The sequence below is a fragment of the Bubalus kerabau genome, chromosome X, assembly GCF_029407905.1.
Source record: "Bubalus kerabau isolate K-KA32 ecotype Philippines breed swamp buffalo chromosome X, PCC_UOA_SB_1v2, whole genome shotgun sequence".
Lineage (NCBI taxonomy): Eukaryota > Metazoa > Chordata > Mammalia > Artiodactyla > Bovidae > Bubalus > Bubalus kerabau.
This window is the reverse complement of record NC_073647.1, coordinates 144,247,608-144,310,174: the sequence shown is the minus strand read 5'-3', so window position 1 is coordinate 144,310,174 and position 62,567 is coordinate 144,247,608. Positions and strand designations below refer to the sequence as shown.

At 41.4% G+C, this 62,567-nt stretch overlaps 1 protein-coding gene and 1 long non-coding RNA gene across 4 annotated transcripts; one reads left to right on the top strand and one right to left on the bottom strand.

Annotated features, from left to right (window-relative positions):
• Window positions 1–1,858: 1,858 nt before the first annotated feature.
• Window positions 1,859–16,038, bottom strand: LOC129639038 (ARL14 effector protein-like). 3 transcript variants are annotated; one of them, XM_055563893.1, is made up of 3 exons: window positions 15,918–16,038; window positions 7,451–7,519; window positions 1,859–2,504 (listed from the first exon to the last, which is right to left on the bottom strand). In XM_055563893.1, exon 3 carries the CDS (start codon window positions 2,492–2,494, stop codon window positions 2,003–2,005), a length of 492 nt encoding a protein of 163 aa, XP_055419868.1. In that variant the 5' UTR covers window positions 2,495–2,504; window positions 7,451–7,519; window positions 15,918–16,038; the 3' UTR covers window positions 1,859–2,002. The 3 variants fall into 3 exon arrangements, with proteins under 3 accessions (XP_055419868.1, XP_055419869.1, XP_055419870.1); XM_055563894.1 differs by lacking the exon at window positions 15,918–16,038 and adding an exon at window positions 15,643–15,909; XM_055563895.1 differs by lacking the exon at window positions 7,451–7,519 and having other exon boundaries at window positions 15,918–16,017.
• Window positions 16,039–16,275: 237 nt separating this feature from the next.
• On the top strand, window positions 16,276–39,277 carry LOC129639040 (uncharacterized). The gene is made up of 3 exons (XR_008708136.1): window positions 16,276–16,836; window positions 32,267–32,404; window positions 38,832–39,277. It is a non-coding gene; the product is annotated as an uncharacterized LOC129639040 (long non-coding RNA).
• The last annotated feature ends 23,290 nt before the right edge of the window (window positions 39,278–62,567 follow it).

The following is a 62,567-nucleotide window of genomic DNA, read 5'->3' as shown; positions in this document are numbered from 1 at the left end:
ACTCTACCATATGTGAAATAGATAGCCAAAGGGAATTTGCTGTATATCTCCAGGATCTCAAACAGGGTCTCTGTACCAACCTAGAGGGGTGGGATGGGGAGGGAGATGAGAGGGAGGTTCAAGAGGGAGGGGACATACGTATACTTATGGCCGATTCATGTTGAGGTTTGACAGAAAACAACAAATTATGTAAAACAATTATCCTTCAATTAAAAAAAAATTTTAAAAATCAATGAATAATTAAAAAAAAAACTGTGCTTCAGGATTTGATTAAATTCTTGGAAAGCATTTTCTGCCTCCTGCTGGTTGTGGAAGCCTTTCCCCCACAAAAAGTTGTCAAGATGTTTGAAGAAGTGGTGGGCAGTTGCCAAGAGGTCAGGTGAATATGGCGGATGAGGCAAAACTTTTGCACCAACCTAATATCACTATCAGGAATTTCTGATGGAAAGTGATTGGTATTTGCCAAAGAACAAAATATGGATTTGCTTTAGGGAAGGGGGAAAAAAGTTGTATTTTTTTCTCTTGGGTCTAAAACATACACACTTTCTCACACACAAAAAAATCAAAGTAAGGAAAATTAATTTTTATTAATTAATTAATATTAATTATTAATGAATAGTTAATAATTTTTATTAATGAATTTGCCACACAGATTTCGGGGGAGTTAGTCAGAGGCAAAAGTGGTCTCAGGTGAATATTTTCTAGTGGGTAAACATACATAGCCATTTGGTGGGATGGAGATAGGGGCCTCTGGTCTATTTTTAGCCCATTACGTCTACAGCCTCAGCCAGCGCCTGCACAACTGTGTTCAGTGGAAAGTCTCTTTGTGCCGAATCCAAAGCTTCAGAAGAAGCAATTAAATGTTCATGAGAAGTAAACATGGAAAAGTGGAAAAAGCAATTTTCTCCTTACAGATCATTTGAATAAAACTTGATATCAAAGATGACTGAAGAGAAACTTTCCCGATGACGCTGTGGGTGTGAACATTTTCATAGCGATTTTTCCCTAAAAACAGTTTTGCACAATAGCTGCCAAACCCGGCCCAGATGTTTCACAACAGTCTTCTGAGATGGTATCTTCACTGAGGTCAGCAGAAACTCTAGCTGAATTTCCTTAAATCCTGTACCTCCAAGACCAAATGCAACTTAGGCCTTAGGAATTTTGGTCAGTTCTGTGTGGCTGGTAACCTTAGCCACCAAAAAAATGCTTTAAAATCATTTCTATGTAGCATTTAGATTAAAATTTGTCCTTTGAAGTCTGCTTCCAGTTGGCATTTTGGATATCAATTAAATTGAATCTCTGCTTTTGTGCTCATATGTTGGGCCACATGGCCATAGGGCCTATTAAAGGTTTTTTTTTTTTAAAAAGAAACAAATTTCATTTTAATATTGTTAAAACAGTAACACTAAAAAATGAGACTATGAGTATGCAGTGCCAAGTCAATCCAAATAGCAGTTCTGATTTAGAATTGATAAAGTGTAAGATCCTAATGGTAACTAGCTATTATAAACATATGTTCTATGTCAAGACAAGCTCTCAGCTACAGAATTCTAAAAATCCTAAAACTCCATCTCCTAAGGTACCAGCAAAGAGGAAAGGGATTTTTAATCTGAGAGCAGAGTAGCAATGGAGTTGCTGGTTACCAGAGGAGGAATCTGAGTCATCACAGCAGGAAGGTTAGAGAAAGTGAAAGTGAAGTGGCTCAGTTGTGTCTGACTCTTTGCAACCCCATGGACTGTAGCCTATCATGCTCCTCCGTCCATGGGACTTTCCAGGCAAGAGTGCTGGAGTGGATTGCCATTTCCTTCTCCAGCGGATCTTCCCAACACAGGAATCGAACCCAGGTCTCCTGCATTGCAGGCAGACGCTTTACCGGCTTCAGAGAACACTAGTCTAAACTATATTTTTAAAACTTTTTTCCCCCAGTCCTAAAATTCACCCAGGAGAAAGAGGCTGGTTTAACTGCCAAGCAGAGAAAATTGATCAGCCCGGAGGGCTGCACCTAGTCGGAGAGGTCGAATGGCATCTTGCTGATGACCTCCCCATTCTCATCGACTATGGTGTCATAGGCCCAGCGGCGGTTGCAGCGGCAAGTGGGCCCACACTTGGTGGAGTTACACTTGGGGCACGGGTAGAAGCAACCCATGCAGTCTTTATCAAGGCAGTCACACAGGTCAGCCTCATTGAAGGTGAGCCTGCCCTTTTCGTCATACTTGTTGACTTCACGTTTTTCAGGAACAGACTCATTTTTCTTTGCCATTTGCCCTTTCTTGATCTGCTGCCTTACTTTAGGATTAAAGTTGGCTACCTGAGGCCTGGGATTTTGAAGTGACAACCGTTTTAACTGCCGATCCAACCGTTTCATTTGCTTCAGTTCCTTCTCACTTGGTTTCTCAGGAGAACTTTGACGTGCAGGTCTCTCTCGCACGGAACTGCTCTTTTCTGCTTGTTCACTCTTTTCTGCTTGTTCACTCTTTTCTGCTTGTTCACTCATTTCTGCTCACCTGGGGACACAAACAAAGTCAGCAACCATTTGTGGGAGCTCAGGCAACCATGAGGACACTGGAGCTGGTAAAAGTCATTTCAGAATGGGCCTATTAAGTTTTTAACTCAAACCTGGCTTAAGTGGATAGGAGCAAGTTTATCAACACCAACAAATCTTTGGACAAAAGTGCTTTTATCAGATAGTATTTCCTCCTTTATTTAACCATCTCTTTTGTCTATCAAATGTTTAAATAACCATTCATGTTTGTCTAGACTAGTACTTCTCAAACAATGTGCATATGAATCGTTTCATGATTATGATTATGATTAACTAGATTATGATTCAGTTAGGACTGGGGTAGGGCCAGAGAGTCTACCTTTCTAATGTATGCCCAGATTGTACTGATATTGCTAATTCCAAACCTACTTTGAGTCTCGAGGGCCTAGAGTTAAACCAATAGTGATCAGGGGCAAAAATTGCTTGATCAGGGGCAAAAATTGCTTTGCTTTAATAGAAACCCAGTTATTTTTCTTAGGTCAGTGGCCCTAGGATAGAAAAACAACAGTTCTTTATTTAAATAATCTCTTTCTGTCCACAATGCCCCCCCACCGCCCCCACACAAGGCAAACTCTTGACTTTTCCTCCAGCTAAATTGGTTTGAACAAAGAAAATACTGTTTGAACCACTTCAGATCAATATACATATTCCTTGTTTCTAATGACTGTAGTAAGTAATGGAAATTGGACGGTCATTTTTAGCAATTGCCTTTTCTCTTTAAAACATCAGCACATTAGCTGTGGTTTATTTATTTCCTTTGAAGTGACCTCCAGTTCCCAGGAAACACTCTACAAACTACTTTAAGGTAATTCACCATATTGAATTAGTGATTGGTTTTTAAAAAGGCTTTCTAAAGTCAGTACATTCTCAAGGACTTTCAGTGTCATTTCGCGTCTCTCCATGTCTCACTGTCTCCCTGTGTATGTCTCTTCCCTCACCACTGCCCCCATCCCTCTGATTCTCTCCTAACTGGCCCATGTCCTACAGACTCCACAAAGCTTCCCAAACTACTGATAATTGAAAGTAGAGAGGCAGAGGATGCCCATTTCTTTAAGGATGTTTTGCCTAGCTTCAAGAAGCAAACTGGCCAAAAGGAAGAGAGACAGAGGATGGGGCATCAGCTGTGAGAGGATCACCATACTAGAGAAAAGTTCCCTTTGCTTCTCACTGGAGAGTTTCAGACAATTCCAGAGGACTGGCCACACTCTGTTTGATCCATACTACTAATTTCACACAACAGGTTCCCTTTTAGGTCTTCCTCGTCACTTGAACGATGTAGTGTCTACAGAGAGGGAAAAGCAAATGATTCCCCTGAATGTCTCTCCTGAATTGGATTTATTTGCCAGGATCTTGTTGAGTAAATACCCAGGACAGAAATAATACGGTTTCATAATTTCTATCTAAGTTACTCCAATGTCTTGGCAGGTCTAGAACACTTAGTTGTTTCGTTACTCTTATTCTTTGAGTTGTAATTTCATAGTTGACTACTTACCTTACTTTTTTTGGGGGGAAAGGGTAGCAGCTACCTTTCTGATGCATTACCCTAGGCAGAGGAGCCTCAGGCATCACACTGCCAGGGGTCAGACACTAGCACTGTCTTCACCACTAACTATCTGACTTTAACTTCAGATGACTTCAGTTGCTTAACCTCAGTTTCCTCATCTGAAAATGGGGGTACTGATAGTACCTTCTCTTTGGGTATGCCCTAGATTAGGTGCAGTGAGAACTTCAAAGATGATATAAGACCAGGTTTCTGCCCGCAAAGTTTGGCAGTCTCCACTGGAGAGATCAAGTATCTGCAGCTCACTGCAAGGACAGGGAAAGGTACTCCAGTTCAGATTCAGAGAACCCTATGGGGGGTGGGGTTCGTAATAGTCAAATATCAATAGAGGCATCCCTATTTAGAACTAAGCTTTAAATCTTTTTTCTGCACCCCCCCCCAGTTTAGTGAGGTGCTCAGTCACTCAGTTGTGTCCAGCTCTTTGCAACTCCATGGACTATACCCTCCAGGCAAGAATATTGGAGTGGGTTGACATTCCCTTTTCCAGAACTAAGCTTTACATCTTAAATAATTCCGGTTCATCCCCATAATGGTAAAAAAAAAAAAAAAAAAAAGTGTGTGTGTGTGCATGTGCAAATCTGCCACTATAATTCCGTCTAAAGCCACTATTTTTTTTTTCATTCATTCAGCAAATATTGATCTGGAGTCTATCATATATGCTAGGAATTGTGCCCTATTTATTGCAGTCACAACTGCACACACAAGTCCAGAGTACTTCAAGCAGTGGCCTTTACAAAAATGAATGCTACTGCTGCTAAGTCGCTTCAGTCGTGTCTGACTCTGTGCCACCCTATAGAGGCAGCCCGCCAGGCCTCGCCATCCCTGGGATTCTCCAGGATAAAACACTGGAGTGGGTTGCCATTTCCTTCTCTAATGCATGAAAGTGAAAAGTGAAAGTGAAGTCGCTCATTCGTGTCCGACCCTTCGCGACCCCATGGACTGCAGCCTACCAGGCTCCTCTGTCCATGGGATTCTCCAGGCAAGAGTACTGGACTGGGGTGCCATTGCCTTCTGTGTACATGATACTAACAGGATATAAATCAAGTACAGTCCAAAACCAAGTTACTAAAGGACACAAAAGAAAATGTGAAAAAACAAGGGAAGGCCTGGTGAAAAGAACATTTTGTGATCATTTTAAGCACTTATCCATATCACATGACAAATTCCATCTTTATGTGTGTAATGATTTTTATTAATTTACCAAACGAAAGGATGATGTGAGACATTTTCTACCAAGATACTTGTATGATTCACCATCTATCCTGCTTTTTCATTCCTGTGCCCCCAAATTATCCTCAGTATGAATACGTTGAAACCACTTATGCCTTTGGGCATACATACCTGGTCTTCTTACATGGAATGGTAGCCCTGATTTCAATACGACTCTCTCTCATACTTCAATAAACCCTTTCCCTACATATTCTCTCGTAACCAAGACCTGTTCTAAGTTGTTTACAATGTAACCATTGCCATCATTTACTTTACCTTTGCAATTATTTCTATCATCATGATATAATATGTGACAACGTGTTTGTGTATATGGAGGAAGCAAAGCTTCTATCACATGTGCAACTAGAAATAAGTGATTTACAAATATCATGCATCTGAAATACAAAGAATAGAGATGAACTTCATGTATTTGAGATCCTCCTTCAGAGGCCTATCTCCTCTTCCACTCAGTTAATCAAATGCAGATAACTTCATGGACCCAATGATACCCAGAGCAATACAGAGGTGAGGGTAAAGAAGTGAGGACATCAGAGCAGCTGAGAGTTTCTGGGAAGTCTTGAGTATGCAAATTCAGATTTCACCTTGGCCTGAAAATATGCCAAGCACATTAGTAGAAGTCTGAAGATGTGACATGCCTGAGGATTGTGGGGAGAGATATGGTGTATATATGCATAAGATCACACATGTCAGATACATTAAAACAATACAGAAACAAAAATGAATAAATTGGGGTAAAAATCTTTCACTCTTCAATTAAGGAAAATATCTGTGTAGGCCAATTTTAAGGCACAGTATTTGTTTTGGAAACAGGCATCAAGACTCTGGTGGAGAAACTCAAAGTTTAGTTATGAATAGCTGTGAACCAAACACAAAACTGATTCTCAATAAAAGAAAATAGAATCAGGTTACAATGAGACCTTTTACTGAAGGAGCACTGTAATAGCCCAATGTGCTGGATACTGCAAGTAAAATCACCAGGCAGCTGAACCGATGTGGCCATTTTATGTTCAGCTATGGCACACTCAAGACTTCCCTGGTGGCTCAGACGGTAAAGCGTCTGCCTACAATGCAGGAGACCCGGGTTCAATCCCTGGGTCGGGAAGATCTCCTGGAGAAGGGAATGGCAACCCACTCCAGTATTCTTGCCTGGAGAATCCCATGGACGGAGGAGCCTGGTGGGCTTCAGTCCACGGGGTCGCAAAGAGTCAGATATGACTGAGCAACTTCACTTTCTATAGCACACTCAACCATTGACATGAGATATGTTTGTGAACCAGAATTGTTAGCTTAAAGCCCAGGGCCTCTTAAACCCTTGACCTCTCTCAAAAATGTTGGGAGGATATGTTGAGGCAAACAGTTTAGGGAAATTCAAAATAGAAATAAATGCTCAGTGAATGCATTTGAACCCTTGACATTCCAATCCTGTTGGTCAGGAAAGAGCTTGGTATTTTCACAGGGAAATATTTTTTCTGTTGAAAATCTTTGAAGGTAATATTGTTTTCTTCTTGTTACTGAACTATTTACTTGTCATAAAATAAAAAAACTCTGAGCCCAACCACATAAAAGTCTTAAATGCATGAGCTTTATCCTTATCTTTCTTACCATAGTTCTGTTAGTCCTTAAATTTCATGGTGCTGAAAATATCCTTTTTGTGTTTCTTTTCTGGATTGTTCTCCCTCTGAGCAATGGTTACCAGAATCTTTTAGAATGACATGTATTTGCTAATTGGATTAAAGGCGAGATAATGGAAGACTTTTTTCCCCCAACTATCTGGGTGATACTCTTGATCTGGAAAACAGATGTTTCAACATCTTTTTACATCTCTGTGTTCATGATTACAGTAAGCTTTCAGAATATTCCAAATGATTCCAATTCACTTTCCACATAGTTGGAAGCAGGAATCTGTTAAGATGAACCCCTTTACACTTACATGTAATAATAGGAGGTGAAAGAAGGTAGAAAAGGGAGGGAGGAGTCCATTAGACTTGTTCTTGGTTGATGTTTTTTATGCTTCTCTCAGCTCTCAAAACTGTCTTTTTGTTTAATTCACTTATTGAAGCAGTTGATGCTTTTTATTATCCCACACACACAGATTAAATATATTAAAATATACTTACTAAGTGGAAGATGAAAGATAATCCTTATTTAGGTGGTTACACCACTTTCACCGAAGACAGTCCTTTTACCTAAAACACCATCAAAAGGCAGTTTATCATCTATTCATTAGGGGGAAAATGTGTTAAATGTAACACACGAATAAAATCTCCTGTCCTTCCCAATAATTGTGTCTCTTAACTTGCATCTTTCATCTAAAAATGTTTATACAAGTTTTGTAGGCCATTGGTATTTGAGAAAATGATAGGAAAATGGTTATTACTGAAATAGTTTTAATGAAAAATAGTTTCAAATGTTCAAATTATGTTAAAAAAAAAAAAAAGCGAAGGGGGCAAAAGAAATCTTATTACAGTAGTACCCTGGCTGAAAGTTTCAACAAATTTAGTCTTTTAAAAAAACCTTCAGTAATAGTAATAATGAAAGAGATCCTTTTCGTTTAACAGCGAGAATGACTAACTTGGCATTAGAAAAATTTTACATTTTCCATAACTGATACTTGGAATCAAAGATGTATGAGAACTTTGTCTATATTTGAGGTTATACAAAAGCCTTGATGTATACAGAAGTGGAAATTCTTAGGTCCTGCACCCAGAAATTCCAATTCATTAAGTCTGGGGGTTGCCTGTGACTCTGCATTTTTAACAAACAGTCATGATGATTCTGATGTTGGAGGTCCAGGGACCACACCCAGAGAAGGGTGGTTGTGTAACCCTTCTGAGATTGTAACAGAGCCCAGCTCTGCCTGCCATCCTCTGATCGCACAGCTGTTGCTAAATATCCTTCAACAAAGATCTTTAGGGAGATGACTTTCATACAGTTTGATATCTTGAGATACTTTATGAGTGATCCTCAGTTATGACAGTTAAGCACCTTTGATTAATTCACTATACTCCTCCTGAAATTAGTGAATTATGAGGGTGTATCTGGTAACTGTCTACAACCACACTACATACTTGGCCAGAACCCTCTGGTTAAATAGAGGTGGGGCTGCCTATTCACCTAGATTTGAAATACAAATGAAATATTAGAATTCAAATGAAGGACTCTTAGTCTACCGCCATTATATACTGGGGTCTTCCCTGGTGGCTCAGAGGTTAAAGCGTCTGCCTGCAATGTGGGAGACCCGGGTTCAATCCCTGGTCTGGGAAGATCCCCTGGAGAAGGAAATCGAAACCCACTCCAGTACTCTTGCCTGGAGAATCCCATGGACGGAGGAGCCTGGTAGGCTCCCTGGAGTCGCAAAGAGTCGGACGCGACTGACCAATTCACTTTATTATATACTGGAGAAGAGATGATGTCATTTGGAGCAAATCATAAGAGACAGTGCCCATACATTAAAAAGTTGTTGAAAGGGTAAAGAAAAGGGGTTGAATTTAGACAAAGATCTGGTTATTTTGACACCTGGTATATACTATAGTCTGTTTTGCTGAATTTCACCAGCTCTTGCTTCTGTTTGTCTTCCTAAATAAAATTAGACGTGTTCCTGCAAGCAGAATGTAAGAAGGCTTCTGGTGAATTCTAGACTGTCTCTGAGTAGTGTGTCCCTCATCACAAATACCTGGAGTGGGGGAGGATCCAGAAAGCTGCCATGCCCACAGAACTGCTTTTCTGTGCCTGCAACGAGTGCTGGACCAGTTCTACAAAGGAGGCCAGACAAGTGCTTACAAATGAGGCACAAGGTAGAGTTCCTAAGGGATCCAACTCTTTCTTTCTTCCCTCCTTACCCACCCTTCGTTTCTCCTCTGTTGACACCATGCAGAAGGGAAGTGTGGAAGAATGTATTATTTGTTCGAAATTTCTCCTTCTATTCTCTGTATTGTGCCATAGTTTCACTAGGTAGATTATACTTCTCCATCCCATTGACCTTGAAATTCGCCATATGACTTGCTCGGGCTAAGGGAAAATGGGCACAAGTGATCATTAATGAGTTCTGCGCTGAGATATTAAAGGGCATTGCAAATTTCTGCCAAGTTCTTCTTGTATTTCTGTCATCTGCCATGAGAAGTGCATACCCCAGGAAGCTGCTGACTGCAAAATGAGACACATATGAACAGACCTCAGTCTGATTCACAGCCTTAAGCAGAGCTGCCATAAGTGATCCACAGACACACGAGTAAGAACGTCAATGGTATCTTAGTCAACCACTAAGATTTAGGGGTGGGGTTTTTGCTATGGAGCAGCATTATAGCATTAGCTGAATAACACACTAGGGTAACTGCCATTTACTTGGGACTCACTCCTTGCCAAGCACCACTAAGATTAGCTCCTTTAATCTATAAAATTTCCTTCTGAGATCTGCTAATGCTTCCATCTTTCATGAAACATCTGCTCAGAGAAGGCAAGGACTCATAGCTAACAAGTGGCTGAGCCAGAAACTCAAATTCACATTCAAATATTGCATTGGCCAAAAAGTTCGTTTGGGTTCTTGTGACATTTCATGGAAAAACCAGAATGAACATTTTGGCCAACCCAATACAATGATTATTCCATGGCTTTTTCCTATTTTTCCTGCAGTTGAAACCACAGGTGATAGCAACAACCATCACATAAAGCACAAGTTCACTCTTTTATGAAGGGCACTTTCCCGAGTCTTTTCAATCCAATTACCAATTGGGATACTTAAGTTCTGTTTAGTTCTGCTCTAGATTGAATCATAGCCCATGAGATTGGAAATGGTAAGTCTTCAGTTCAGAAAGTATTGTGCTTTAGAAACCACAGGAAGGCTTAACATAGATTGGAATATTCTGAGGTGATAGGTAGGAGAGAAAATGTACCAGATAAAAACCCGTTGAGCCAGTGTTTTGAGCTTTTCTTGACTAAACCAGACAGGCTCCACAGAAACTACTCAGGATCCTCGCTGTGACCCCACTGCAAGAGACAACCATTCAGACAGCAGCGCCAGGATTGTTGCAGTGACACTCAGAAGGAAATATTTCCCGTCTCTGGCTGCCCATTGGAATCACTTGGAGACCTTGAGAAAAAAAAAATTCTGGGCCCTGCTGACAAACAAATGTCATTGACATTTCTAGGTGAAGAGCTGAGCATTTTTTGTTGTTGTTGTTGGGGGGAATGTGAATTTTTTAAAGTTCCCCAGGTAATTCTATTTTCTTTGACCACACTGAGTAGTGTGTGGGAAACTAGTTCTCAGATCAGGGAACAAACCCTAGTCACTCCCCCACCCCCGTCTACAGTGGAAGCATAGAGTCCCAACCAATGGACCACTAGGGAAGTCCCCCCAGGTGAGTCTAATAGGCAGCCAGAGTTGCGACCCACTAAGCTACACTGGTGGAGAAGGCAATGGCAACCCAGTCCAGTACTCTTGCCTGGAAAATCCCATGGACAGAGGAGCCTGGTAGGCTGCAGTCCATGGGGTTGCGAAGAGTCGCACATGATTGAGCGACTTCCCTTTCACTTTTCACTTGCATGCATTGGAGAAGGAAATGGCAACCCACTCCGGTGTTCCTGCCTGGGGAATCCCACGGATGGCTGAGCCTGGTGGGCTGCCGTCTATGGGGTCTCACAGAGTTGGACACGACTGAAGTGACTTCGCAGCAGCAGCAGCAAGCTACACTGGTGGCTCAGATGCTAAAGAATCTGCCTGTGATGCCAGAGAGACCTGGGTTCAATCCCTGGGCTGAGAAGATCCCCTGGAGGAGAGTGTGGTAACCCACTCCAGTATTCTTGCCTGGAGAATTCCATGGACAGAGGAGCCTGGAGGGCTACAGTCCACGGAGTCGCAAAGAGCTGGACACAACTGAGCGGCTAAACACAGTGCAAGCTGTAATAGAAGATGGGCTTCCCTGGTGGCTCAGTGGTAAAGATTCCACCTGCTAATGCAGGAGATGTGGGTTCCATCCCTGGGTGGGGAAGATCCCCTGGAGGAGGGCATGGCAACCCACTCCAGTATTCTTGCCTGGAGAATCCCATGGACAGAGGAGCCTGGTGGGCTACAGTCCACAGGGTTGCAAAGAGACATGATGGAGTGACTGAACAACAACAAGAAAAGCTAGAAGATGGACACAGAAAATGTATTTGCTGATTTGCTGATATTTAAGATTAAAAGCCAATTCTAGCCAATGACTCACTCATGGAGACTGGAGTGTCAGCTTTGCGTGTCTTTAAACTTCCTACCTACTCTCCTATCATAATTCTGTACTATTTCTCTTTCCTCTGTGGAATATTTACTGAATCCATAGTTATTTACTGAAATCCACATTTATGTTAATTCCTAAAGTGGAGTTTGCCAAGGGCTAGACTGTAAAAGTTTATAGAGTTTGTAAAGAATTCACGAAAACTGTTATGTGCTAACTTAAAGAGGAGAGATGTCCGTGGCTTCATTGGCCAAATAAATAAAGCCCAGACTGTCGTTTATACTGATTGTATACATGGTTCATGCTGCTGCTGCTGCTAAGTCGCTTCAGTTGTGTCCGACTCTGTGCGACCCCATAGACGGCAGCCCACCAGGCTCCCCCGTCCCTGGGATTCTCCAGGCAAGAACACTGGAGTGGGTTGCCATTTCCTTCTCCAATGCATGAAAGTGAAAAGTGAAAGGGAAGTCACTCAGTTGTGTCTGACCCTCAGCGACCCCATGGACGCCAGCCTTCCCGGCTCCTCCATCCATGGGATTCTCCAGGCAAGAGTACTGGAGTGGGGTGCCATTGCCTTCTCCGTACATGGTTCATACTCTCCTATGAATATTTTGCAGCACTGACATTCTAGTTGAATTTGCACATACAAGTTCCCAAGGATTAGCTGTGACTGGCATAGCCCGAGATTCAGACATGCATGCTATCTTGCTCCTGCATACAGAGACCCCTTGTGGCACTTATCTGACTGCCTCCCAGGATATGTGGGAAACGTTCTATTTCTTTTACAGTAAGATACACGACTCTCTTACTGCACTGGTGGCAACTGATTTTTTTCGATGCATTTGAATGAAAATAATATCTAAGTTTTATGGAGTATTGTCTATGTGCCAGGCACTATCCTTAGCATTCTACATGCATTAACTCATTTAATCCTTAACTCTATGAGGTAGATGATCTAGTTATTGTCCTCATTTTACAAAAGAAAAAAACTGAGGCACAGAAAAATTAAGTACGGTGTCTAAGGTCACACACCTATTAAAGGATGAAGCAGGAATTTGAACCCAGAAAGTCTATTTCCAGAATCTGGATTTTGAGCCACTAGAAATACCACATCCCTTAGTAGGCAGTAGGTAACTTTCTTTCAACTTTAGTAGGTAGGAGACTGATCTGAGTACATTTTAGGAGAGGCTGTAGAGCAACCAGTAGTCTCCTCAATGCTAGTGGAAGTGCAAACTGGTACAACCACAAAGAAACTGTTTGCTAACAGTTGATACCTACTAAAGCTGAACACCTGCTTCCCCTATGACCCAGTAATTCCTGGGCACATATCCCAAAACAGTGCATACATGTGTTGATGAAAGGACATGAATTTGGGTGTTTGTAACTGAACTGCAAACTACCCAAAGGTCCATCAACAGGAAAGCGGATAAACACATTCTAGTGTATTTATACTGCTGTGCAACAAGGAGAAGAAACAATGTATCACTACACAGAGGAATAAGGAAGGCTCTCACAAACAGAATGCTGACTGAGAGAAGTCAGGAAAAAAGGGCACAGGCTGTAAGTGTCTATTTATATAGAGTACAGAGGCAGGCAAAAGGAATCTCTGCTATTAGGGGTCAGGCTATTGTTTACCCCAAGGGGGAGAAGCTGTGTCTGGAATGAGTATTTGGGGGAGGGGGCTTCTGGGGTTGTGGGTAAAGATTTATTTACTTATTTGCGCTATGTGGCTTGTGGGATCTAGTTCCCAGACCAGGGATTGAAACCTTGCCCCCTGCAGTAGAAACACGGAGTCCTAAACACTGGACTGCTAGGGAAATCCCAAGTCCTCTTTATTGATCTGGATGGCAACCCACTCCAGTACTCGTGCCTGGAAAATCCCATGGACAGAGAAGCCTAGTAGGCTACAGTCCATGGGGTCGCAAAGAGTGGGACACAACTGAGCTACTTCAGTTTATTGGCCACAGCATGTTTAAAGTTCTGAAAGTTCAGTGAGCTTTACATTTAGGTTACATGCACTCTTCTGTATGTACACTACCTATCAATAAAAAATTTGCAAGGGTACTACCTGTGATCAAATATTACCTAGGAGATTTCATTAAATATTTTCAAATAAACAATGCATATTTAAGGAAAGTAGTCATTCCAGGCAATCAAAGAGTAAGTTTCCGCTATCTCTAGTTCTTCCCCCAGTTTCCTGCTTTTTATCACAAATGCCAACCTGATGATTTAATAATAACAAGAGAAAATGTTCAACTGGGTCAGGTATATGGAACGGGTTCAGTGTGTTTGCCTCCAGACAGGAGTTCAAAGGCAGGGTAACTAATGACAGTTGTATGAAGGTATGTTTGGTAGGGGGGGCTTCCCTGGTGGCTCAGTCGGTAAAGCATCTGCCTGCAATGCAGGAGACCTGGGTTCGATTCCTGGGTCGGGAAGATCCCCTGGAGAAGGAAATGGCAATCCAGTCCACCACTCTTGCCTGGAAAATCCCATGGACAGAGGAGCCTGATAGGCTACAGTCCATGGGTCACAAAGAGTCACGACTGAGTGACTTCAGTTGGTAGCAGGTATCAAAACAAAGATCCCTGGCTGACTCCCTTTGCATGTCCTGGAGCACTCCCAAGGGTGTAGAAATAGCTTTCTTTTGTAGAAATCTTCAAGAATGAGGAAACTGAGATCTCCGCTAAGAAGTGACTGACTCCACATGACACTCTGCCTAAGGGCAATCCCCTCTGAGGACAGAGTCCTCACTGGAAGCGGGTGGACCAGCTCACAGTAGGAATTCTCACTACTCCTGCTCACCTGTGTTAGCAACTCATCAGCCACCCCTTTATATTTGAGGGGTAGAGCCCAATCCACCATGGCCTGTTTATCCCACTTCTTCCTTGGAGAGAAAGACTTCATTAAATATAACAAAGGCAATGCTTTACCAGTGAAAGCGCTCTTTTCTTTTTGCCTAAAATGTATGCCTACAAAAACCTTTCATCACTATAGATTCTGTCAGCCAACTTCTTTCTGGTAAGTTCTACAGGGAAGAACTTTGGATTCTAGCTCAAAAATTATCATCAAAACAGCCACAAAATTCACCTCTATTATCAGGCAAGACATGAACCTGGCCATCTTACCAGGTTTTCTTTTTCTTCCTCTGTGCACTGCACAGAATTATGGATAACTAAATATAAGATAACTTTGGCAAATACTTTTCTTAGAATTCTGCTGTTTATTCTCAGGGGAAAAGTCGTATGCAAAGAAACTAGGTTGACTTAACTACTAAGTGTACTCATCAATCATTTAGTGAATTTGCTCCAGGTCTTATTTCCAGTTGCATTTTAAATTTCAATCTGTTTTCAGGATCAGATTTATTCCCCCCTCCCTCTCCTCATCACCTCTCCCACCACAGAAGCCATGCTGGATTTACCCTTAGTCCCACTAAGCCCTTGTGGGAAAGAAAGACTTCCAGTGAGAAGTGATGAGGGAAGAAGGGAGAAGGAGAAGTGTCCGACTCTGCGACCCCCATGGACTGTAGCCGGCCACGGTCCTCTGCCTATGGAATTTCCCAGGCAAGAATACTGGAGTGGGTTACCATTTCCTTCTCCAGGAGATCTTTCCAAGCCAGGAATCGAACCTGTGTCTCTTGCATCTCCTGCATTGGCAGGCAGATTCTTTACCACTGAGCCACAAGGGAAGCCCGTCCTGGCCTTACCTGAGTTGATTTAAGGTCCCTTTCATCTGGGAGGCAAAAGAGGAAAGATCTCTGGATAGGGGATGACGGAAGACAAATTCTTAACCTGGTGTCTGCCCTGTGCCTCATCTGATGAGCGTTCTGGGGCCCCCTAGAGGGAGGGGTCAGTGCCTAATGGCTGAAGGTGCTCTGTTCATCAGAGGTTCTGACATGTTGGGCCCAAGAAGGGGTTACATGATTATTGGGCAGAGGAGATAAAACATGAAAAGAAAATTACTCAAGATAAAGTAAAAAAGGGCGAGAAGGGTTATGCTCCCCAGACCTACTCTTCCTGAGACCATCACATAGCACTGGGGCTTTAGGACCTTAAAGTGAGCGCTGGAGAATGGCAAGTCATAGAAGAGAAATAGAAATAGGTGCCTACCTGGCAACCACGAAGTACCAATAGGTACGTGACAAACACAGCTCAGAAGAACATGGGCAAGCGTTTTCCTAACTACCTGTAAGATACTTGCCCTGTGAAGTCCCAGGGGCATCGAGGAATTTCTAGTGGCAGTTGGAAGAGGAAGCCACTCAAAATGGCTGTGTTCTTGCTCTCTGTCTTTCCCTGGTCTGACTAGTGCCTACTCCACCTACACCCTACGCGCAGGACAAACCTTCCCACATCCTTGCCTCACGGCCCAGCTAACTATAGCTTACCAAACGGCTGATGAGGAGTCTGCCCCTCAACGGCTTTCCTCGATCAGCCGTTTCCGCTTAACGGTAGACTTGGGTGCCCACGAGTATGGGTTCTTATGTGCGCATGCGTGCGCTCTTGTGTGCGTGTGTGTTGTGCGTATGCGTGCTTGCGTGGGCGTCTGCGAGCATATGCGGGTGCCTGAGCGCCTGCGTGGGTGCGTGGGTACGTATGTGCTTGCGTGTGTGGGTGCGTGGCTGCGTGCTTGGCCGCCAGCGTGCGTAAGCGGGTGCCTGAGTCTGTGCGTTCATGGGCGCCTGTGTGCGTGGGTGCCTGCGTTACTGCACGCGTGCATGTTCAGCCAGGTCCCAGTCTTTGAGTGTAGCCTGCCAGGCATTCTCCAGCCGAGCATAGCCATTTCCTTCTCCAGGGCATCTGCCTGACAGGAATCATTTGAGGTCAATTCCCATACAATTGGTAATCCTGGCTTCCCCCAGGCCCCAGCAGTGAAACCTGCCAACGTGTCCATCCTGCCTGCTTGCTCCTGCGTTGCACATGATGGGATGTTGTTCCAGGACCTTGCTTGAGACAGACAAGGTCCTCCATCGGGTAAAGCATGATGTCTTCTTCTCTGTCGCTGAATTAGGGCCCTTTCATTGGTCGTGAAACTGGGCAAGTGAGGCCTTGCTGGCATGTGGGATGCAGCAGAACAGCTGCGAGGTCGCTTCAGTCGTGTCCGACTCTGTGAGACCCCATAGACAGCAGCCCATCAGGCTCCCCCATCCCTAGGATTCGCCACGCAAGAACACTGAAGTGGGTTGCCATTTCCTTCTCCAATGCATCAAAGTGAAAAGTGAAATTGAAGTCACTCAGCCGTATCAGACTCTTCGCGACCCCATTCACTGCAGCCTACCAGGCTCCTCCGTCCGTGGGATTTTCCAGGTAAGAGTACTGGAATGGGTTGCCATTGCCTTCTCCAGGTCTTGGTCTAGGAATCCTTAATTTACGCATAAATGTGTGTGTGTTTAAAATTTTATTTAGTTAGCTTTTGGTTGTGCTGGATTTTTGTTGCTGCTCAGGGGCTTTCTCTAGCTGGGGAGAGCCGGGGCTTCTCCTGGCAGTGGCTTCTCTTGCGGAGCACTGGCTCTAGGGCACGTGGGCTGAGTAGTTGTGGTTCACCGGCTTAGTTGCTCCAGGGCATATGGACAGGGAGGGATTGAACCAGTGTACCGGCATTGGCAGATGGATTCTTTACCACTACGTAACCAGGGAAGTCCAGTTTGGGCATAAAAATGTGACATCATTCATTCCCAAACTGCTAAGATCTGGGAATATTTTAATTATTACACAGTAGGGTGTGTTGCCCAATCTCCTTGGAGAAGATTATACAGATGGTGTTTTGTCAAACTACTTCCATTATATAAAGGTGCTCTGTGGAAAGAATAGTCAATAATCAAAATAGTTTGAGAATACTGGATTAAATAACATTAAGTAGATGGATTGTAATGGGGCACAGTTCTTTCTTTTCATCTTGGTACCTGGTGGACACACCTGAGAGAAGCAGCTGTTTCTCTTATAGAGTTTGATGGAAAGTTTGTTGGGAAGCAGTGGCCAGTATCACAGGACATCATCTTATTTTTGAATATTTATTTATTTATTTGGCTGCTCGGAGTCTTCGTTGTGGCACCTGGGATCTTTAGTTGTGGTGTGTGAACTCTTCTTTGCGGCATGTAGGATCTAGTTCCCAGACCAGGGACTGAACCCAGGCCCCCTGCTTTGGGAGTGTGGAGTCTTAGCCACTGGACCACCAGGGAAGTCCCTCACCTTGTATTTGAATCTCCCTCTTTTCTCCTCACTTTAGCTGCCATGGATTATACCTCCCATGAAAGCTTTAGCATTTAAACCTTTCTTCTGGCTCTGTTTTCCAGGGAACCCAGGATAACACAGTGTGGGAAAATATCAGGGCTTTCTGGTCTCATAGACCAGTGGAATTGTGCTATGTTAGGCCTCCTTGGTATTTCTCCATCTCACAAAGTACACACTCAGCTTTGCACATGCTGTTTCTTTATATGGAACATTCTTCTTTCAGACATATGCATGGTTTATTCCCTCACCTCCTTCAGGTCATTGCCCAAGTATTACCTACTTACTGAGACCATCCCTTCTCTCCTATTTAAATTTGCACACATATACTGCACTGTATTCCTTCACCCCTCATTTATTTTATTTATTGTTATTTCTAGAATAATAGCTGCTATTATATGTCATCATTCTTGGTAAGCTCCATGAGAGGAAAAGCATTCAGTAAGTATTTGTGAGGCAGCTGGATGGGTGGATGGGTAATGGATGAATGGATGGATAGAGTGATGGATGAATAGATGAACAGATGGAGCAGTTGGTGATAAGGAGCTGTTCTTTTTCATGGTTCAGGATCTCTGTAAACATGGTATAAAAAAACTCCAAATGAACTTCAGTTTGAGGATTCATGGGCAGTTCAGAAAAGAACTGTTGAATCAAACTGTGCTGAATGTTTTCTTCAGTTACTCCCATCAATGATAGGGCTAATCAATTTTGGAAGGCATCCTAGTATGCCTTCCAAACAGTCTCATTAGGCTGTTTGAAACTATTGATGTCCGAATATAGCACTCTTATCCCTTCTTTTTCATCATTAATTAATGGATTAAATGTCCACTATAGCAGTGTTATGGAGAAGGCAATGGCACCCCACTCCAGTACTCTTGCCTGGAAAATCCCATGGGGGGAGGAGCCTGCTAGGCTGCAATCCATGGGGTCGCTAAGAGTCGGACATGACTGAGCGACTTCACTTTCATTTTTTACTTTCCTGCATTGGAGAAGGAAGTGGCAACCCACCCCAGTGTTCTTGCCTGGAGAATCCCAGGGATGGGGGAGCCTGGTGGGCTGCTGTCTATGGGGTCGCACAGAGTTGGACACGACTGAAGTGACTTAGCAGCAGCAGCATAGAAGTGTTAAAATCTAGCCCAGGAAGAAGGTGGTCCTGGACTGTTGGCTAGCTGCATCTCATTCCATCTGATACTGCTGAGGCCTGGCCATCAGTGTGCATTTGAGGGAGACAACAGAAACCCACCGATAAGACGGCTGGAGAGCTTGCTAAGTTTAAAGGCATCCGTTAATGGACTCTCGTTTTGAGCAAAATGGAAGTTTGTTCTTTAAAAATTTTGTTTTGAAGTACTGATTTATGTAGAGATAAAAGAATGCTTAGGGTTTAAGACAGATCAGCTTGTGTTCACAAAATCATTCTACGTATATTAAGATGAGGAAAGGCCATCTGTTTGTCTAGAAGAGAATTGACTAGCTTTTGAGTACCTTCTAAAGTGGCAAGTGATGAACCATTTTAATTGGGTTGCTTTAGTTATGTCTACAGTTTGTTTAGTATTTTAACTCTTTATAAGGCATGCCGTAACGTTGGGAAATGAGTATAAACCCTAGTTTGGGTGGGTGGTATCTAGATGTTTGTAGCCCTTGTTTAGTACCTATAATTCTAACCATAAGAGCTTCTACTTAGTATTTATGATGATCCAGGAATCACATTCAATGCTTTCAGTATGCTGTTTTTTCTTCACAGCAATCTTAGGAGCGAAATATTATTATCCCCATTTTAAAGCTCAGGAAACTACCACTTAATGGGGTTTAAAGCCAGGGTCTTACAGCCATTAAGGATCACAGGCAGGGCTTTACCATGTTTGTAGTTCAGTTGCCCAGTCATATCCCACTCTTTGTGACCCCATGGACTGCAGCACGCCAGGCCTCCCTGTCCCTCACCATCTTCCGGAGTTTGCCCAAGTTCACGTTCATTGCATCAGTGATGCCGTTCAGCCATCTCATCCTCTGACACCCTCTTTGCCTGCCCTCGATCTTTCCCAGCATCAGGGACTTTTCTAATGAGTTTTCTGTTTGCATCAGATGACCAAAGTACTGGAGCTTCAGCTTCAGCATCAATCCTTCCAGTGAATATTCAGGCTTAATCTCCCTTAAGATTTGCTGGATAGTATACAGTATACTAACACATATATATGGAATTTAGAAAGATGGTAATGATAACCCTGTATGCGAGACAGCAAAAGAGACACAGATGCATAGAACAGTCTTTGGACTCTGTGGGAGAGTGCAAGGGTGGGATGATTTGGGAGAATGGCATTGAAACATGTATAATATCATATGTGAAATGAATCGCCAGTCCAGGTTCAATGCATGATACAGGATGCTCAGGGCTGGTGCACCGCGATGACCCAGAGGGATGGTATGGGGGGGAGGTGGGAGGGGGCTCAGGATGAGAAACACGTGTACACCCGTGGCGGATTCATGTTGATGTATGGCAAAACCAATACAATATTGTAAAGTAAAAAAAAAAAAAGTTTGACTGGTTCGACCCCTTGAGGTCCAAGGGACTTTCAGGAGTCTTGTCCATCACCACAGTTCGAAGGCATTAATTCTTTGGTGTTCCGATCTCACAGCCATACATGATGGCTGGGAAAACCATAGCCTTGACTATATGGACCTCTGTTGGCAGAGTAACATCTCTGCTTTTCAACACACTGTCTAGGTTTGTCATTGCTTTCCTGCCAAGAAGCAACTGTCTTCTGAATTCATGGCTGCAGTCACTATCTGCAGTGATTTTGGAGCCCAAGAAGAGGAAATCTGTCACTACTTCCACCTTTTCCCCCTCTATTGGCCATGCAGTAATTGGGCTAGAAGGCATGACCTTAGTGTTTTGAATATTTAGCTTTTTTTTTTTTTTATTCTGTATGCCTTATTATCTATTTTTTATTTATTTCCTTTTTTTTGCCATTTCTTTTTTTTTTAATTTTATTTTATTTTTAAACTTTACATAACTGTATTAGTTTTGCCAAATATCAAAATCAATCCGCCACAGGTATACATGTGTTCCCCATCCTGAGCCCGCTCTTTGACTCTCCTCCCTCACCCTTATCAAGAGGCTCTTTAGTTCCTCTTTGCTTTCTGCCATTAGAGTGATATCATCTGCATATCTGAGGCTGTTGATGTTTCTCCTGCCTATCTTGATTCAGACTTGCAACTCATCCAGCCTGGCATTTCTCCCGATGTGCTCTGCATGTAGGTTAGACAGAGTGACAGCAGACAGCCCTGTCATACTCCTTTCTCGATCTTAAACCAGTCAGTTGTTCCATACAGGGTTTTAACTGTTGCTTCTTGACCTGCATACAGGTTTCTCAAGAGACAGGTAAGATGGTCTGGTATTCCCATCTCTCTGAGAGCTTTCCACAGTTTGTCATGATCTATACAGTCAAAGGCTTTCGTGTAGTCGATGAAACAGAGATAGCTGTTTTTCTGAAATTCCCTTGCATTTTCTATACTCCAGCAACTGTTGGCAATTTGATCTCTAGTTCCTCTTCTTTTTCTAAACCCAGTGTGGACATCTGGAAGTTCGTGATTCACCTAATTCTGAAGCCTAGTATTCAACATTTTAAGCATGACCTTACTAGCATGGGAAATGAGTGCAATTGTCTGATGGTTAGAACATTCTTTAGTACCACCTTTCTTGGGAATTGGGTTGAGGATTGACCTTTTCCAGTCCTGTGGCCACTGCTGGGTCTTCCAGATTTGTTGACATAATGAATGCAACATTTTGATGGCATCCTCCTTTAGAGATTTGAATAGTTCTGTTGGAATTCCATCGCATCCACTAGCTTTATTAACAGCAGTGCTTCTTAAGGCCCGCTTGGCTTCACACTCCAGAATGTCTGGGTTTGGGTGACTAACCACACCATTGTAGTGATCCGGTTCATTAAGATCTTTTTTATACCATTCTTCCATGTATTCTTTCCATCTCTTCTTGATCTCTTCAGCATCTACTAGGTCTCTACCATGTTTATCCTTTATCGTGCCCATCTTTGGGTGGACTCCATGCTTGCAGACTCCTGAATCCAAGCTCTGGGTTTTGAAGAAAAAGGGAAAAGGCTATATAAAAAGTGTTGAGTCCTAAACTCTCAAGTGATAAAATTTAGATGATTCAATACTACTGACATACTTCTAACCCTGGTAGAATCCACCTTGTTCAGGAGGAGGGACACATGCATGCACACACACACACACACACACACATACATACAAACAATAACACACAGATACACTTTTATTTATATGCACATACACCTACACACACACCAGCCCTTGGCCATTCACACCAGGGCAATTAGCAGACACTTGTATTCTGGGATCCTTCAGGCTCAGAGCCAAGTTAAAAGACAGACCAAATGCATAATGGTTTTGAGCACCAATCTGTAAAGGTAATAGCATTTCCAATGGAAATCAGAAATATGGTACCATTTAACTCAGATCTACATGTGTGACTACTTCTATAACCATCAACATACAAATCAGTCCTACTTTAGTGAAGTAGACAGTAGAAATGACAAAAATCATCCTGGTGCCAGTTCTACTGCCTCAGTAAGAAACTGTTGCATTAAGATTGGAAGGACAGCATCAGAAGCACATATCTAAATCTTAGTTTTCCTCAGCTGCAACATATCTTGGTCCAGACCTGTTTGTGCAATGGGTGTTCTACTCTATTTCTAGTGCCAAAGTACCAGAGGCTTGAGCACTGCTCCCAGTCTTCTATTCCAACAACATTGTCTTCTTCAGCTCTCATGTGTGGTCCAGTGCATGCAGTCCAGTGCTTGTCTCTGCACTTGGACTTTCCTTCTGATCCAGTGTGGAATTTGTGGAACAGATCTTGATTGCCTCACTGGCCTTCAGGCCTCTCCCAAATTTGACTTTACATATTAGATTTCCATTTGGGTCTGGGGTAAACTACTTTTCTTGTTATTTGGCTATCAGACATGCTGCTAAATCTCTCTAGGCTTGGCCTGGTCTAGCCTAGCCTGTTTAGCCTTCCTGGGATCAGCAGCCTTCTCTGGCTTCCCAAGCATCCCAGGAATGCTTCCAGGATACCCGTGCTTGTTGAATGTTCAGTATCTGTCCTGTCCTCTGAATGTAAACTCTTTATTCAGCACTCTTTCTCTAGCACTTCACACGGGTCCCACCATGTTTGGTTCAGTTCAGTAGTCAAGTTCGACTCTTTGTGACCCCATGCATTGCAGCATGCCAGGCCTCCCTGTCCATCACCAACTCCCAGAATTTACTGAAACTCCTGTCCATCGAGCCAGTGATGCAATCCAACCATCTCATCCTCTGTTGTCTGCTTCTCCTCCCACCTTCAATCTTACCCAGCATCAGGGTCTTTTCCAATGAGTCAGTTCTTTGCATCAGGTGGCCAAAGTATTGGAGTTTCAGCTTCAGCATCCGTCCTTATTCAGGACTGCATATTCAGGACTGATTTCCTTTAGGATGGACTGGTTGGATCTCCTTGCATTCCAAGGGACTCTCAAGAGTCCTCTCCAACACCACAGTTCAAAAACATCAATTCTTCGGGGCTCAGCTTTCTTTACAGTCCAACTCTCACATCCATACATAACTAGTGGAAAAACCGTAGCTTTGACTAGACGGACCTTTGTTGGGAAAGTAATGTCTCTGCTTTTTAATACACTGCCTAGATTGGTCATATCTTTCTTCTAAGAATCAAGCATCTTTAATTTCATGGCTGCAGTTACCATCTGCAGTGATTTTGGAGCCCTCCCCCCCCCCCAAAAAAGAAGTCTGTCACTCTTTCCTCATCCATTTGCCATGAAGTGATGTGATCAGCTGCCATGATCTTAGTTTTCTGAATGTTGAATTTTCTGAATGTTGAGCACCTCACGTGGGGCCTGCCATGGAGAAGATGATAAATAAGTATTTGTCGACTAAATAAGTGAATGTATATTTATTTACTTTGTTTGCAGGTACATGACACTTAGGATGTGCCTGGAAATATTGTAAGGATTTTATGCACATGAAACTCATTGAAATGTTTTTTAACATGCCATGTATCGCACTAGACTGTTTGTTCCTTGAGGACAGAATTTGTGCTGATCTCTAGTACAGTATCTGACAATATATTTTGATTACATGAAAACATCTATACTTTTAATTGTTAAAATTACATTTCTGAATCTATGTCTTTCTACTCTGAGCAACATAAAAACACAGATCTCTTAACTTGTAAATGCTCATGTTTAAATGGGAAAAAAACAAAAACAAAAACAAATGGACCGTTTCATGGCCAAATTATCTTAATTTTATTTTCTTGCTTGACAATTTCTGTTGCTATATAGTTTCATATTCTGTTATTTTCCTTTGCTTAGCTATCTATTGCTGTATAATGAATTACCCCCAAATTCAGGGTAATTTTATATATACTAAAATTTAACCTTGCTCACCACTGTGTGGGTCAGACATTCAAGGAAGTTTCACCTGAGCAGTTCTCACTGGGGTCTCTCACACAGTTGCAGTCAAGTGTCCGCTGTGCCTACAGTCATCAGAATCTCAGCTGCGCTGGATATCCATGATGGCTTGCACAAGCCTGGCAGCTGATCCCGGCTGTCAGGTAGGACTGCAGTTTGGGTTGTCCACCGGAGTACCTACACCTGTCCTCTGCATGTGTCCTGGGCCTCTCAGAGCATGGTGGCTGGGTCCCAGGAGAGAGCTATCCAGAGAGCGGGTATTCAGAGAGAACTAAGCAGAAGCTGCCAGGCTTTGGAAGTCACGTAGCATCACTTCTCCTAAATTGTATTTCTTCCAAATAAGGCCAGCCCAGGTTCAAGGCAGTAGAAGGGGAGAATTAGACCCTGCTGATTTATGGAAGGAGTGTCAGAGAATTTGTGGCCATCTTTTCAGACATCCACAACAAGGTGAGCCCTGAACTGATGAATGAAAAAATAATGCCTATGTACGCATGTTTGGAAAACATGCTCTCCCAAATTCTCACTTCTGCAAAAATTTGGATTCTTCTTTGCTTTTTGTCTGCACTGTGTCACCTGTGGGATTTTAGTTCCCTGAGCAGGATCAAACACAGGCCCTTGGCAGTGAGAGCTTGGAGTTCTAAGTACTGAACCACCAGGGAACTCCCTGCATTTATTCTGAAGTGTTATTAGGTCCAAAATTAAGGCACTGTTTTTATCACAAGAAAAGGTCTACTTATACAAACTTCTGGGCATAAGGTGAAAGGAAGGGAAAAAGAGAAATAGAATGAAAGTCAGAGCTGACCCCTACTTACCTGGTAGGATCCACCACTCCAGATATTTCTTCCTTCATCTGTTTCCATACTTGAAATGCCTCCAGTGAAGGCTTCTACCAAATCTTAAGACAACACTCACTGCAATATAGATAACACATAGAGAAGAATAGCATTTTAATCTTTTGAAACTATTACCCCTTGGGTGTTAAAGTGTGAATGAAGAGGCCCTGTTGGTTGAACATAGATTTGTTCTTATAGGCATGATCAAAATTCTGGGAAAATTTAAAATTTTGCAAGAAAAAATGAAAAAGAACTCAGTTATTGAAGTGGAACATCCTTGTATGTGTCATCCTACAAAGGTTATATTTATGAACTGAACTTCCCATTCCCTTTAGTGATTTGGTAAATCCCAAAGCAGTGTCAAGATAAACAATAAATTGCATCTCAGAAGCAACGCGTAAACCTTAAACAGGAATGGATCCATTCATGTCATCATCTGATATATGGAGACAGCTGTTTTACAGTATTTATTGGTACTTATCTCTTGAGGTAACACCTTCAACTCAATAGTTCTTTTCTATTTTTAATGTCCTTCTGCCATAACCTGTTCTTACGCCCATTTTTCTTACTGAACATAGATTTGTGCAGAGGCTTGAGTGTTTTTCTAGGTTATTTTTTTTTCCTCCATAGGAACAGATTGTATTTCATTTGAAGTGTGTTAAGTTGCATCAGGCTTTACAGATTGGCAGTGTACCTTCATTTTGGACACAAAGGAAGCCATTCTCATGTCTGCTGTGTGAAAACTGAAACTTGGGACTTATGTATTTTTAAATTATTGTGGTAGAAAACACGTAACATGAAGTCCACCATCTTAACTATTTTTAAATGTACAGCTTCAGTAGTGTTAAGCATGATCACATTACGATATAACCTTTCGCATCCTTATGTACTTTTTTGTGTGTGTACATCTTGGTCAGAGAAGCAAGCAGCCTCTCGCCATGTGTAGACAGGCTTGATCTGTTGCCTCAGGCCTCAGACATGGTTGAATGGGGAATTTAGAATTAGGTGTTGGACCTGTAAGAAACCAGGGAGGCATTAACTCCGTTGGACCCTCTGTGCATTAGAGGCAGACATGCCATTTTTTGGTTGTTATGAGGTGACAGGATGGGGTATTATCTTTACTATATCACTGCTTGAGTTTCAGGACACTCTGTGCAAGGGTCAAAATGGTCACTTGTGCCCCTAGTGTTACTGCTGTGAAACTCTCAGACAGCTTGCACCCTTTTGCTTTTATCCATCAGTGCATTGGTAAGACTCATCTGCGGGTGACAAAGCCAGAATATACACATGTAATTTCCAAAGCTCAGACCCTTCAGTTAAACCACATCTTACTACCACCTGTTCAAAAGGACCCAATAAATGCATTTTTAGGTGCTGATGTTCAGAAATCTGCATGTTAATAGGTTCTGAAGTTAAAGAGTGTTGGCTTGTGACTCCACTGGAAAGTAATTTTCATTGTTCGAAACCTTACCAGCCAATGAAGTAAGAGTTGTTCCTATTTTTGACATGCCAGTGATCAAATGATAGATATGAAACTGTATGAATTTTAGATTGCAACTGGTGACCTCAGTCTTGCAATATCAGTAACTGATTTCTTTGTTTTCTAGAGATATTTTATTAACTTTTTCTTTTGAAAAATTTTAAACCTAACAGAAATGTTGCTAGCGTAAGTACGATGAATTCCTGATGGCCGGTACCTAGATCCGCCAGTTGTTAACATTTTGCTGTGTTTGCTTTTGCTCTCATTCGACGTGTATTTTCTTTATTGAGGTGAAATGTACTATATAAAATTAACCATTCTGAAGGGAACAATTCAGTAGCATTTGGTACATTCATAATATACTCATTTACATTTAGGTCCAAAGAATTTTAATTGCCTCAAAATAAAACCCATATCCAGTAAGCAGTTATTCCTCATTTGCCTTCTGCTCAGCCCCTGGCAACCATGAGTCTGCTTTCTGTCTCTATGGATTTGCCTGTTTTGGATATTTCATATAAATGGAATCATACAATATGTGACCTTTTTGTGTTTGGCTTCTCAGTGTAATATGCTCAGGCTTCATCCATAAGGTAGTGTGTATCACTACTTTGACCGCAGACACTTTTCACTCACTTAACATCCTCCTGCTCCCAATTCACCCTACAAACAGACTGGATAGGAACTTGTGGTCTTGAAACTGAGCCAGACTCTGTGGGGCCTTCCTGGCAACATACCCTCCATGTCTCCTACCTCTTGTTTGTAAAAAGGATTTAGCCTCTTAGACCTTCCCCACGTTCCAAAGAGTATATTTAATCAGAGAAGTGAGAAAAGACAGAAACAACAACAATAGCAGTCAAGCAAGACAAAATTACAGTAGTTTAACAATAAAATAAAATCGAAGACTTTTAGTTCCTCCTTAAGGGTTATAGATAATATCCTGAGCCATACCTTGAATTGTTTTTGAGGATACTAAAACCCAACCAAGTGTAAGAAAGTAACTGCATGCTGCCCACAAACATGTAGACCCCAGACTGGTAGGAACCAGAAGGTTGATAATGTTAACTTCCAATATACCACACATCTTTATAGCCCCAGCACTCAGCACAGTTTCAGATACATAATAGACACTCAAAATAGGTTTGTTTTAGTAAGACACTTACATTTTCTCTGGTATTTTGAATGTAACTATATTCTACTACCATCATTTCTAGCATTCTGTAAATTTCTTCATCTATTCATTCAGTAAATACTTATTTGGGACCTATTCTATTGCCAGACCCTGCTCTAGGCACTGAGAACGCAGTAAACAAAATAAAATCTTTTCTGTCATATACCTTACATTTAACTGGGAAAAGAATCACCATCAAACAAACATATTAGAAAGTATAATATGATGTCAAGCAGTATTAAATACTACCTAGGTAACTAAAGTTGAATAAATAAATATACTATTAAAGGTATCTAAAGTTAAAGAGATAGAAAATGACAAATAGATGCTATTTTATAAGAAAGTGATGTTTGAGCAAGAATCTTAAGAAAGTAAGAAAGCAGGTTCTCTGAATAGTTGAGTAAAGAGCATGCCACCAGAAAGAACAACAAATACAAAAGCTAGAAAACTCACATATCATATGCTTGAGGAGTAGCAATGAAACAAAATGAGCAATAAGAATGGAGAAATTAGGTCAGAATTGTGGATAGATGTCAAGTCACATGGACCTCTTAGGTGATTGTTAGGACTTGAATTTTTCTGATGGAAGTAGAGTTGATCTACAATAATACACTAGGTTCAAGGGTCCAACACAGTAACGCCATCTTTTGATACATTATACATAATTGGCTCTGTTCCCTATACTGTACATTACTTCCTTGTAATTTGCTTTTACCCAATAATTTGCTTCTTTTCATCCCTGTCACCTATTTTGTGCCTCCTCCCACTCCCTCCCATCCTGTGGGTAACTACTAGTTTGTTCTTTGTATCTGTAACTCTACTTCTGTTTCATTCCATTTGTTTTTTAAATTCCACATAAAAGTGAAAACGTCAAGTATTTCTCTTTCTCTGACTTATTCCACTAAGCAACCATATTGTTGCAAATGGCAAGATAGTGTACAAGCACTCCTTTTTCACCACATCCTCACCAACATCCTCAGCTTTTTATTCCTTCTGACTGAATAATATTCCACTGTGTATATATACATCACATCTTCTTTATCCATGGATCCGTTGATGAACACTTCAGTTGTTACCATATTTTAACTATTATAAATAAAACACTGAGAAACAGGGCACCCAAAGCCAGCTCTCTGTGACAACCTAGAGAGATAGGGTGGGGAGGAGGGTGGGAGGGGTTTCAGGACGGAGCGGACCATGTATAACCTATGGCTGAATCATACTGTGTATGGTAAAAATCATCAAAATACTGCAATTATCCTCCATTTAAAACAAGTAAATTTTTTTTAAAATAAAACATCGTGGTTCATTAAAATGAAAGTGAAAGTCGCTCGGTCGTGTCTCTTTGGGACCTCATGGACTGTATATAGCCCATTGAATTCTCTAGGCCAGGATACTGAAGTGGGTAGCCTTTCCCTTCTCCAGGGGACCTTCCCATCCCAGGGATGGAACCAGGTCTCGCACATTGCAGGCAGATTCTTTACCAGCTGAGCCACAAGAGAAGCATATGTATCTTTCCAAATTAGTATCTTTTTTTGATAAATACATATAAGTGGAATTTCTGGATAATATGGTATTTTTTATATAATTTTTAAAGAAATCTCTGTACAGTTTTTCATGCATGTGTGCATGCTAAGTCACTTCCATCATATCTGACTCTGTGAGACCCTACGGACTGTAGCCTGCCAGATTCTTCTGTCCACGGGATTCTCCAGGCAAGAATACTGGAGTGTGTTGCTATGCCCTCCTCCAGGGAAGTGAGGAGATCACGTCCCGACCCAGTGATCAAACCCGTGTGTCTTCCGTCTCCTGAACTGGCAGGCAGGTTCTTTTGTCTTAGGTCTCCTGAATTGGCAGGCAGATTCTTCACTACTAGAGCCACCTGGGAAGCCCACAGTTTTTCATAGTGACTATCAATTTACATTCCCACCAACAGTGTACAAGGATTCCCTTTTTCCATATCTTCGTCAACACTTGCTATTTCTTATCTTTTGGTGATAGCCATTTGGACGTGCCTGAGGTGATATTTCATGGGCTTCCCAGGTGGAACTATGGTAAAGAACCTGCCTGCCAAAGGTTCAGTCCCTGGGTTGGGATGATTTCCTTGGGGAGGAAGTGGAAACCCACTCCAGTATTCTTGCCTGGGAAATCCCATGGACAAAGGAGCCTGGTGGGCTACAGTCCATGGGGTCGCAAAGAGTCGGACATGACTGAGCGACAGAGTGTGTGTGCATGAGGTGCTATCTCATGCTGCTTTTGATTTGCGTTTCCCTAATGATCAGTGATACTGGACATCTTTTCATGCGCCTGTTGGCCATCTGTATGTCTTCTATAAAAAATAGGCCTATTCAATTCCTCTGTTCACTTTTTAATGACATTATCTATTCTTTTATTGGGTTATATGAGTGTGTGGGGTCACAAAGAGTCAGACATGACTGAGTGACTAACACTTTTTTTATATATTTTGAATATAAACTACATATAAGACATATCACTTACAAATATCTTCTCCCATTTAGTAGGCTGCCTTTTCATCTTGTGGTGATTTCTTTTGCTATGCAAATTTTTAAGTTAAGATTATGTCCCACTTGTTTATGTTTACTTTTATTTCCTTTGAAAAAACAGATTTATAAAAAAATATTTCCTAAGACCAATGTCAAAGAGCATCCTGTTTCTATGTAATCAAGAAGTTTTATGATCTTCATAGTATTTATTAATACTTGACATTATATTATAATTAATTATTCTTTTTCTAATTCTTTTTGATGCAAAGTTAGGTTGTTTGAGAGTTTTATCATTCCTGAGGTAAGCCTGCTTAAACTTTCCTCTTAGAACTGCTTTGCAGCATCTTGTAGACTTTGGAAAGTTGTGCTTCCATTTTCACTTGTCTCAAAGTATTGTTTGATTTCCTCTTTGATATCTTCATTGACCTGTTTGTTTTTTAGTAACATGTAGTTTAGCCTCCATGTTTTTGTCTTTTTTCCATTTTTTTTTTGTAGTATAATTGATTTCATGTTTCTTACCTGTGTGGTCAGAAAGAATGCTTGATATAATTTCATTTTTCTTAAATCTATTGAGACTTATTTTGTGGCCTAGCATCTATTCTACCCTGGAGAGTGTCAAGGGCACTTGAAAAGAATGTGCATGCTGCTGTTTGAGCACAGAATATCCTATAGATATCTATATAGTCCCCCTGGTCTAATGTGTCATTTAAGGCTTTTGTGTCCTTATTGATTTTCTATCTGGATGATTTATCCATTGATGTAATTGGGGTGTTAAAGTCCCCCACTATTATTATTGTCAATTTCTCCTTTTATTTGTGTTAATATTTATTTTGTATACTCAAGTGCTCCTACATTAAGTGCATGTATGTTTACAGATATGATATGCTTTTTCTGTCTTGACCCTTTTATCACAATCAATGCCATAAGTCTTGTGATTGGTGCACTTAATGCATTTATATTTAAGTGATTATTGACAGGCATTGCCATTTTGCTATTTTCTAGTTGTTTTTTGTACTTCTCTGTTTCTTCTTTTAGCCTCTTTTCTTTTGGTTTGATGATTTTCCTCATTGTCGAATTTGAGTTCTTTCCTCTTTGTTTTTTGTGTATCGATGATAGACTTTTGATTTGTGGTTACCATGGAGTTCATATATGTCAACCTATAATTATGTCTACTTGTTTGGTGGTGATGAACTCTTACTTTTTCTTGTCTGGGAAACTAACTCTTTTTCAATTCTAAATGATAATCTTTCTGGGTAAAATATCCTAGAGCGTAGGGCTTTTTTTTCTTTCAGTACTTTAAATATTTCATGCCATTCCTTTCTGGCCTGCAAAATTTCTGCTGAAAAACCAGCTAATAACCTTATGAGGGTATCTTTATTTATGACTCTTTGTTTTTCTCTAAATTCTCTCTTTACCTAACTTTTGCCGTTTTAATTATGATATATCTTAGTGTGAATCTCCTTGAGTTCATCTTGTTTGGGACTCTCTGTGTTTCCTGGACCTGGATATCTGTTTCCTCCTTCAGATTAGGGAAGATTTCAACCATAATTTCATCAAATACTTTTTATGCCTCTTCCTCTCTCTTCTTCTAGGACCTCTATAGTAGGACATTTGTTGCCCAAATGTCCCTTAATCTATGCTCATTAAAAAAATGTTTTTTTACTGCTCTGATTGGGTGATTTCCATTATTCTATCTTCCAGATTATGTGTTCTTATGTACTTACGGGTTTTTCTGTATCACCTGGGCTGTTATTAATTCCCTCTAGTGTATTTTTTATTTCAGTTACTATATTCTTCAGCTCCAACTGGTTCCTCTTTATATTTCTAGTTCTTTGTTAAAGTTTTCTCTGTTCCTCTATTATTCTCCAAGTTCAATGAGCATTTTTATTACTATTACTTTGAAATTTTATCGAGTAAATTATAACCATTTCATTAGGGTTTTTTTCCTAGGGTTTTACCTTATACTTTCATTTAGAACTTATTTCTCTGTCTTCTCATTTTCTTTGAATTTCTGTTTGTCTCTATTCCAGTCTTGAAGGCTTGTCCTTGTTGAGAATGACCTTATGCAGTCTGTTTGTGACCAGTGGCTTTGGTGGGAGAGCTGGATCTGAAGAGGTCACAAGGGCCATCTTCTTCCACGGTGCTCTGGTGACTGTGGCTTCTTGGAGGTAAGACTGGAGTCAGAGGGGCTGCAGCTAAAGACAACTACAACCCAGGGCTTCTCCTGGGTTCACTGTTCATTGCTGCCCTGTTAGGGGTCAGGATCAGGGTCCAGGGCCTAGAGTTGTATTTCTGAGCTGGTTTCACTTTTCCCCGATGTGTGGCAACAGTTGTGGTCTTTGACTTGTTTATGGGCAGAGGCAGGGCACAAGGGGCTGAGCCACACTTTTAGGCTGGCTCAAGTTTCCCAGGTGCGCACAATGGTGGTCTTCCCCTTTGCAGAGACAGAGCAGGAGGACTGGAGCAGAAGCCCAGTGCAGGCTAGCGGACCTCACGGGGGCAGTCCTAACAGGCCAGTTAGAGCACCAGGCCTTCTTCAGTCTGCTACCTCTGCTCTAGGATGGGGAAAAAGCACGTCTGTGAGCATGTTTTTTGAGAGGGGAGTCTTGGTTCCTTTTGACCCTCCAGTAAACCCCACTGGTTTTCAAGCTCATTGGGAACTAATCTTCCCAATGCTAGACCCCAGTGCTGGGTGCCTAAATGGGGGCTTAAACCCCTCATTCATTAGAGGATCCTCAGGCGTGTGATATCTTTCTCCTCTTCAAAGTCACCTGCCAGGGATGGATCCCAGCTAGATCTTTTATCCTCCATTCCTACCAGGCTCCATGTTGCTCTTTCTTTGTATCCTTGGTTGAAGGAAAGCATTTCTGTAGTCTTCAGGCTATTTTCAGTGAGAGTTGCTCTATACGAAGCTGTAGTTTTGATGTGTTCATGGTGTGTGTAGGAGGGGAGGGTGGTGGTAATCTCAGGATCTTCCTACTCTACCAACTTCATCTCTCTCTCAGGACTTAAGATTTTATTAAAAGCTGTGGGAAAATTTTGAATCAGGGAGTGAAGTGTGATTTACACTTTTAACAGATTATTCTGTTTTCTATGAGACTAGATCAGGTGAGTGGTGGTGGGTAGTGGGTAGATAGAAGGGGATTAAGACCAGTTGGGAAGCTCTTGCTGTAATCTATAAGAGATGACATTGGCTTGGACCAAGTAATTTGTTGGACATGGTGTTCGAAGATTAGATTCAAAAAAATATTTTGCAGATGGGCCCAAAAGTTTTACTGGAATAAGAATATGTGGGGGAAAAAAAAGAGGAATAAAGGATGACTAAAGTTTATAACTAACTGTTGTGAGAAACATGATAGAGGAGCAGATTTCAAGGAAAATACCATGAGCCTAGTATTAGACATATGGTCTACGTAGAAAAGTTAGGCACTTGGATAAATGGATCTGGTATACAAAAGTTGTCTAAAAGGGGTCATCTGTTATGGTCTATTAGCAGTGGGCCCAAAAGCTAGGTACAGAAAATCTTTCAAGAATTATTCATGTCAAAGCCCAAGAAGTTCAGGTAAAATGTAGACAGAGAATTGGGCCTTAAATTTGGCAAGATGCAGTAAATCACTAATGATCTTGGCAAGAGCTGTTTAAAGTGATATGGACAAAAGCCCAATGAAAGCAAGAATGAGGAAAGAAAGTGGGAAAGAAGCAGAAAGAAAGAAAACAAGTACAGACAGCTCTTTCACTTTTCCCTTGCTAAATAGGGAACAAAAAAAAAAATAAATTATCCATATTTTAACATTTTTTCTATTTATTTTTCTACTGATATGACTTTGCTACAAGTCTGAATTCTACCTCTTTATTCACCTTTATGTGACCAGAGTCTAATATTCAGTGGGTACCCAATGAAAAGATTAAAAAGTCACATGTGCTACCAAGTAACAATGCACTTTATTTATAGGAAAAATGCTAAATAAGAAACCTCTGGGGCCCTAAACTTATAAAATGAAATATAAAGTGCTGACACCAAAGATAGAGTTCTTACCATGGCTGATCTTTGGTAAATCCAATACAAGGATGAACAAATTGCTTTAGATAGCATGTTTTCAAGGAAAAAGTTATGTCACTGATGAGACAGTGTCTAGAAATTGAAGCTCTTCACTATTTATTTTCTTCCTTCTGCCTTTTTGAAGAGTATTAAGAGTACTCTATGAGAGAATATGGATTTTAGGGGAGAAAAGAGAATGAAACAAGAGAAAGTGAATGTTAAATTAAGATAAGGTCTCAAAATCACAAGTAATTTTTCAGAGCATTCTAAATGCGAGGCACTGACCAAGTTAACACGGCACATGTTTATAGAGCAAGCTTAAGGTCGATAGGGCAAATCATTAAGGGAGAAACTTGATGCAATTTTAAGTTTTATAAATGGGGAAAACAGGTTGCCTCTCAAAGCAAAATTTTTGAGGCATCTAATAATCAAAGAGGCTAGACAAAGCTTCAAGCAAAGATGGTAGTTAATCTGAATCTGAAAGGATGAGTAGCAGTTGGAAATATATTAATTATGCCTTCAATATGATTCAGTTGCCCATCAGTGATTGCCACTTTCAAAGTCACTGGGTTGTTTCTTTTATACTTTTCCCTGGTGAAGGATGTTCATAAAACCTATTGAGAAAAAACAAAACAGAGAGTAGGTGATAACTACATGCTCCTTTAAGAGATGTACTGATGCTTAAGACAGGAGAAAATGCATTATTTTAATGCTACTGTGAAAACAGGAACCAAAGCATACTCTTCCTAATTTAACTGTGAGTAACTTTTTTCTCAGTTTATAGTTGTGATACTTTTTTGTCTTCACTGAATACTTTTCTTTTTGTCTGTCAGGTAATATAATCACCTCCTTTTGTGTGATAATCATAGATCATTAATTTGGTAACAGTTCCTGTCCTGTTACACTGTTAATTGGATGTCTGTGAATCATATATCTCGCAACTTGTGAAAAAAGTGAATATATGCTGGTTTTAAAAGGGCATGGATGCTCTCCTGATTTTGACTTCTGATTATTATTTTTTAAAATACTGTTTTTAAAATATAGCTTGAGTGACTTCCCTGGTGACTTAGTGGTAAAGAATCCACCTGCCAATTCAGGAAACACAGGTTCTATCCCTGGTGGGGGAACTAAGGACCCAGGTGCTGCAGGGCAACCAAGCCCATGCACTGCAGCTACTTAACCTGAGCACCACAACTAGAGAGCCCACACGCTCCGGAGACCACACACCACAACTAGAGAGAAGGGCGCATTCCCCAAGGAAGAGCCCGCATGCCACGAGGAAAGGTCTCATGTACCAGCAACCAAGACCCAATGCAGCCAAAAATTTTTTGAGTGGACAGAAAAGAACAGTATCCAATCATACAAATGGTTACTTCTGTTGAAAGCAAAGAAGGGGTGAGTTGTGTGGATGAATGATGGTTAAAGAAAACTTGGCTTTACGTATAAAGTCTCATTTCCTTTAAAAAAAAAAAAAGACTGGAAACCAAGATGGTTAATAGTTGTTGATTCTGAAGGTGGGCATGAGTGCTTTATTGTTCTGTGAACTTTATATTTCTATTTCTCAAAGTAAAAATTATAATGTTTTTAAAATGAAAGAGCTACATTATCAGAACTGATGACTGGAATTTTGCAGAATGAGAAGCAAGCAAGCAAAAGGTCTTTGGTATATGTAGATTTTGGCAGACGTTGTGAATCAGTAGAAGATACATGTGACCAAGCCAGGCTGGGTTCTCCTGTTGAGTCTATGCAACATTCAAATGTATTATAAAGCTCCTTATTGCCTCAGGATCTTTGCACATGTCTAAATTCATGCCTTCCACTGCATATCCCACCCCTGAAGACACACATCCAACTAGCTCTCACTCATCCTCCAGTTCAATTCAGTCGCTCAGTTGTGTCTGACTCTTTGAGACCCCATGGACTGCAGCATGCCAGGCCTCCCTGTCCATCACCAACTCCCAGAGTTTACCCAAATTCATGCCCATTGAGTCAGTGATGCCATCCAACCATCTCATCCTCTGTCGTCCCCTTCTCCTCCTGCCTTCAATCTTTCCTAGCATCAGGGTCTTTTCAAATGAATCAGTTCTTCGCATCAGGTGGCCAAAGTATTGGAGTTTCAGCTTCAACATCAGTCCTTCCAATGAATATTCAGGACTGATTTCCTTTAGGATGGACTGGTTGGATCTCCTTGCAGTCCAAGGGACGCTCAAGAGTCTTCTCCAGCAATCATCCTCCAGGTCCCAACTCAAACACCACTTCCTGGAAAAGTGTCCCCAACCCCACCACCACCCATCACATCAGCTACTGCTATTCACTTGTGTTTATTTGTTCGTGTTCTTTCTCCCTCACTAGAGTCTATATTCCATGGGGGAAATTTTCCAGTTTCTCAAATCAAACTCCTTGAAGTCACACTTGTCACCTTTCTTTCCATCACCTCCCATATTCAGTTGTCAGAAATCCTATTGACTCCACCTCAAAAGATATCCAAAATCTGCCCCCTTCTCACCACTTTTATCACTACTAATGTACTCCAAGCCACCACCTTTGTCTACCTGCCTTCTTCCACTCCTGACTCTTACAGACCTTCTTCCACCAAGAAGCCAGGGGAATCCTTTGGAAGCAAGTCAGAAATGCCATTTCTCTACTTCTGACACCCACAAAATGAAATGCAGAGTCCTTACCTTGGCCCTGCTGACTCTCAGTTCTCATCTGTACCCTGCCTTTCCTCGCCCTTCTTTCTCACCAGCCTTCAGCATCCACCAGCCACCAGCCTGACACTTAGCCTTGGCACTCTACCTCTCTACTGCCTGGAGCCGTTCCCCTTGCAGGGACTCACAGTGCTTGCCCTCACTTCATTCCACTTGCTACCCAAGAGTCATGTTTTCAGACACCATCCCTACAGTCCCTTCATCCTGCTTCGTCTTCAAAGTTCTTATCCCTGCATGCTATATTTCATAAATGGCTGTTAATTAGTCAGTTATTGGTCTTTGATCATTAGAGTGCCTCAACTCTAAGGGGGCAAAAAACTTTTGTCTCCTGCTATATTCTCAATGCCTTGAAGAAAGCCTGGCATATAGTATAAATGTAGAAAATAGTTGGAACTTTCCTGGTGGTCCAGCAGCTAAGATTCCTCACTCACAATGTGGGGGCATCCAGGTTCAATTCCCGGTCAAGGAACGAGATCCCACGTGCCACAACTAAAAGACCCTGCATGCCACAGTTAAGACTTGGCTCAGCTAAACAGACGAATGGATAATCAAATAAAAACATAGAAAGTAGCTGTTGAAATACCTTTTTAACTGAACAAGGCAAAATAGCTTGCTTATCTTAGTAGAAATGGCTTGTCTATTTTAGTAGAACTTACACTCTTGAGAAGCATGCTTGGAACATAAACTCTCAATAAACATTTTTGAATGAATGAAGTCAATGTCAAGAATAAGAATGAAAGAGCTTTTCCCTCCATTGGGATTACCTGCCAATGATGGTCAGTTATTCTGATAGTGAAAAATGTAAGAAGTCTATGAGAAAGGAACAGAGGGTCTTTGGTGGCATTAGAGAACAAATGTAGAAAAATGAAATTATCTAGGGAGAGGAAAAGTGTGCAGAAAATTTAGGAAGGGAACTAACATTTATTGTTACAATTGTACTCAGAGTATTCCAGACATAGCAGTAGACTCATAAAAATGTACATATTCTCAAAGCTCTGTGAGATAGATGTGATAGGACCTATTTTACAGAGAAAGAAATAGGCTTGGACAGGTTAATTAAAATGAGGTTACAAATCTAACAGTTGGAGACTATCTGATCAGTACACTGTCGAAAACCAGCTTTAGGAACTGTGCTCTGCTTATAAGATTTAAAAGCATTTTTATCCACAACAATATTTTGCACTAAATCAGCATGCACCAAATATTTGTTGAATGAATGAAAGATCATGTCACAAACAACTATTCTAAAGGTAGATAGGAACACAAAGGGGAAAAAAGGAGGTTGATAGTGAATTCTTTTAAAGAATTCTATTCTTTCAAAACCAAAATACACTTGGTAGGAAAATAAGAAAAGAGAACTTGCCAAAAGATTAATTGAGAATGTGGTCTAATCATCTTCCAGAGCATTAAGCCAACCTAAACAGAAAGGTATTTTCAGCTTTGAAGAGTTGTTCTTATGCATGCAGAATTATAAATGGCGTAATTTTCCCTATATCTCCATAATTAACAGAATATTTATTGATCAGCACAAAGCACACAGTCTCTGGAGACATGATTTGTGTGAGCGCTTGGCTTTTTGAAAGCTTAAATCACTGTAGTCAGTATTAAAAAATGAACTGATAGTAAACGTGGTATAATTAATCCACCTATTCTATTTGCACATGAACATCTTTTCATGCTAAATATCTCATTCATTTAGGAGAGAATACAAATGTGTTACAATGACAGAATAAAAAATAAATTGGAACTTTTATTTTCCCTGCGATATTCCTTGTCTTTAACTTACTCAGATTTCTGACATACTGTGCAAGTTTAAAATCCTTCTCAACTTCTACCTACAAATTACAGGTGCAGAGAACAGTCTACACAGAGGATTCAGGTAACAGTCTGGATCCCCTAGGAAGCACGTGTGCTCACGCTGGCCTGTTTCTCCCCGTGGTTCTCCAGCAAGTTCTGCTCTGTATCACTTGATTGTCACCTGTAGGCTGCACTTCCAGGCCTCTTGCCAGCAGGTTTCTTACTCGGCTTGGACAATAGCACAGTGCTGGTGGAAGGGCGGAAGAAAGAAGGAAGCCAGGATATGTCTCCCCTCTCTGCCCTCTCTGCCCAGGTGGTTTCAGGACTAGGCCAGCATCTGCCCCTCCTTTGTGCTTCCAGCCAACTCCAGAGCGTTCTGCCTGGTGACTTTGGCCCCTGAACTCTAATAACACTATATCCCTTTGTGGTCCAGGCCAGAGGTGATCATCTCCTTGTCCGTTTCACTATCAACTGTTGCCTTCACAGTTGTTCATTTCCTGTGTAGTCAATCCCTGAATTAAAAATCCATTGTTCTGAATAGTTAAAGTGGTTAGTGTTTCTCTGATTATCCCCAACTGATATAATACCCTTGAGAGGAGGGACCAAGTTTGCTTTATCACTGCTATATCCTAGTACCTGGGAAGGAAAGTATAAGGTATGCATTAAGTAATCAATTAAAATATGCTAAGTGAATGAATAGAAAATGCATCCTTTAGTTAGTAGTTTTCAAAGTTTATCAAGCATCAAGCCACCTAGAAGCTTTTTTTTTTATAACATATACGGTTATCTTTTTACATCCTGCTTTCCCAGGTTTCTGATTCAGTAGGTTCAGGAAGACACACCAAAGCTTCCATTTCTAATAAGTTTCCAGGTGATGTTGATGTTGCTAGTCCAGGTACCACACTTTGAGAACCAGTACTTTAGTTCATGAAGTATCCTGCTTATAATCTAACCAGGATATACACACTAGAGTTAAAAAAAAAATCAAAGAGCACTAGCATTTCTCATTAGTGATTTGGCAATCATCTTCAATTACTTTAACCATATTAAATTTTTGATATGAAAGCAAGGAGTTCTAATATCTTCCTAACCGTTTACCAGGAGTGGTCATTACCAGCCAATTAAGCCCTTTTTAAAAAATCTTATTTTAATTTTTCACTTGATCCTTTCTAAGTCAAATTCTGAAGAAGGAATGGCCATAAAATAGATTATAAAGCTCAGAACTCTTGCTCTTTTATATAAAGAGCACGAGGAAAATAAGTTTCACAAATCAATACTTAAACATCCCACAGTTCTCGTGGAGGAGTAGAAAAATTTGCACTCATCTTGCCCTGTGGGAGCACCAAAATTGCAAATAGCTGTTGAACAACCATCAATAAGAGGACATTGGATGCCTCCAAAAAAACCCATGTCCAAGGACAAAGAATAAGCCACAATAAGAGTAGGAGGAGCATCAACATGATAAAATTAAATCCTATACCCACTGCCGGGTGACCCACAGACTGGAAAACAGTGGCACTAAAGAAGATCTTGCACTATCTTGAAGGTTCTAGGCCCCCATCTGGTTCCTCGCCCTGGGATCTGGCAGAGGGACTGGGAATCCCCAGAGAAACTGTCTTTGAAGGCCAACAGGATTGGATGACAGGACTTCCACAGGACTAGGGGAAGAGGAGACTCTACCCTTGGAAGGCACAAACAAAACCCTGTGTGCACCAGGACCCAGGGGAGAGGAACAGGGACCCCACGGGAGACTGAGCCAGACCTCCTTGTGAGTGCTTGAGGGTCTCCTACAGAGGCGTGGGCTGGCAGTGCCCACTGAGGGCACGGGGCTCCAGCAGCAGCATTCCTGGGAGATGTGTCTCGATATAAGTCCTCTTGAAGGTTGCTGTTAGCCCTACCACAGAGCCTGTGGACTCCAGGATTGGATCAACCTCAGGCCAAACAACTAACAGGGAGGGAGCCCAGCCCCACCCAGCAGCACACAGTAGGATTCAAGTTTTACTGAGCACAACCCTTCCCACCAGAGCAAGACTCAGGTTTCCCTCCATTCTTTAACTCCATACAAAAACATAAAATCAAAATGGAGGAAAGACCTAAACGTGAGACCAGACGCTGTAAAACTCCCAGAGGAAAACATAGGCTGAACACTCTCTGACATATACCACCGTGACATCTTTTTCAATCCACCTCCCAGAATAACGGATATAAAAGCAAAGATAAACCAAGGGGAATCTCAGTTCAGTTCAATCGTTCAGTCATGTCCAACTCTTGGACTGCAGTACACCAGGCCTCCCTGTCCACCTCCCGGAGCTTGCTCAAACTCATGTCCATCAAGTCGGTGATGCTATCCAACCATCTTCTCTTCCATAGTCCCCTTCTCCTCTTGCCTTCAATCTTGCCCAGAATCAGGGTCTTTTCCAGTGAGTCAGCTCTTTGCATCAGGTGGCCAAAGGATTGGATCTTCAGCTTCAGCATCAGTCCTTCCAATGAATATTCAGGGCTGATTTCCCTTCAGATTGACTGGCTTGATCTCCTTGCAGTCCAAGGGACTCTCAAAAGTCTTCTCCAACACCACAGTTCAAAAGCATCAATTCTCGGGAGCTCAGCTTTCTTTATAGTCCAACTCTCACATCCATACATGACCACTGGAAAAACCATGGTTGTGGTTTAGTCACTAAGTTTTGTCTGACTCTTGTTGATTCCATGGACTTCAGCCTGCCAGGCTCCTCTGTCCATGGGATTCTCCAGGCGAGAATATTGGAGTGAGTTGCCATTTCCTTTTCCAGGGGATCTTGTCGACCCTTTGACTACATGAACCTTTGTCAGCAAAGTAATGTCTCTGCTTTTTAATATGCTGTTTAGGTTGGTCATAGCTTTTCTTCCAAGGAGCAAGAGTCGTTTAATTTCATGGCTGCAGTCACCATCTGCCATGATTTTGGATCCCAAGAAAATAAAGTCTGTCACTGTTTCCACTGTTTTCCCATCTAGTTGCCATGAAGTAATGGGACCGGATTCCCTGATAGCTCAGATGGTAAAGAGTCTGCCTGCAGTGCTGGAGACCCAGGTTCAATCCCTTGGTCGGGAATATCCCCTGGAGAAGGAAATGGCAACCCACTCCAGTATTCTTCCCTGGGAAATCCCATGGATGGAGAAATCTGACAGGCTACAGTCCATGGGGTTGCAAAGTCGGACACAACTGAGTGACTTCACTTCACTTCACTTCAGTGGGACCGGATGCCATGATCATAGTTTTTTGAATGTTGAGTTTTAAGCCAACTTTCTCACTTTCCTCTTTCACTTTCATCAAAAGACTCTTTAGTTCTTCTTCATTTTCTGCCATAAGGGTGGTGTCATCTGCATATCTGAGGTTATTGTTATTTCTCCCAGCAATCTTGATTCCAGCTTGTGCTTCATCCAGTCCAGCATTTCGCATGATGTACTCTGTATACAAGTTAAATAAGCAGGATGACAATATACAGCCTTGATGTACTCCTTTCCAGATATGGAACCAGTCAGTTGTTCCATGTCCAGTTCTAACTGTTGCTTCTTGACTTCTCAGGAGGCAAGTCAGGTGGTCTGGTATTCCCATCTCTTTCAGAATTTTCCACAGTTTATTGTGATCCACACAGTCAAAGACTTTAACATAGTCAATGAATAAGAAGTAGATGTTTATCTGGAATTCCCTTGCTTTTTCTATGATCCAAGGATGTTGGCAATTTGATCTCTGGTTCCTCTGCCTTTTCTAAAACCAGCTTGAACATCTGGAAATTCTCGGTTTATGTACTGTTGAAGCCTGGCTTGGAGAATTTTGAGCATTACTTTGCTAGCATGCAAGATGAGTGCAACTGTGTGGTAGTTTGAACAATCTTTGGCATTGCCTTTCTTTGGGATTGGAATGAAAACTGACCTTTTCCAGTCCTGTGGCCACTGCTGAGTTTGCCAAATTTGCTGGCATATTGAGTGCAGCACTTTCACAGCATCATCTTTTAAAATTTGAAATAGCTCAACTGGAATTCCATCACTTGTACTAGCTTTGTTTGTAGTGATGCTTCCTAAGGCCTACTTAACCTCACTTTCCAGGATGTCTGGTTCTAGGTGAGTTATCACACCATCATGGTTATCCGGGCCATTAAGATTTTTTTGTATAGTTCTATGGGAAATAGATGGGGAAACAGTGGAAACAGTGTCAGACTTTATTTTTCTGGGCTCCAAAATCACTGCAGATGGTGTCTGCAGCCATGAAATTAAAAGATGCTTACTCCTTGGAAGGAAAGTTATGACCAACCTAGATAGCATATTGAAAAGCAGAGACATTACTTTGCCAACAAAGGTTTGTCTAGTCAAGGCTATGGTTTTTCCTGTGGTCATGTATGGATGTGAGAGTTGGACCGTGAAGAAGGCTGAGCACCGAAGAATTGATACTTTTGAACTGTGGTGTTGGAGAAGACCCTTGAGAGTCCCTTGGACTGCAAGGAGAGCCAACCAGTCCATTCTGAAGGAGATCAGCCCTGGGATTTCTTCGGAAGGAATGATGCTAAAGCTGAAACTCCAGTACTTTGGCCACCTCATGCGAAGAGTTGACTCATTGGAAAAGACTCTGATGCTGGGAGGGATTGGGGGCAAGAGGAGAAGGGGACGACAGAGGATGCGATGGCTGGATGGCATCACTGACTCGATGGATGTGAGTCTCAGTGAACTCCGGGAGTTGGTGATGGACAGGGAGGCCTCCTGTGCTGCGATTCATGCGGTCGCAGAGTCGGACACGACTGAGCAACTGATCTGATGTTTTCTTGCCACCTCTTCTTAATATCTTCTGCTTCTGTTAGGTCCATACAGTTTCTGTCTTTTATTGTGCCCATTTTTGCATGAAATGTTCCCTTGGTGTCTCTAATTTTCTTGAAGAGATCTCTAGTCTTTCCCATTCTATTGTTTTCCTCTATTTCTTTGCATTGATCGCTTAAGACTGCTTTCTTATCTCTCCTTGCTATTCTTTGAAACTCTGCATGCAAATGGGTATATCTTTCCTTTTCTCCTTTGCCTTTCACTTCTCTTTTTTTCTCACCTATTTATAAGGCCTCCTCAGACAAACATTTTGCCTTTTTGCATCTCTTTTTCTTGGAGATGGTTTTGATCACAGCCTCCTGTTCAATGTTACAAACCTCTGTCCATAGTTCTTCAGGCACTCTATCTATCAGATAATCCCCTGAATCTAGTCACTTCCACTGCATAATCATAAGGGATTTGATTTAGGTCACACCTGAATGGTCGAGTGGTTTCCCCTACTTTCTTCAGTTTGAGCCTGAATTTTGCAATAAGGAGTTCATGATCTGAGCCACAGTCAGCTCCTGATCTTGTTAAAAACAAGGAAGGCTAGCCATTTGTGACAGCATGGTTGGGCCTTGAACACACCATTCCAAGTGAAATAAGTCATACAGATTAACACTATATGATCTCACTTATATGTGGAATCTTAGAAAAGCTCATAGAAAATTAAGTCAGACTGCGGTTACCAGAGGCAGGGAGGAATGGGAGGAAGGAGGTCCAAAGGTACAAGCTTCCATTTATAAAATAGGTATGAGGGGAGTAGCATGATGACCGTGGTGCATGTGAGAGTCAGGACAGGAAGTTCTGAGTTCTCATCACAAGAATGTTTTTCTTTTCTTCTTTCTTTTTATTGTGTCTATATGAGAAGACGGATGTTACTTTAACCCATTGTAATTATTTCACAGTATCTGTCACTCAAACCCTCATGCTGTCTTCCTTAAACTTAGCAGTGTGTGTCAATTATTTTTCAATAAAACTGGAAAAAAAATCTTGAAAAAGACAGAACCTATTTTCTGAGGACATTCTAGTTAAAGCATTTAGGTTTATGAAGTATGCAAGTACTTCAAATGATCCTGGTTAAAAAACATTAGATGATGGATAGATAGCTAGGTCAAATGTGGCAAAATGTCAATAACTGCTGAAACTGAAGAAGTATACACAGAATTTTTTAAATACTATGACTGTAACTCTTAGATGAAATTTATTTCAAATAAATTGGGTTATCTCAAAATAAATACTTTTTAAAAATTGGCATTTCAAACACTATAAGGTGAGGTAGAACTCTGATGCATATGATCTAGTTATCATCAAAGTAGAATATATATTAATAATTAATTAACTCTTTTATGTGTTAATTCCATATTTTATTTCAGGGAGACAGACAATAAACTAAAAATAAATAAATAGATATAAAAATGGCAAAATTACCAATTTAATGGAGAAAAATAATGAAGGGATGAGAGGAAGTTGAGAGTGGTTATATTTTAAACGGGGTAGTCAGAGTAGACCTTACTCCTAATGTCTTGCATAAAGATCTGAAGAAGTGCAACAGGAGAACGTTACAGGAAGAGAGAAATCAGTGGAATTCTGGTGAATGTTTAACAACGATCTCACCATGGAATCAAGCAATCTGATTTTCAGAGATTGCCAATTTCTTTGGTGTAAATACTCCCACTCTGGCTCCCTTCCGGCGACCACCGGTTTAACACCTGGCTAGCACGTTCCTAACAACTTGACAAGTGACTCACAAGCCAGCAGCAGCTCATCCTGAACACGACTGAGAAAATAAACAGCAGGTATAGAAGGCTTGAGGCAGAAGATACATGCCGTATGCACGCCTTGCTTAAAGCCAATGCAAGCAGAGTCAGAGTGAGCCCAGGGAAGGCCTTTGGAGAGGTTTAGAAAAGATACAAGAGACTTGATTGTGTAGGGCCTGGTGGGGACTTTCATTCAAAGTGAGCCGAGGATTTTGATCAGGAAAGTGACATGGTCTGACATTTACTTTAACGAGATCCCTGGGGCTGCTATCACGGAGAAGGACGGCAGGCAAGGGGAGTGGAAAGGGGACTCCGTTAAATTAACAGAGGAGAAATGACAGTGCCTAGGACTGGGCTCCGAGTGATGCGAGTAGCAAGAAATAAGGAAAATTAGGATGTATTTTCAAGGTAGAGCTCACAGACTCTGCTGGTGGATTGGATGAGGGATATGAGGGAAAGAAAGGGGTCAGAGATGACGGAAAGGGTTTTGAATTGATTTGCCAAAAGGGTGGAGTTGACATTTATAGAGAAAGGAAAGGCTGTGAGAGGTGCAAGTTTGAGGAAATTTGAGTACACACACCTTGAATTTGTCCACTAAACAATTATTAGCCCACTAAGCAGTTATCAGTCCACTGAACTATATCAGAACAGATACAGGGTAGCAGTAGGTTAGGAGTCAGCACAGATCCAGAGGCAGTTCTCACCGGTTCTGTGCCCAAGAAACCCACTGATACACTGACTTCTCTCTTCCCTTTCTTCTTCTTCTATGGAGTTCTGCAAATTCCTATAGGCTGTATTTCAATGGAAACTAATACAGCCGACTTTTTCTAAACAGATTTACAAAAGTAGAAAGTTTAAAATGGATGTTCCCTCTTGCACAAACTAATTTTCTGAGGAAATTGGAAAGGAAATATTTGAGCTATTTATATTTTTGGCCAATCATAATTGAGTAGTATGGAGGGGATAGATGTCAGCTAAAAATCAACTACCACCACACCTAGACAATTCTTTTTCTTTCAGTGGTATTCTAAACATTGTTTTGAAAATTTTCAGTTCTACATAACACTGTATTTTTATTCTTTTTTTGAAAATCAGTGAATAGAGTGAAAGTACAGGTGATAAAATATGTGCATATTAGGGCAAGTGGCAGACATTTTATAATGGAATTGATAAACACATGTTTTAAAACAGAATATATCCCCTCTGGAAATTTAAAAAAAAAAAAAGCTATTTATCCAGCTAGAAGGCTTGAGAGATGATCAGCTATGACTAGAGAGGAAAGAATGCCAAGTTTCTAGCATGCGTATGCACGTTTCTTTTGCTTATAATTAATAGCCCGTGCTTTCTAAGTTTTTGGAAAGCAGCTCGAAGCCTACCCAGGTAATGCCTTCTGACAACATTTTAAAGATCAGTTATGTCATATGGCTGCCTTTTAGAAAAAAAGTCATAATGCATAGCTGTGCCATATGGCAGCTCTGAAGAATCAGCCGGCTTGGACAGACATTCATTGGATAAGGTCCCACAGCACTTGGGAAAGAATGTAGTCCTGTTGCCAAAATGTGGCCTTTGTTAATCTCCTAACTATTATTGTGCAGAAACCAATTCATCTGTATTAATTATAAACAAATTTTAATTACTTCAGTAAAAGCCCATTATACTGATATCTGATGCCAAACAAGCTGTATTAACTCTTTGTAAGTCTCCAAAGCAAACACTAGGTGTTGGAATGTAGGTGTTTTATATGAGGCGGGAATTTCTCTAGCCGAGTGTAAAAATGCCGTTCTGACATTTAGTTTTCCACTTCTTTTAAGAGATCCCATGATGCTTTTGCTTTTCACAGGCCATATCAAAAGGCAGCTGATGTATGTAAATTGTGAAAGGCAGATTAATCTTAATGAGAGTATTTAAGTGCACTTTATATTCTTTTGCTAAGATTTAAAAGTTTGGTTTTTTTTAAGGGCATTCCTCATTGTAAGGCAATGATTTGCAGTGACGCAAAGCAGCCTCACAAAATGTGGCCTATTCTTGTGAAACATCCATCAGCCCGTCGTTCCTGATAGCCCTCTGGACAATTTGAGACCACACATATACTGTGTGTCAAAGTATAATATCCTTTAAAAACATGAAAAATCAAATCGCTAGTGTGTTTCATGGCAGCAGCTTGGCCAAGAAAGCCGGCCGGTCTTTCCCGCACAGAAATGGCCTGGTTTGCGGATCACACATGGTAGCTCCAGCGTGCGCAGCCGTTGGGGTTGGGTGGGAGCCAGCTTCCAGGCTCATCTGTGTGCAGCAGCGCTGGAACCATCTTCCCATTCAGTTTCACTAATGTGTAGTTTTATTTTATTAGGCCCACCATCAAAAGTTTCTCTTCCTCTTGGAAATCATTCCTTTTGGAATTCGTATCACTCCTTGGATCTAAAAAGTTAAACAGTTTTAAACAAATAGAATCACATCCTGCCTTCTTTCTTCATTAGACTTTGAAGTTTCTCATGTAAACTTCCCATTATTTTTCCCTCTTTTTATACAACAGAATAATTTATTTTTGTAACCATAATGAGTAAATTCTAGAAAGCACTCTCCTCTATCAATTTTCATTGGTGGACACATGGCAAATAGCTTCAGACCACGCCATAAATGTAATATGATTGTAGAGTTGGCTGAGGACAGAAATGCATGAACATTTAAGTGAAACCAATTATCTCAAGAGTTGCAATTTGCATGTGTGTCGATAAATCAGATATATTACATAACTGAAGGTTTGTCAAGATTTTTCTTCTTCTCAGAAGGCCATAATTGTAAATTCCTGTCATATTCATGGAAAATTTTTATGTCACCTGTGAAGTCATGGAATTTTTAATATTGGACCTGCAAAGCACCATAGATGTTTTTTAGGACAATCTCCCTCATGGTACAGATGAGGTAATAAAGGCATAGAGTAAAATGGTCCAGGGTCACAAAGCTAGATAATGACCAAGTGGAAACATATTTTTCATCTCCCCATCACATATTATTTCCATTATACTACACTCATTTCAGATATTGTCAATCAACAGAGAATAAATTTACCTTAAGCAATGAAAACAAAGTAAAATAATGACCATAAACTGCAGAGACTGGACAGATGTAAATTAGTTACATGTATTTTCAGCCACTATGGAGATTGATTTCATCAATTTGGCCATATTAGCCACACAAGGTTACATATCATGCTGGGTGGATGTTGGGAAGGGAGTGAATGAAGTTAGGGAGCCTAGGAAGAAGGGCAAGGTTTTCTGTGTCCTGGTACATAGGACTCTCCAACGAGTTTATCATTAGGTCCGAATTACTTCATTTCTCCACAAGTCTGAATAAAAAGAAAATTTCAGCATAAAATACATACTTATAAATTATTAACCCCAACACTATCATTGTCATAATTATAAATTAGCAAATTCTATAAATTAGAAATTAGAATAAAATAGAAAACTCTTGGCTTAGGGTAGATAAATAAAGGACAATCATATTCCAGAGAATATGTGTGCTCTGGATGCGGATCTTGTCGTAGGTCACGTCACCCACTGAGTCCTAACTAGGGGACTAACAAGACCTAGACCTGAGGATTTTGTCATGCATCCATCAATTGTGAGAGCTTAACCAGGGATTCATTTACTCAAATCAAATGTGCTGTGACCCTGCCTCCTCGGGTCAGACACCAAAAATTAGGCCCCCTTGTAGAAATCATAAAGCAGTTACGAGTATTCATTTATAAATAGCACCTTTTTAATCTAACCTTAAAGGGATTTATAAACATCATCACTCCTAATCCCTGTAGTACATCAGCCTAATTAGGAACCGAGATGGTAAAACACTGATCCTGGTATTCTAAATACCAAAATGATGAAATTATATACAATTCTGAAAAACACATAGCCTGTGAGTTTATGTACCAGTGATGGCTGGCTGATGACTCAAAATGTCACATGCTATTTCTTGCAAAGATTTTTCCTCTTTTTCCAAACCTCAGGGAGGGTTTCTGTTTGCTTTGGGTAATGTGGTCTTGAAGAACAATGACCAGAGGTGGGGATGAGAGTGACAATAAGGTAAGCAGGACAGGGCAAGGGCTGGAGACAAAATATATAATATGCACATAAGGCATATTCTACACATTATACACTTGAGTGTTTGTATTAATATTATAAATATATCATATAAAGATTATATATGTATTTACATATTTATATGTGTTTAATGTATTTGCTTATATTTATTTATGTATGGTAAAGAATCCACCTGCCAATGCAGAAGACACAGGTGGGAGATGCGGGTTCAATCCCTGGGTTGGGAGGATCCCCTGGAGGAGAAAATGGCCACTCACTCCAGGTTTCTTGCCTGGAAAATTCCATGGACAGAGGAGACTGGTGGACTAAAATCCATGGGGTCATAGAATCAGACATGACTTAACAACTGAGCACACACATATACACATACACATATATATTTTTTTATATATCTATGTTATGTATTTTAGGGCAGAGAAACCAGAGATCAAATTGCCAACATCTGCTAGATCATCAAAAAAGCAAGACAGTTCCAGAAAAACATCTATTTCTGCTTTATTGACTATGCCAAAGCCTTTGACTGTGTGGATCACAATAAACTGGAAAATTGTGAAAGAGATGGGAATATCAGACCACCTGACCTGCCTCTTGAGAAACCTGTATGCAGGTCAGGAAGCAACAGTTAGAACTGGACATGGAACAACAGACTGGTTCCAAATAGGAAAAGGAGTACGTCAAGGCTGTATATTGTCACCCCGCTTATTTAACTTACATACAGAGACATCATGAGAAATGCTGGGCTGGAGGAAGCACAAGCTGGAATCAAGATTGCCAGGAGAATTATCAATAACCTCAGATATGCAGATGACACTACCCTTATGGCAGAAAGTGAAAAAGAACTAAAGAGCCTCTTGATGAAAGTGAAAGAGGAGAGTGAAAAAGTGAAAAAGTTGGCTTAAAGCTCAACATTCAGAAACCTAAGATCATGGCATCCGGTCCCATCACTTCATGGCAAATAGATAGGGAAACAGTGGCTGACTTTATTTTTCTGGGCTCCAAAATCACTGCAGATAGTGACTGCAGCCATGAAATGAAAAGACGCTTACTCCCTGGAAGGAAAGTTATGACCAACCTAGATAGCATATTCAAAAGCAGAGACATTACTTTGCCAACAAAGGTCCGTGTCTAGTCAAGGCTATGGTTTTTCCTGTGGTCATGTATGGATGTGAGAGTTGGACTGTGAAGAAAGCTGAGCACCGAAGAATTGATGCTTTTGAACTGTGGTGTTGGAGAAGACTCTTGAGAGTCCCTTGGATTGCAAGGAGATCCAACCAGTCCATCCTAAAGGAGATCAGTCCTGGGTGTTCATTGGAAGGACTGATGTTGAAGCTGAAACTCCAATACTTTGGCCACCTGACGTGAAGAGCTGACTCATTTGAAAAGCCCCTGATGCTGGGAGGGATTGGGGGCAGGAGGAGAAGGGGACGACAGAGAATAAGATGGTTTGATGGCCATCACCGACTCAGTGGACATGATTTTAGGTGAACTTTGGGAGTTGGTGATGGACCTGGCATGCTGCGGTTCATGGGGTTGCAAGGAGTCGGACATGACGGAGCAACTGAAATGAACTGATACCTACTGTGCTTATAAATATACACAAAAATATTTATTATATACTCTGGCTTGGAAAATCCCATGACGGAGAAGCTTGGTAGGCTGCAGTCCATGGGGTCACTAAGAGTCGGACACGACTGAGTGACTTCACTTTCACTTTTCACTTTCATGCATTGGAGAAGGAAATGGCAACCCACTCCAGTATTCTTGCCTGGAGAATCTCAGGGACAGGGGAGCCTAGTGGGCTGCCGTCTATGGGGTCGCAGAGTTGGACACGACTGAAACGACTTAGCAGCAGCAGCAGCAACATATATTATAAACATAGTATATAATATACATTTGTTATAACATACAATAAATATAAATATTAAATATATATTATAAATATATACATAAAATATATTATATAAGTATATGTACATAAAATAGTATAATAATATTATATAAATATATTTATGCTGCTGCTGCTACTGCTAAGTCGCTTCAGTTGTGTCTGACTTTGTGCGACCCCATAGACGGTAGCCCACCAGGCTCCTCTGTCCCTGGGATTCTCCAGGCAAGAACACTGGAGTGGGTTGCCATTTCCTTCTCCAATGCCTGAAAGTGAAAAGTGAAAGTGAAGTCGCTCAGTCGTGCCCGACTCTTACGGACCCCATGGACTGCAGCCTACCAGGCTCCTCCGTCCGTAGGATTTTCCAGGCAAGAGTACTGGAGTGGAGTGCCATTGCCTTCTCCGAAATATATTTATAAAAATATCTAAATATAAAATTTGATTATAACATTAGTATATTCATAAGTGTAATATATAATAAATATATTAAAATATATATATTATACATATAACTATATTATAAAATATTTATATATATTTATATGTGCTTAGTCGTTCAGTTGTGTCTGACTCTTTGTGACCCCATAGACTGTAGCACCAGGCTCCTCTGTCCACGGAGATTCTCCAGGCAAGAATACTGGAGTGGGTAGCCTTTCCCTTCTCCAGGGGATCTTCCCAACCCAGGGATCCAACCCAGGTCTCCCGCATTGCAGGCGGATTCTTTACCAGCTGAGCCACCAGGGCAGCCCAATCATGACGATAAGCAGCTAAAGATACAGAGGGAATATAAGCTCCCCACTATTAACATTTGGGTTAAGTAATTCTTTGTTTTGAGAGGCTGTCCCGTGGGGTGCAGGAAGCTCAGCAGCATCCCTGTCCTCTTCTCCCTGGATCTCAACACCACACCCCCGCACAGTTTCCTCTCGCTATCGTTGCCGTTGTTTTAACCGTGGTCTCTAGATACGGCCAAACATCCCTTGAGAGGCATAATTACCCCGACTCGAGAATTGCTGGTATAGAGATATAACCCAGAGAACGGGTGCACTGAACCACTCGAAGGCTGCCCGCCACTCCCTGTCCTGACCCTCCCCAAAGCTCACAGGGCCTAGCCCTTGTTCTCTCACTCAACTTTGCTTCACAATGGTCAGTGGGCAGTCTCCATCGTTTCTCGGCGTTGGCGTAGCCAGTTGACATGTATATTTTTTCTAATGAAGGATCCATCCACCAGGCTGTTTTCATAGAAGAGGCTGTCACCTGTGGTGGGGGGGCGGGGGGAGGGAAGAGAAGGAAAAAGGGAAACGCGCATTTTAAAAGAGTGTCCTATGCTAACAGTAAAATAGTCCATATTCCACATGGAGAATCAAAGGCATGATCTGAATGAAGACAGAGCATCTCAGAGCTGGAAACAGCAGAGAGGGCATGTACTGGGAGCTGGCAGATTGCCTCTCAACTGGAAGGTAAACTGCAGACATGCAGGAGCAAAGACTGAAGATAGAACACCTGCCCAAAGCAGACCCCTCGAATTTCACTCAGCCTCCACTAAAGAACATCCTTCCCTTCCTATAGCAAATGTGTTCATTTTAATCAATTGACATCTGTATTGTGTAAAACCAAGTTAATAAAAAAAAATACGACATGCCTTAAGAATAAATTTTGTCTCATTTCACATGTTCTATACAATTATCCCCTTCCCCCACTTACCATATCCCTCCTCTTGGGTCTGTCCCACATGATGTCTTACAATCGGGCCTTGGAAGCTTGAAAGTTACAGCCAAAAGCCGCAAGAAAATGCCATGAAATTGGCAGTGTGCATTGTGGAAGGAGCCAGAGCATCTGCTTTCGAGCGGGGCTATGAAACTGAGCCATGGGGGAAGAAAGGCTATTAGGCCACGAGCAGCCAAGGGAGAAAAGCCACAGGAACCCAGATTAAAAGTCTGAAAAGACTTGGAACCCTCAGCAAAGGATCAGTGGAAAATGATAGCTTCGCCAGGGTTGGCATATGGAACCACTTGAGGGATGCTGGTCGTCAACCCAATAAAATTCCACCCAGAGCCTAGGGTAAGAATGTCTAGAAACAGGTAAAGCTGGAGGCCTGAAGCATCTGCCCAGGAACCATGGCAAGAGTGAGCAGAAGTAGCTAGAGTGAGCAGAGTGGACAGGTCTGTTATAAGTGTGGATTTTGTTTGTATGACATGGATCCTGTATAAGCTGTCCCAGGTGCCAGTTTTTACAAGATATAGAGCTCTCTCTTCTTGCCAAACCATTTCCTGACATGTCCTCAGGATCCTGCAATAGGTAACTTTCAGAGGTCTGCCCTGCCTCTGTTTCTTCTGAGCTAACTCCCTCTTTGTACTCATTCCCCACTCCTCAAATTAGAAAGCACTTTCAGCACAACTCCTCACTAATCCTAAAACCAGTTTTGCCTTGTTCTGGAATGGTTTCCAAAGGCCATGTTCACATTTCTTTTCCCTTCATATTTAATGAGAGGAGAGCCTCCCAGATCCAGCAAAAGAAATGAGGTAATTATTGGTTCCACCTGCTTTCTACCTCTTGTTGGTCATGTCACCTTTATCCACCTATAACTGGAGTACAGAACGGCTAACATTCTCTAAATCTTGATTTTTGGTGACACTCACTCTTCTCCTATCCCCACTGGTCAATTCTCTGATGCTATGAGGGTTCCCTAGTGGATCAGATGGTAAAGAATCTGCCTGCAATGCAGGAGACCTGGGTTTGATCCCTGGGTTGGAAAGATCCCCTGGAGAAGGGAATGGCAACCCTCTCCAGTATTCTTGCCTGGAGAATGCCATGGACAGAGGAGCCTGGCTGGCTACAGTCCATGGGGTCACAAAAAGTCAGACATAACTGAGAGACTAATACCTTCACTTTTCGCTGATGCTATAAATTGGAAGGAAAATCTACTGGAGAAGGAAATGGCAACCCACTCCAGTGTTCTTGCCTGGAGAATCCCAGGGACGGGGGAGCCTGGTGGGCTGCCGTCTATGGGGTCGCATAGAGTCGGACACGACTGAAGCGACTTAGCAGCAGCAAGGAAAATCTACAGTTCTGAATTTGCAGGACTGTAATTGTTCTTTCCGCCTCCACTACCACTTAACAATGCCTTGCTTATGTGAACTCAACTTTCCAACTGTTCATTGCAGCACTGTTTACAATAGCTAGGACATGAAAGCAACCTAGATGTCCATCAACAGATGAATGGGTAAAGATGTTGTGGTACATATACACAACGGAATATCACTCATCTAATAAAAAGAGCGCACTTGAGTCAGTTCTAATGAGGTGGATGAAACTGGAGCCTAGTATACAGAGTGAAGTAAGTCAGAAAGAAAAACACCAATACAGTATATTAACACATATATACAGAATTTAGAAAGATGGTAATGACAACCCTATATGCAAGCCGCAAAAGACACAGATATAAAGAATCGACTTTTGGACTCTGGGGGGGAAGGTGAGGGTGGGGTGATTTGAGAGAATGGCATTGAACCATGTATATTACCATAGGTGATGTAGATCACCAGTCCAACTGAACAAAATGTAACAAATAGTTGCTCTCAGAATTGTGTCTGAGTCCCATGATCCCTTTGTCCTACCTAGTTTGGGGAAGGATTTCCTATTTCTAAATTAATGCAGGAAGATGGCAGTGGTGGTAGAAACTGGTACTGCAGTCTTCTCAAAGGTAATATACAGAAAAGGATTGCTGTCCTATACCCAGTCATATACATCGTGGATCTCTGGGTATGGTAAGCAATGCCTTCCAAGCTGCATGCAAGTTGTTTCTCTTTCATGCAACAAAATCCAGCTATGCTTTATGTTGAAGGGAGAGTAAGTCTCCCTCTAACACCAATCCCCCACCCCTTAGTGGTGTATGTTTTGTTGCTTTCTGCTGCTGCTGCTGCTAAGTCCCTTCAGTCATGTCCGATTCTGTGTGACCCCAGAGATGGCAGCCCACCAGGCTCCCCCATCCCTGGGATTCTCCAGGCAAGAACACTGGAGTGGGTTGCCATTTCCTTCTCCAATGTTGCTTTCTGCTGCTGATGTTGCTGCTGCTGCTAAGTCGCTTCAGTCGTGTCCGACTCTGTGCGACCCCATGGACTGCAGCCTACCAGGCTTCTCCGTCCATGGGATTCTCCAGGCAAGAACACTGGAGTGGGTTGCCATTTCCTTCTCCAATGCATGAATGTGGAAAGTGAAAGTGAAGTCGCTCAGTCGTGTCTGACTCTTTTTTTTTTTTTTTAACTTTACAATATTGTATTGGTTTTGCCATATATCAAAATGAATCTGCCACAGGTATACTTGTGTTCCCCATCCTGAACCCTCCTCCCTCCTCCCTTCCCATACCATCCCTCTGGGTCGTCCCAGTGCACCAGCCCCAAGCATCCAGTATCGTGCATAGAACCTGGACTGGTGACTCGTTTCATATATGATATTATACATATTTCAAAGCCATTCTCCCAAATCATCCCACCCTAACCCTCTCCCACAGAGTCCAAAAGACTGTTCTATACATCAGTGTCTCTTTTGCTGTCTCGTATACAGGGTTATTGTTACCATCTTTCTAAATTCCATAAATATGTGTTAGTATACTGTATTGGTGTTTTTCTTTCTGGCTTACTTCACTCTGTATAATAGGCTCCAGTCTCATCCACCTCATTAGAACTGATTCAAATATATTCTTTTTAATGGCTGAGTAATACTCGTGTCTGACTCTTAGCGACCCCATGGACTGCAGCCTACCAGGCTCCTCCGTCTGTGGGATTTAGCAAAAGCTAGCTTGAGGCTGCTCTTCAGCTACTGCTTTAAAGTGGAAGTCTCTTTGATACATATTTTAAATATGTTGCTGCTTTTGATATGTTTAACAACTTGAGCAGGCAGGCATGATTATCTTTTTTTTCCCCCCAAATCCTTAGCTTTGATACCTATCTGTGGCTGTTCTGGGTCTTTTCTCTAGTTGCCGCGAGTGGAAGGCCACTCTTCCTTGCACTGCAGTGAACGGGCTTCTCATTGCAGGGGCTTCTCTCGTTGCAAAGCACGGGCTGCAGGTGCACAGGCCTCAGTGGCTGTGGCACGTGGGCTCCACACTTGCAGTCCCCAGGCCCAATAGTTGCTCTGCAGCATGCGGGATCTTCCTCGACCAGGAGTTGAACCCGTGTCTCCTGCACTGGCAGGTGGATTCTTTACCACTGAGCCCCCAGGGAAGCCCCCGGCCATGATTATCTTTGTTATGGTTTTGGGGCCCTGGGGTCCATATCCTTTTATCTTGCTGATAGTATTCTGGTTTCCTTTGTGACCAGCTGTCTCCCATTGGGTGCAGCCTCAGATTGGGCATTTGCTTCAATCAAACTGCTCTGCTTTACCCTGTATGTCAGAAGATAGACATACAGTTCAAGCTCCCTCTATTCATTGATCAGAACTTGAATTTGAGTGGAGTGGAGTGAAGACGGGAAAAAACACAGAGATCTTATTCACTACAGCCATCGTGCCCTGAACTTAAGTACTAAGTCACTTCAGTCGTGTCTGACTCTTTGCGACCCCATGGATTGTAGTCCGCCAGGCTCCTCTGTCCATGGGATTTTCCAGGCAAGAATACTGGAGTAGGTTGCCATTTCCTCCTCCAGGGGCTCTTCCCAACCCAGGGATAAAACCCACGTCTCTTAGTTCTCCTGCATTGGCAGGTGGGTTCTTTACCCAAGTTCTTCACCTGGTAAGCCCTGGTGAAACTCTCAGATGAGTCCTGCTCTCTGTCTCTCAAATACTGCCTGTCATTTTTCTGAGTGGTTATCCAACCTTCCCTTCAATTCTTTGAGACACATTATTACCTTCCAATAAGTAAACTTCTCAAAATGAAGGCAGGAACCAGGCCCAGTTTATTTCTTTCCAGTATATGCTATGTTGGTTACTTTTCTGTACTAAGATAGAAATAGGTCACCAAAATTATTTAATCTGGTTACAGTCTAAATTTGTGCATAGAGTTTGTTTCAAAAATTCTTAATCAGGAAATTCTTAATCAGCACCCTGTCAACTCCCTGATTATTAATTCTTTTATTGCCCAGAAGTAAGCTTTTTCTCTCTGATTTGGTCTTCTTTTCAACAGGTGCAAAGGAAAGTAGCAAAGTATTACTTGGCTGCAAACCAAATAATATCACTGAGAGAACTAAATAATTGAGAAACAATAACTACCCATTCAGTGAAACTAAAACATATCACGCTATAATTCATGAGAGAGAAAAAAATAAATATTTTTTATTTCTCTGATGCTGCTTGCCATTCATGGGGTGTCAAAGAGTCAGATAAGACTACGTGACAGAACAACAAAATACTGCTTGAGAAAAGATGGGGTGAATATTCTCTACTCTTTGTCAGGAGGGCTTGAGCCTTCCCTTTAAGAGGATAGTATGTGGATATAAGAGATTATGGATAAATCATTTATGTCTTTACTTCTTCACCAAAATTGTGAGTCATGCCATTTCCTTTTTAAATTTCGAGTATTTACTAAAGACAGTCACAAATACAGGGTATTTTTTAAAATTCAGAAGCTAAGAAGTTCTTCCTGGCCACCTAAGTTAGATAGAGCTCAAATTTCACAAGCCACCCTGTCTCAGCCTTTCTCATCTTTGGCCCTGAGCAGCAAGGACTAAAATCAAGGGTAAAATCTCAACTGTACAAACATTTGGATGAGAAAATGTAATTTGGCGTTATTTCTATTTAATATCCTTTGTCAATTTATTCAGGAAATATTTGTTTTTCCCCTCTAAAAATGAACACTTAATGATTAGTTGTCTTAGGAGACAAATTCTATGGAGTAACTATTTTGTGCCATATTATGTAATTGGTATTATGTTTAGCTTTTCTTAATTATTTTCTCTATCCTTTTCTGAGAAATAATGTATTGTTATGTATAGGCAACTTGGGAATGATGATCTTAGCACTAATAAAACTAATAAGGTACAGTTAACACTCGCATACATGATCACATTTGATTTTGATAACTACAAAGAGTAAGCAAGTGAGTAGAACTCATTCCCACTTTACACATGAAAAGCTGAGGTTAAAGTTAAGTGACTTGTGCCGTGTCACAAAAGTAATCCAGGAGCCAGACCTCAAGCCCAGCCACACTAAGGTGCCAAGATTCTTCCAACTGCAGCAAGGATTACCAAGATGTTTCTGTATAGAGCCATAAAGTAAATATTTTACACCTTGAGATCTATATGCTCTGTCACAACTGTTCAGCTCTGTCTTTGTACCAAGAAAGTAGACATAGACAATATGTAAATTAGTGAGCATAGCCATGTTCCAGTAAAACTTTATTTACAAAACCAGGTTCAGGCTATATTTGACCAACTCCTGAACTATATCCTAGCTGCTAACTAGGTTTAGTTAAACCTAGATTTAACTAAAATTCAAATTGCTTAACATGTAAGGAACACTGTGTCAGGTACTTTGATCCTAAATGAAATGTCTCTGCTGTCTTGAATGGCCAGACACAAGAGTAGGGTCAGGAAGCAGAGAAAGTAAAGAGCCTCAGCTGGACTAGTTACTCACTAGGCTTTCTGTGTAACTATCATTGTAACTGGACTGGAAGGACAGCCTTCAGTTGTTGTTGTTGTTGTTGTTTTCCAGTGCTAATTTTTTTATTGAAGTATGGTTGATTTATGATATTATTTATAACAGTACATTAATTTCAAGCATGCTCAACTGGTAAAGAATCTGCCTGCAATGCAAGAGATCCCGGTTCGATTCCTGGGTTGGGAAGATCACTCTGGAGAAGGGATAGGGTACCCACTCCAGTATTCATGGGCTTTCCTGGTGGCTCAGACAGTAAAGAATCTGCCTGAAATGCAGGAGACCCGGGTTCAGCCCCTGGCTTGGGAAGATTCCCCTGGAGGATGGCACGGCAACCCACTCCAGTATTCTTGCCTGGGGAATCCCATGGACAGAGGAGCCTGGTGGGCTACAGTCTGTGGGGTCACAAAGACATGACTGAGCGACTAAGCACAGCATGTGCAGCATAGTGATTGAAAATTCTCATAGATTGTATTCCATTTAAAAATATTAAAAAATATGGGTTCTATTCTCTGTGTTGCACAATATATTATTTTTACTCGTTTTATACATAATAGTCTATACCTCTTAATTCTCTACCTGTATCTTGCCCCTGGGATAGCCTTCAGTTTAAATCTGTGGTTCTTACTTTTTAGGATCACAGACCTCTATGAGAATCTAAAGATGACCATAGCCTCTCTCCTCAGAAAAACACACTAATACTTACATACCCCAAAAATTGTACACAAATTCTAGGAGTTCATGGGCTTTAAGTCCATCCAAGAATATTCTAGGTATCCGTGAGCCCTCAGAACTTTCAGAGTTCCAAGACAAAAATTGCAGCTGTTGTTGTTGAGTTGTGGTTCTACTCCACTGAATGGTTTTCAAGGAAAAGTAATCTGGCAAGAATCTATTTTAATCCTAATTCCCGTGTGTGTGGAGAGGGGAGACAGGTGTAGACTACAGATCTTGATAACATTGCATCCAAAGTTCTTCATACTTATAGTGATTTTTTTTCCTGTCTGTGATTGTGACTAAAAAAAATTCTCCATGGCCATGTGCACACACCCTGATCTGTATGCCTGACAAGGATTTCCTTTGGCTTGTTGCTGAGACTCTTACTCATAGATAATAATAATGCAGGTGGTAGTGATGAAGATAACAATGTGCTTGTTAGGTGCCAGGACTCTAGTTACGTTGAGTTCAAATCTCAGCTCTCTTACTGCCCATGTGAATTTGGGCAAGTCAGGAAAACACTTTGAACCTTTGCTTCTCATCTATTAAGTAAACATGGTAGTTGCCATCTTATATTTAGTGCTTACCCTGTACCAGGTTCTATGCTGAGTACTTTTTAACATCTCCTATAAACATCATACCTGCCTTATAGAGGTCATCCCCATTGAACACATAAGGAAACTAAGGCACAGAGGATTACATGATTGCCCAAGTTCACAAAACTACCCACCGATCGAGCCGGATGGTCTGGAACTAGGACTCTGCTCTTAATCACCACAGTTTACATAACTCTCCAGCCTTATACTTTTTTGTAAAGGCTAATGAGACACTGTCTATCCTAGCACCTGGTGCAAATGAAGACCTGTTGTGCCCATGTAGATGCTTGCAGTCTATGTCTGAGTCAGTGTTCACAGCAGTTCTGTTCCGCTCTGTTCACTTCATTCAGGTTGCTGAGTTTCAGATTAGCCTGGCAGCTGATAAAGTTTTCCAGGACACAGCATCATTTAAAGGCTAAAATAAGCAGTGGCATTTTTAGCTTAAAAGTATGATTTCAAACGGAGAAGGCAATGGCAACCCACTCCAGTACTCTTGCCTGGAAAATCCCATGGATGGAGGAGCCTGGTGGGCTGCAGTCCATGGGGTCGCTGACAGTCGGACACGACTGAGTGATTTCACTTTCACTTTTCACTTTCATGCATTGGAGAAGGAAATGGCAACCCACTCCAGTGTTGTTTACTGGAGAATCCCAGGGACTGGGGAGCCTGGTGGGCTGCCATTTATGGGGTCACACAGAGTCGCACATGACTGAAGTGACTTAGCAGCAGCAGCAGCATGATTTCAAAAGATCCAAGACAGCAGCAGCAAGAAACACACTTAGCAACGAAAAGAGACTCCCAAGGAAGAGTCCTGTTTCTGGCCACTGGAGCGATGACTCGGGTTGGACAGAATTGTCTCTGCAGTTTGCTGATTGCCAAAAAGCAGCTAGCCCTGTCATGAAAAGTGGGCATGAGAACCATTTCAGCAGACCCGTGTTAACCATGAAGTCTATTCATTTCCCTGCCCAGAAAGTCAGTACACTAAGCTTTGAATGTGGGCAGAAAGCCCATGGCATAGGGCTAAAACCAAGGGAATTAAAATAAGTGAACATATTTTCCTCTGATTATTGGTTAAAGTTAGTCTTCATTTTCTTTTTTTTGGTCTATTTTAGAGTACTTCTCCATTCAAATATTAGCTTTTGCTAATATCTGACAAATTACTAATGAAACAAAGCCAAAAGAATCAAACGCCATACAGATGGCCAATAAGCACATGAAAAGATGCTCATCACTAATTATTAGACAAATGAAAATCAAAACTACCATGAGGTATCACCTCACACCAGTCAGAAAGGCCATCATCAAAAAATCTACAAGCAATAAATGCTGGAAAGGATGTGGAGAAAAGGGGACCCTCTACACTGTTGGTGGGAATGTAAACTGATAACAGCCACTATGGAAAACAGTATGGAGATTCCTTAGGAAAAAAAGAAAAAAAAACTAGGAATAAATCTACCATATGACCCAGCAGTCCCACTATTGGGCATATATACAGAGAAAGCCACAGTTCTAACAGACACATGTATCCCAATGTTCGTTACAGCACTATTTACAATAGCTCGGACATGGAAGCAACCTAGATGTCCATCCATAGATGGACAATGATGTGGTGCAAATATACAACGGAATATTACTCAGTCATAAAAAAGAACGGATTTGAGTCAGTTCTGGTGAGTCAGCTCTGGTGAACCTAGAGCCTGCTATACAGAGTGAAGTCAGTCAGAAAGAGAAAAGCAAATATCATATACTAACGCAAATATATGGAATCTAGAAAAATAGCAATGATGAACCTATTTGTAGGGAAGGAATGGAGGTGCAGATGTACAGTTGGGAAGGAGAGAGTGGGACAAATGAAGAAAGTAGCATCAACATATGCACCCTATCATGTATAAATGGATAGCTGGTAAGAAATTGCTGTGTTACACAGGAAACCCAGCCTGGTACTCTGTGATGACCTAAGGAGATGGGTTGAGGGGAGGGGAGGGAGGCTTAAGAGGAAGGGAATATATGTATAATTATGGCTGATTCGCATTGTTGGCTATCAGAAACCAACACCACATTGTGAAGTAATTTTCCTCCAATTAAAAAATTAAAAAAATACTATGTCATGAATCTAAAATGTTGTCATCACTAGCTTTATTTAGGTTTTAATTATGATTCAACCACTCACACATTGATGATGTATTCTGACAAAAAAAAAAAAAAACAAAAAAACAGCATGAGAAAGTCAGATTCCATGAAGCACAGGCATAGGGCAAAGAATTTGGGTGAATTGTAGAGAGGTGACTAGGAAGAGAAAAATTATACACTGCCAAAGAATTTCTCAGAAA

Excerpts from the sequence above, each read along its gene's own strand:
- LOC129639038 (XM_055563893.1), bottom strand. The coding sequence starts at position 2,494 with ATGAGTGAACAAGCAGAAAAGAGTGAACAAGCAGAAAAGAGTGAACAA.